Genomic DNA, 72,089 nt, shown 5'->3' on the forward strand with positions numbered 1-72,089 from the left:
ATGATTTTTCACTTATTATATATTTTAATTAAGCTTTCAATACGATAAAATCACTCACGATACAAATTCAAATTATTAAATAAAATTATAAAAGAAAACCAGAAAACGTTATAATAGGAGAAGTGTTATCCCAAAATAACAAAAGGCAAAGGAAGGTGAAAAGTTCTACTCACAAACCGGCGCCAGCATCGTCTTCGCCTGGACTCCTCACTCACTATCTTATTTATTTGGTTCTGGATTGTTTCTTCTTCTTCAAAATCCTAACTATTCACGGATTTTGACGAAATTTATTAAGAATGAGGGCTGTAATTAATATGAAACAATCCTACCGGCTGCGCCAGACAAGTTTACGGGAGCAAGACAGACTTTTTTAAAAAGATATAATATATTTGAATTTTAAAATATTTTATTATATTTAAATTGACACGACCAGAACAGAGGTTTATATTCTGGTCAATGTTCTTTTCCTTCTAATAAATCGTTTCCCAGGACATACGATCCCAAAGCATGGAATGACACAATGGCTAACATTCCGCTAAATAAGCATTCACTTCAATAGTCTTCATGCTTTGGGCTAACATAACTAGCTACTAGTCGTTGGTGTCTTATTTGAAAATAAATACCATTATAAAACGAATAACAATTATGATAACTTTGTTTATCACCTCAACTTTGTCGAATGTTATTGTTTCACTTTTAGTAATGGTAGTAATCTACTCTTCAAATAATACAAATAATGCCCTCTGGATCGGTTTCGGCCACGGCGGACTCAAGAGTCTCAAGAGAGATTAGCCAATTGCGCAGGAGATATTATATTGCACAAGTATGTGTGCAAACACAGGTGCACTCTCTATTAGCTAACTCTCATAATCCATGCCACGGCAATCAGACACAACCGGAACGCATTTAGACACAGAAGCAACCGCATAACGTGCTTTCCAAGGCACGAGAGTGTACGCACTTCCAACTCCTTTTTTTCCGCTGGAAAAACGCATTTACACGTTTTTCCCACATGAGGTGGGGGGTTATGTAGGACTCGCTGGCGCTGAAGGCACCGGAATACCCACTAAAAAAACAGCGGTACCCACTCCGTCTTGTCGAGGTGGTGTCACGGGGTTGCTTGAGCATCCTACCGTGATGCACCGACGGTTGGCCCGCTCAAGCGGGCCTCCATTCCTAGGGGGTTCTCGGGGTACGGAGTACCAGTATATGACCTAACCTTTCGCTCTCGTTCCGCGACTTCTTTCTGCAACAAGACAATCTCGCAAAAAGAGACCATCTCCATCCAATACCTCTCGCTACCAAGCATAGCGTTAATCACGCTCGGCAGCGAGAGGTCTCCGCCAACTATCGCCGCCAGGGTATGCCTCTGGGACCACCACGTAGCACATTCCGTCAAAGTGTGGTGTGCCACTGGATACGGCACACCACACTTTGACTTTGAGAATTTTCTGAGGGTTTCAATCTAGGACTTCGAAATCTGCGTCCTTACTTCAACTAGACTAACGAGGCAGTCAAACAACAAAACATTATTCATTTCAAATATTCTACAGCCAAACATCAATATTTTGTATTATTCTATTCAGATTTAAATGGTGAGTAAGCTAGTGTTATTTTCGGCACAAGTTACAAAGCAGCCATAGTGCATATGGTTAGCGGTTTGTTGGCGTAACGAATGCCTGTATATTACTGCTAATTCCAACTTATATTAATTGTCTGCATTCCTATTTAAACTAATATTAGAAATGCGAAAGTAACTCTAGCTAAACCACAAAACCGATTTTAATAAAATTTACATGAAGCAAGCTCATAGGCTGCTTTTTATAAACATAACCCAATCTTACCTCCACACACGGGTGAAGCCGTGGGCGAAAACTAGTAATAAATAACAAAAAAACAACACTTACATATATTGCAATAAAGATCACGACACTTAAACTAAGAATAGAATAATAATTGTACTTCATTTCCTGTTTGTTTTATACGTTTTGATGATGTTCTATACATTTATTAGAATTAAGAATGCCGAAGAATGGTGGGAACTCGTTTGCAGGAACAATGTGTCTCGCAAGAAATATCTATATGGATCATTGAATTATATGGCAGTGTACTAAATTTTCAAATAAGTACGATAAATTTACTTAAGATAGAACACATGCTTATCTATCTTAAGGAGATTAAAGTTAAAATAAATTAAATTATATTGTCAGGTAGTGCACTTTACAGTATAATGCTATTAATCAGATTTTTGAGAATGTCAAATTTTTAAATTAATTCAGTTTTATAAATTAGTGCAAAGATGTGTGTTCGTAAATGCTTGCCAGTGATGTATAATTGTCTATGTCAGGAAACTGTAAATGTTCCTCTAGTATGCATGTCTTGAGGACGCATTGATTTTCATAAAGTCCTAGAACGACTTTTTTAATTAAAAACCTATGTATATATATTCATATTTATTTTGTTTTAGCAGGTTAAATAATATGAGTAATATAAAATAATTCTGTTTGCTATGTGATTGCATTGTATGTAAGATAAAGCAACTTAAGTGGAAAGTGAGCTTTAAGTTGATCAATTCATCGGGTTCGTATCGGGTTCGTATCGTGCGCTATTTCTATAAATTCCTTACATAGCTCTCCTCGAGAATACTTCGGGTGCCGAAGCACCGAGTTAACGCTTCAACGCCCACGACATCTTTATTGTAACACCCTTTCTTAATATAAGTAGAAATACGACAGCTAAAGACACTTCTTTGTTTGTATATAAGACGATAAAAATCTCTTGTTACATAATGAATTGGAAATATTTTGTATATAATAAATTTAGCGTCGTTACGTTTAATGTTCATATTTAGTATAAATATTATTTGATGTTGATATTTTGATAATTAATTTATTATTTTTAAATGATAACAGTTGAACCTTTTTTGTGTTTGATGCGTTAGTAGTGTTGAGTTTAGATATCGACAGCATACGCTCGGATATTGTGCCCGGCTACGAATAAAACTTGTCGTGCTAAACATAATGAGACGGTACCTTACACCGGGACACCAGCTTATGTTATACAAAGCCTAAATTTTACCATTTTTTTATTTTATTTTTTATTTTATACGTACGCGGACAGGAACAGGGCCACCTGATGTTAAGCACTCACCACTGCCCATATACATTGGCAATATCAGAAATATTAATCATCGCCAATGTGGAACTTGGGAACGTTATGTCTCTTGTGCCTTGTGTAGTTACACTGGCTCACTCACACTTTTTTTTTTCTTTTTTTTTTTTATAGAATAGGAAGGCGGACGAGCATATGGGCCACCTGATGGTAAGTGGTCACCAACGCTCTTAGACATTGGCATTGTAAGAAATGTCAACCATCGCTTACATATCCAATGCGCCACCAACCTTGGGAACTAAGATTTTATGTCCCTTGTGCCTGTAATTACACTGGCTCACTCACCCTTCAAACCGGAACACAACAATATCAAGTATTGCTGTTTTGCGGTAGAATATCTGATGACTTCAAACCGGAATGCAACAATACTAAGTATTGCTGTCTAGCGGTAAAATTTCTTATGAATGACTCACTCAGTGAGCACACACAAAGCTCTACCATCAAGTAAATCCCTATATGGTGTACTGTACTCATCTTTGGGTCTCTAAATACCAGCTCCTTGACTCCATCCATCGATGGACAATTGGAATTATCGACGACTCAATCCTAACAGACAGTTTAGATCACTTCAGCCTCCGTAGAGACGATGGCTCTCTAATATTTACCATCAATGCAATACGTCAGAATCCATCGCACCCTTCGCAGCTAAAAAGAATTTTATCCGCACCACATGGATGGTTGACATCTCGCCAATGTACCCGTCGTGAATTTTTTTCTTGCCCACGTGCAGGTTGTGAAATGATCTTCCTCCTATATGTTACCCCGGAGTGCTATAATATAGAAGTATTCCGATCGAATAAATATGTTCTTTCAACGCATCAGCAACTCCTTTTATGTTGCAGGTGTCCATAGGTGATAGTATCACTTATCATAAGTTTAACTTTTTGTGTTTTTCCCCTTATAAAAAAAAAACAGTGTGATTTAGTCGAAAATAACAGAGTATTTTTTTTATTTGACGAGCCGGTTTGCGTGGTTGGTAGATACTTGCCTTTTCACGCCGAAGGTTGTGGGTTCAATGGGAATTGAACCCATAACAATGTTCATACACACAAATGTCTGTTTGTCCTGAGTCTGGGTGTAATTTTCTATATAATTATGTATTTACAAAAGAAAAGTAGTATATGTAGTATATCAGTTGTCTGGTTCCCATAGCACAAGCTTTGTACAAGCTTAATTTGGGATCAGATGGCCGTGTGTGAAAAATGTCCCAGGATATTATATATTATATTATTTAGTCTGTACATTATCTTTTCATTACTAATTGAAAGCATTGTAAGCTACCAGCAAGACTCAGTAATTACTCTTTACATATAATGTATATTTTACATCAATTTTGGCTGATAATTTATTTTAATTAAATTTCTGTTGACATTGTTAAACTTTATGAATAATGTTTGGAATCTTCGAGAAACAATTTTGCCGATATTTTTAATCATTGAACGCAATACAAAGGACGAACAATAACAAATAAGTTAAGAGGAAATCGTTTGCAGGAGTAAGGTTGTTAAGGCATCTACGTCAGTTCCTACAATTCATACTAAAAATGACATTAGCGCATTTTATTTTGAGATGACGCTCGCTTGCTTAATATTTCTGTATATTACCTTGAGTGCCTTCAAAGTTCTATACTTAAAGTTTACGCTAATTTAAATAATAAAATTCATTTTGAGTATCTTCATCTGCCACGTGCATACTTATATTTTTCATTTAAGGAATACAGTTTACCGGATTTGTGATTGGTGTTCCGCTATAACAATTTTAGGTATATAATTAAAAAAAACAAAATGTCATTCCTAAAATAAGAAAGCAAAATTTAAAATAATAAAGTAAAATTGTTAAAGTTTTTCTTCATTTTACATTGGTAAATCCAAATCAAAGTTAAAAATTAGGTATCGTTTATAGCTACATTATATTTTCAAATGTTGTGTATGATCAGAAACATAAAAGAATAATTTTTTCTCGATCGAAAAAAAATCACGAAATGTTTACTAATCTTCTTTGATTTATACTCGTAATGCTTATTAAGACATCAAATGGATAATTAATGATATTTACATTTAATTATTCTAGGGCTAGGGATCCTTTGTGTCCTTTCATTTGTTTTTTATAAGGACACAAAGATTTTGGCTCTTACTAAATTTTCGTATCGTAAAAAACTACGTCTCCTGTCGCATATTTTTTAACTCATACTCGTATAGGCCAGCTTTTGACCGTTGCTGCCGTAGCTTGCGGAATGTCACTGTTAAATCGACCCGGTCTAAGATATAGCACGCCTAGAAAAACCAAAAACCTGCTTACTCTGGATTTTAAGAAAGTAACATTGTCCAAACATACATTTGATTCTTAAATCAGTTTGTTGAGATGAAAGGACTACGGAAAAGGGTCCTCCTTTAGATCGATTTCAGCCACGGTGGTCAAACTCGAGAGAGATTAGCCAATTGCGCAGGACATATTATTATAGTGCACAAGTGTGTACGCAAACACAAGTGCACTCTCTAATTCCTAACTCTCATAATCTGATGGGACGGCAATCCGCACGACCGGAAAGAGTTCAAGCGTAGGGCCAACGGCAATAACTTGGCTTTTTAACCTGGGATTTGAACCCAGGACCTCTGAGTCTACGGTCTTACATCTAGCCACTAGACCAACGAGGCAGTCACTACGGAAAAGCAATCGACAACGCTTTATATTAATTATCATATTAGAACTAAAACAAAATTTACCTTATTCTTTAGAATAATTAATAAACTACGGGCAAAACTGCCGGGCGTTTTAAATAAAAATAGCGTAGAAATAAGATTCTACAGTATTTTTCATAATTTGAATCTTTAAGTCTCTTATTTAAAAAAATATTAAAAGTAAGTATTTGTGAAAATGAGACGTTAGTTTTTAGATATATAGATAATAAACAAATATGTAACGGTTATTATAATGATTACTCTTAAATTATTTTTATCATTAAATTCTTATGTAAACGGTACAATTTTCTGCTGTGTGATCACAGTGATTTATGTTTTAAATTAAAATATATATAAAAGCAGACTTGCAATATATAATATTGCCATAGTTTGAAATCTCATCAGCCATGGATCGCGTTTTTATTTTGCTTGGTCTAATAGTTGTGGTGAATATCGTAAGATTTTAATTTTTAAATATTAAAAAATATTTATCATATATACAATATATATATATATATTGAAAAACGCATTTTTAGACAATAATGTTAAATTATAGAAAATTTTAACTTTTTTTAATTTGTTGTTTTTTTTTCTATACGATTATTACGAATAAAATATTTTGCATTTATTATACATCTCTAAATTTATATGTTTTGCAATTGTGTATTTGTGTTTGTTTATAGTTAGTTGGAATTACTAAATAATTAATTAATTTATAATTTTAATATGATATTTCAATGAAGAAACTTATCCTTACAATTAAGTATTTTTATAAAAAATATTGACGTTGCTTTTAACTCCCACGGTTTTATTTTAAAATAATTATTTATTCCTCAGGTAAACTCGCAAGACGTTGGCAGTTGTCTGGATACTGTTACGGTTAGTCGCCATTTTGTTGTCATAACAATTTTATGTAAATCTGTTTGTCTGTTACGTTTACAAGGCTGAACCACTAAACCGATTTTGATGTAATTTGGTTGGAAGCAAGCTTGAACCCCAAGGAAGTTTACAAATTTCATTGATTTTATATTCAAAGTTTAAATTCTTTAAAAATAAACTTTTACTTGCAAATACATCACTGGCTTAAATATTTCTCATATTCAACAATGAATTTAAATATTATTTCTTACTAAAATAGTAATATTTGTTTGATAATAGAAAGCCTAGATGGAATTTATTTATATCGATAAATTTCTTTTACAGTTTAATAGGCATTGTTGTAACTATGTAATCAGCGAAGAAAATAAAGCTATCATGAGAGAATGTTTACATTCACGCCATGAACCAGATACAGTGAGTAAAAACAATACATTTGGTACTAAAACTTTTATGCGGTGAACATATTTTTTATGCCTGTCACGTTAATAGTCTAAATTTAAAGTGGGTGAAATTGCAATGCGCAGTTGCATCTACTTGTATATGCACCTACTCCAAAAGAAGGTGCATTTTCTATTATAAGTTTTAAGTATGTAGATTGTAGGTATATATAAATATGATTATTAGTTTTTCAGTTAGTAATCACCTAAAGAGTCTCTTCATTTATTAGTACATATACGATATGATGCGATCGCTAGAAATACTGACATCATAACCAGTATAATCGATTCTATATTATCATTGTGCTGCGAACCATGTAATCTAAGATGCTAAGTCCCTTATGCCTATAATCAAACCAACCATAAACCATATTAATACCAAGGATATAGTATTAATAATTTAATATTAAATAATATGGCGCAAGTTAGCAGGTAGCTAACATTATGTAATAAATAGGCCAGACAATTAACAAAAGAAATTGGTATATTTACTTTTATAACGTATAATTAAGGAATTGAGCCTAAGCACCTACCTTCAACAGCACCAAATAGCTTTTGTAGACTGGGCCCATTACGTGTATTTGGTCCTCCTATTTATACGTCTTCCATATGTTACTAGTTGCTGATGGAACCAGGGAGTGTTATTCACACTTATATATATGATGATACAATCACAGAAAACACAGATTATAGTTTTTTAAGAGAGTGCGTAAAATATCTACCGGTGACGGTCAGTTCGGATATCGATGACAAGCGCATGTGGCGCTGTAGTCGCGTCTAACCAATAGGAACGTTTCTATTCGGTTTTTTTTATTATGAATGAAGAAAGTACTTGTTTCTAAAGATTGTGTTGTTTTTTAAATATAAATTAATAATTAAATTTGTAGTAAAAATTCAGATAAAAAATTAATTAAGACTTTATTCCGATTCGGAACAACTTATATCATTCAATTTGATAATTTCAGTTGTTAAATATAGAATTTTTTTATGTTGTAAACAACTGTTTTGATTTGAATTGTTTTGGTTTTTAGGTATTTATGGATTATAAATAATATAGTTCGTGTGCTTCGTTGAACTCACGAATTATATATTTTTGGGATAAAGTTCTTTTAAGCGGCTGAGAGTATAGTGAAATGTCGCATAACGAAATAGCGTTATGACTACCCGTCTCTTTCTCTTTAATACTTGTGTTTTTCTATTTTGTACGGTTGATGTGTAAATAAAAGTGAAGTTAGTTAATAATATAATAAATAAGAGAAAAGGAAGTCATCGATATATGATGTATTCGATGTTTTATAAAATTCAATAATATCGTTAAATTACTGGCGGCAATAATGGGTACTATAATGTAATGGCACGATCTTTCTGAATAACTATATATCGTTTGTCATAGGTCCCTTTTTTCATGTATAATAAACTAGCAAAATTCATTTACATAAAATAAATATGTAAAGTACATTTTAATTTCCAAGAGACTGAATAAATAAACAAGATACTGAAACAGTTTGCCTCTTTTTCTTGTAGGTTAATATCATATTATTATATATAATAATAATGCTTTATTAGATTAATGCAATTATTTGAAAGTTTAAATAAAACCATCTTTTTGGATTTTTTCATGAATTCATTTTGGTTTTTGATTCTCAGTGTTTCGAATGTCAAATATTGATCTCTTTGTTTTAAGTTATCGCTTTAATTATATATATATATAGTGTGAATACTTTCGGGGCTTCACCAGCCGGCCCATAACGGGCGGTGTGGCTTCGCTAATCACAGGCTTTCTGCAATCTCTCACCAGTGGCTCCAAGAAGCTGTAGTGCATGCAGCGGCTACACCCTGGTAACCGCGTTGGCTCGCGGGCTAAACCTGGTTGAGGGGGTTTTGCCAGAATGGTGGACCTACAAGCGGATCCTTCCCGCTTAATGCATAAAGTCTACCTCGGCGGGGAAGGCAACCCAACGCAGATATGCAATCGGGCTTGATGGAACTGGCGAGGTAGCTAGGCAAGGTGGACGGCCTAGGGCGACAGCAGAAGGCGCACAGTTACTGTCGGCCAGACACATCATCGGATCTTTCCTCTAGTCGTAGCGGTTTCCCGTTCCACTGGATCAAGGAAGGGGAAGACGAGGTTGTGCACCTACATTTTGCGCGTACGCTTGTGCACTGAAATATCTCCTACGTAACTGCCTGCTTCCGTATATGGACTCCGATATCGATAAATTCCTGTGGCGATGGGTCAAGGTAGAGAGGTCCGGTTTGATGCAATCCGGGCTTTGTCTAAGGCCTGCACATGGGCGGCTCTGGGGGTGTGTAACATCGTGGTCGCTTTTGCTCTGCATAGGGGAGACAGAGTAAACCCGGCAGCACCTGGAGTTACAAAGCAGCCCTATTTAGGGAGGCACTGCTTTCCCCGCTTAGCCGGGGAGGGGGCTAGAAACGGTTGCCCTAAACAAAAGCTCTTCCCAGTCATTTTTTTTGAGGGTAGTAACCACGGCTACATTCACATCCTTCAATTTCGTGGTCGACGTTACAGAAAACAAAAAATAAAAACACCTACACTAACATTCGGCGCGTGGAACGTGCGAACACTCCTTGACCGTGATGACAATGCTTGCCCGGAACGGAAAACTGCCGTCTTAGCTCGAGAACTTCGACGCTATAATGTGGATGTGGCTGCACTCAGCGAAACACATCTAGCTGAAGAAGGGGAGCTGATAGAACATGGTGGCGGGTTTACTTTCTTTTGGAAGGGACTTGCTACCTCGGAACCGCGGAGGTCGGGCGTAGGATTTGCAGTTAAGAACCAGCTCATTAATCAATTACAAGAGTGTCCAGTGCACATCTCGGACCACATCACCACACTGCGCCTCCATACGACGATTTGACCCGGTGCATCGAAAGCATACGCCCCAAAGAGAAGATACTGGTCTTAGGGGATTTCAATGCTAGAGTTGGACGGCATTACGACGCCTGGCCTAAAGTCTTGGGAAGACACGGAGTTGGCAATAAGAACATCAACGGTCAACTGCTGCTCAGCTTATGTGCACAATTAAAGCTAGCGATCACGAACACAATGTTCAGATTTCCAGCCAAGCACAAAACTACATGGATGCATCCAAGATCCAAACACTGGCATTTGATTGATTACGCTATCGTGGGCCAAAAAGATATCTCCGAAGTCCAAATAACCCGTGTCATGCGCGGTCCAACATTGGGCACTGTTGGACCGACCACCGTTTTGTAGTCACTAAGCTTTTCAAACAATCAAAACAGAGTCTACTATTAATTAAATATTAACAGCTTGATAAATAATGCTCTGATATTTTCCAATAACTATTGGAATATATGCTTGGTGTTTTGGATATTTATATAATACTCTCCCGACCGATTTCGGCCACGGCGACTGCTTCAACTCCCTGCATGGTGTCGTTCATGTGCTCGCATGTGGCTTATGTAGCCAATCTTCTTACTGATGATCCTCGCACATAGCGGGCATGTGAGCACTCCATTGATATAGTTGTAGTTGATTGCCGCGGATGGTCGGGCTTTCAACTGGTCGCGTCTGGCATCAAGCTCAGCGATGCGACTCACTTCAAATTCTTGGATCCTCGCTTTAATAGCGGATCTCCATTGTTCCCTATTGGCGGCCTGCTGCTCCCACTGCGCGGTTTTTATATTGCACCTTTTCATGTGCTGCTTAAGCACATCTTTGTATCTAAGGAGTTGTCTGCCATGCTTACGCTTGCCTTCCTTAAGTTCGGGTCCGCTTTCCTGCATCTATGCCTCCACTTTGCCCGATCTAAAGCGTCCTCCTTAGTGAGATCGTGCTCCCTCATATCGTCCCTCACAACATTGAGCCAGCGCTTTTTGGGCCTGCCGCGGGATCTAGGGCCTTCGACGACAAAGTCCAGGCATCGGTTCCCGACATAGTCTGGTGGTCTGCGGCTAATGTGGCCAAACTAACGCAGACGGCTTTCCTACAACTTATCCGCTACATCGCAAACTCCAAGGCTACCACGGATGTGCTCGTTACGAATGCGATCTAGTCGCCTAACGCCACACATCCACCGCAGCATCTTCATTTCTGCGAATTTTAGTTGCTGAACGTGTTTTGCGAGAGCTGGCCACGTTTCGCTGCCGCACAATAAGACTGGTCGGATGATGCACTTGTACACAAGGCCCTTTAACTGCGATCAAAGATTACGCCGGTGACTTCCCGCCATTTGGCCCAGGCTGCGTTTATTCGAGCTCTGACGTCGTGGTCGAGTGTACCAGACTCGTGCAGTACGGACCCGAGGTATTTAAACTTTTCCGTCTTGATAACGGATTCTCCGCCTATCTTTATGGGTTCGGGGTCCGTACTGCTACAGGCCATATACTCGGTCTTCGCAACATTTAGCATCAGACCTCCCCTCTCTAGAACACCCTTCCACTGGTTCACCTTTTGCTCCAATACCTGTTTGTCCTCATCTACCAGTGCAATGTCATCAGCATACATCATGAGCCAGGGAGACGGCTCATGGGCTTTCACTGTGACAACGTCAAGCACTACACTGAACAGAAAAGGACTCAGGGCCGAGCCTTGGTGGACACCAACTGTGATCGGGAAGGGGTGTGTCTCGCCAACGGCGGTCCTTACTATTAATTCCGAATTATGGTACATGTCTCGAATAATGTCAATATAGATTTGTGGCCCGTTCTTCATCTTCAAAGCCCACCATATAATTCGGCGTGGGACGCAGTCAAATGCCTTCTGCAGGTCTAGAAACGCCATGTACAGTGGCTTCTTCTTTTCCCTGTGGGCCTCGGCCAGTATTCTTAGGGCGAAGATGGGGTCTATGGTTCCACAGCCTGCGAAACCTATTTATAAAATATTTAACTGTCTGTAAAAACTGTGACAATGTTCAAAATAAAATCCATTTGAATTTATATCATTATTCGGATTATTTTATGCAATAAAACTTAATTTCATTTGAATTCTGTTAGCGCCCCTGTGAACAGAGGTAAAATAATGTTTGCTTATATTGATTGTTATATTAAGTTTCTGTGTCTATATTTCTGTGTATATATATTAAGTTCATTTTTTATATAATTTACAATTCTCTATTTTATATTTAAATTTAAAATAAATTGCTATTTACCTAAAAAAATCCTAAAAGTTTCCTAATCTTTGATTAGAAAGAATCGAATAAAGGAAGTGGAGGCGCTTTTTGGTGTGACAAAAATACTATTCATATAATATAGTATATAATCAGTTAATATTTACATTTATCATTATAATCTACATTTTAAAACACGTTTTGAGTCAAAAAGATATCGCAAAAAACTTTGTTTCTAATGGGGGCTACCCGACCACACATTTTTTTTCCTATATGTAGCCAATTATAAGAAAAAACCTTCAAAAAATGTAACAAAGATTTAAATAATATTTTACTTGCTTAGAATTCAAGCAATATTGTTTAAGATTCTACTGACAATAACACGAAAATGTTCATAGTAGTATAATTTTATGGAAATATCTATATTAAAGAGCATCGTAACTCGGGTGAATAAAATTTTATATTTTGACTGAGATATATAATGCCAATGAGACTTTAGTATATCTAAAATTAACCCGTTATTTTCCAGTGTTACTTTGAGACGTGTTATGGAGAAAGAAAAGGTTTTCTCATGCCTAATGGAACGATCGATAAAATTAAGTTAAAAGAATCACTCATAAAGGATTTCGAAAATTATACCAGTATATATGATGTCGTCGAAGTTAAGTGCTTGAAAGAAGACTTGAGTGCTTACAGCCAGGAAGATACTTGCTATTTAAGAGAAATTGGGAATTGCATACATTTCACTTTATTGGCGGTAAGGGGTCTAAATCATATATTAGGAATGCGTGTAATTATACGAGCTTTAGACAAAGAGTTGCTGACTCATATTGAGTTTGGTAAAATGTAATGATTTTTGAATTTCGAAAGCAATGACACAATCTTAGGTATCTCTAACTCTAATGTAATAATTTTAACGTAAAAAAATATCTATAATCTTTTCTATTTCAGAATTGTCCCAAATGGATCGAAAGCGACGAGTGTATGAAAGTTAAAGATGTAATTCAGGATTGCACTAAGCTCTTCCCTTAATTTTACTACACCGATTTTTTTTAAAACAACTTTAGCTAAGACAATATGCAGTACAGATTATATTCTTAAATGGTGGTTGTATTAACAATATTAATATTATTATTTGTGTTATCAATATAAATAACAAATGAATATTGGTGTTTTTGTTTTAATTTTCTGAGCGCCATTTACCGAGACATAACCCCGAGAGAAACCCCAGTGGACAGAACACATGGATATTGACAGAAGCTCACGGGTTCGCTAGATGTTAGAATTAAAAAAAATACTTTCAAATGTGTTTCAATAAATATTGCATTAAGTAACGAGTACGTCACCAGTACCTTGCATGCAATTTGAAAGTTTTACAATTTTGTTAATATAGCGGGAAGCTAGGATTGTACCTGAACATATTATTTCAACACTTTCTTGAATAGACGTCTATAAATGGACAATTAAGCGGCCGGTATTTTCTTAATGGCCCAAGTTTAAGGGCTTAATTTTATGACCAGATGAAATGACACCTTTCCGTATTTCTTGTCTTTAATACGTGTTAGTTTAAGTTAGTTTAAATGACTTACAAGATTTGGTTGTAAGATTAAAAGGCGAGTTCTATTTTATTTATTTTACAGGAAGCCAACACAATGTACAATGTATATTATCTGTACTGAAAATTAACAATTTTATATAATTACGTTTACTTATACCATACATTACAATTATAGTCTAACTCATCATGCAATAATACAAATAGAGTTTTGCTCACTTAAATTTAACAATTTTTAATCACATCGACAAAATAAAAGTGTATAAAAATGGTTTAAATTCAAGAAGAAAAATAGTAAAATTTTTACCAACATAATGCAAAATAACATATAATAAAATACAATAATTATAGGCACAAGGGACATAACATCTTAGATCCCAAGGTTAGTGGCGCATTGGCATTGTAAGCGAAAGTTAACATTTCTTACAATGCTAATCATGTCTATGAGTTCGAGGCAAGAACATTATTTTAAAGCTTCAGTGGATTCCATCCCACATCGGTCTGACTGGTAACGAGGAAGCGGGTCGATTGGCAAACTTAGCTCTTACTATTGGATATGATTATCATATTAAACTACACTATACCGAAGTTTTTGCAAAATTCAAAATTAATTGTTTTAAAATTTGGAACGAATACTTTAATGAGAGATTGCTTGGTAAGGAGATATGGTATAGAACGATTCAATCCGAGCCTCCGCGGATACCCTGGTTTGTAAATAGTAACATTAATAGAAGTAAGTTAGTTATAGCATTTTGACATGCCACTAGGCAATTTTAAACATCTAATGAGAAAAAGTTACACTCCCAATTGTCAAGTATGTAGTGTACTAGATGATGTTTCACATATTTTTGTTTGGCATGTGGTCGTAACCACAATTTGAGAGAAACACGAAAATATGAACTAAATATAAATTTTATGAGTATTGCTGTTTTTAATTTTATTCTTAGTAAACTTTCGAGTATTTCGGCATACATTAAAGTATATGAATTTGTTAGTGATTCTCTCAAACTAAATTAGTCTTATTTTGAGCCTTTTTTGTTTTAACTTAGCGTGTAACGATGTGGCCGCCATATAGGCTGCCTATAAAGGCCCCTTACAAATAAAAGATTAAAAAAAATATGTCTGTGTGTGTTAGTGACGAGTTACCATCAGGTGACCCAAATGCTCGTCCGCCTACCTATTCTATAGGAAAAACATATTATGATAAAACATTACATAAAACCGCAAAAAAAAAATATATGTACTAAACTAGTCGTGGCAGTCCCTTTACATTACATGTAAATTGTCTTAGCATTTTCTTATTTTAATATTATATGCTTTTATGTTACCAATAAATAAATCTATATCGGCCTCTTTATAAGTATTATTAAACGTTATAACGGCCCTATTTAAGCTGTTATGCCTAAATTTGTTCTCGAAAACCGACATTTGAATGTCGGTATACCTATTTATTAACCTTTGTCTAGGAATAACGAATTTAAATTCACTCAGAAGATCTAGGCAATCTATATTACCTGATATTATTTTATATTATAATGAATTTTTGTTTCTTGTAAGTAGCAGAGATATATGTCTGCTACTTGCAAGTGCATTCATGTTGTAATGTTTTAGTAAATCAAAGTATTTTTTTAAATAATTTTTATTCTTGTCTTTGTAACACAAAACTTTTAAAAGAGTTTTCTGTACTCTTTCCAATCTGTCTTTATGAATTTGATAAAACCGATCCATTCCGTTCTAATTATAATAGAGTATGTACTTTATAGAATGTAACTTTTAAAATAGTTGTGATATAAAATATTATTATTACATAAAATAGTTAGTTAAAAGGTTAAAAAAAATTAGAATGTAAATTTCAATCAGTTATCATAATTAAGCCCATCTTGGTTAGTACCACCCTCTCATCAAATATTCTACCGCCAAATAGCAAAACTTAGTTTCCATGATTGGCGATGTAAGGGTTGTAATAATTGTTAGTTGTTAATAATTCTTACAGCGTCTGTGTGGTGACCACTACTGTAATAATAATCGTCCGTTCAATAATGAATACGGGATACGGGTTTGGATGCGCCACTTATATATACTCGTATATTTTGATGTCAATGAATTAATACTTCAATAACATATATCATTAATGAGGAATTATAGTACCAATATAAATTATTTCGCAGTATTTTTTTGTGAAAGTTATTATTGTATTGGATTTGAAAAACATGAACGTTTCTATTTTATTAAACTAAAAAAATAACTATGACCGATAGAACATTTGATTTTCATTTTTCATTCTGTATATGTTTTGTTTTTTCTCCTTTTATTTCCTTTTTTTGTACCGTTTCATTCTTTATTCGATAAAACTTTGGTTCGATCATGGAGCTCAACTAGGACTTTCATGACAATGCGCGTCATATGTGGCGTGATGTTCTCGCGATTTATTACGCCACAGGAAGCTATTATTTAATACAAACTGTAAGGAATAACTTCATTAAAATACAAAAATCTAAGAGCGGAAGTGACAATTTACCAAAATTTCAATATCATATTATCGACTTTTCTGTTAAATATAAATTATTACATATTATATCAGATGAACAGCTTTTGATTGGCTTTTTAAAAACCGAAATTTTTTATTTATCAGGATGACTTTTATAATTATTTACAAAAGTGACGGCATTACTCGCGAATAAAACCCTGTCGGTCAATAATTTCGAAAACAGGGAATATTTAAAGCATTAACATATTAACCATAATTTAATGTTGATAAACATTAAATTAGTTATATTTGAATTCTACTGAAAAAAACGAACATGAAAATAAATAGTTGGTTCTTGCACTAAATAATTGCCTAGCGGTTAGTCTTTTTTGTGAAACAGAAAGATATTATTCATTATTTATTTTATAATTTTTGATATAAATATATATAAATATTCTCATAATATAATCACGAAGAATATAAACATGACAATCCACGTACTTTTTATAATCCTGATAAAATACATTTTCGTCGACTATATTACGCATTCTGGAGGCGTATTGCAATCGATTTGTTACGTGAAAATCGAATGCTATATCGATAAATTACTCACATAACTCTCGAGAAATGTCACGAACGCCTCTGAAGGACGAATCGTCACCCCGTGTCTTTATCATTGGTGTTGCCTGCTTTAAACCCTATAATGGCAATCGAATATTTTATGTTTTAATGAAATTTCATTGTATGGAATGTATATATTGAATTTTTAGTAAAAAAATATATATTTATTTTTATAAGGTAAGCAAAATGTATTTAATTCTGAGATGGATCGTGATCGTGCGTTACTTTCAGTTGTTTTACCAGGGTTTTCTTTACATTAGGTAAGTTGCGTTAACTAAAACGTATTAGCACTTGCCTCTTGAGCAATTTTCGCTGCTGGCCTCCCTAGTCATGTCTCGAGTGTCATATGATAAATTCTTAAATCCATTATAATTCAAAACTAATGTATGGATATGGCCAAAAAAAACAGCTAACCTGAATGCAAATACCATAAAATTATATGTGAAGTACCATATAGCATGTAATAACATAACGGTTCTCGATAAATAGCCCTAGCATATTAATAATATTCGTATCATGTAGACAATGTAGCCTGAGAATATTTACTTAGCTGCGTAAATAAATCAAAGCGCGATTCATAAAACCGAGATCAACTATCGAGCTATCATAAATCAAAATACACTTAATTCAAGTAGTCTTTTGAATCGACATTTGACGGGACTGTATAAAATGTAAAGTTACCAGTTCAGAATGTAGATTATACCCTATAATTGTAATTTTATTAATATGATGTATTTTATAAAATAATGTTTTATAATTGTCAAATTTAAAATATCCCAGAAGTAGACTCAAGCTCCAAGACTATAAATAGATCGGATATTGTTTTTTATCGAATGTTAATATATGTAATATATACGGCTGTATACTGAGCAATATCATACATGAAGCAGCATTCCAACAATCTCCATGTATGATATGGAGACGTTCAACGACGTAACCCAAAACTCCAATCGGCATTTATATAATATATATTATTATATAATCCACGGCATTTACTTCCGACATTTTGAAGTTTGTCCGTTCAATAGTGATTTTATTTTGACTTTAACAGTTAATGAAGAGATCTCGAGAAACCCTGTACGTCTGAGAATAACATTTTTAGCAAAGTAGTGAAACAGGATTTATTCTCTGTATCTTTGAAGAGAAATGATTTGCATATACTTTTGAAATAAAGCGTTCAAGGTTTTCCTTGAACGGGTTCTGAGATGAAATTCTGAAAAGTCAAACAATCGTCCTTTGACAAAGCGTTGTAGCGTAACAATGCTTTGTTCTTTTACATTGAACAAAATTTCAATGTAAATATTATAAAACTTATATTTTAAAACCAGTTTTCGTTCGATCTTACAAGGGTTTAAGGCAAGACTTATTCGTAGCTATAAGTTTCTGTTTTGCTGCTACTGAGTGCTGCTAATAATCTAGTGGTGAGCTTATAACGTTTCGTGGTCCTGGGCTCAATTACTAGATAAAATAAAAATTCAGCAATTTTTTACAATATTCCAATCTAAAAATCCTGACGTTTATTATGATTTATGGATTTATGGCTACATTTATACATATCAAAATGTTTGTTATTTTTAGTTAAATATTTTAGATTTTTATAGTGATTTATACTTAATTTTTTATAGAATAGAAATGTAACTTTGAAGAAAATTAATATTTACAATATGTCAAATTGTGTATTGTTGATAAGGCTAAACAAATTACATAGTTCAAATGGAATCGAAATAGAAGACCGCATTCGGGAAAATGTAGACAGAAATAAATAAAATAATATCAGCTGATTGAATGAAAAACCTCAATTTTGAATTCCCCTGTGACGTCACAGTGCCAAACAATTTACTTTTATTTTTTACAACAATGCAAAAACGATACGGTTGCAAAAAAATACGGGATAGTTTACCATTTTACTCACACACTCTCTCATACCACATCCAGCTCTACTTATTTTAACATATCTATAATGAAAATCATGAAAGTATGTATGTATGAAAATCAACAAATTTCGTGGTTTTAAGATCTTTAATATATTCTTTTATCAAGTAAAATGTATGCTATTGTTGTTAATCCATGTTTTAACATGATATTTAAATGTGTTAAATGGTAAAGTTAAAAGTATTTAATTTTTTTAATCATTAAAGTTTCACTATGAATTAAGTTTGGAAGTTAGATATACACGAATTCTGTAGACATTTTGAATATCATCAAGGTTTAAAAATTTCATTTGGAATGCGCCCGAATTTTTAATTCTATCTAAGTTCACATAATATATATATGATCTGTAGGTATTTGTTCTGAAACGATTATAATATAATGATTGTTACTTATCAGAAACAAATAATTTAAGACATGAATGATGTTTAAATTTATATCTGCATCGGCAAACATTTGCAACGAAGACTTGATCGTTGTGCCGAAGATAATATCATGATGATGATGATGTTCTCCTGGTCGATTTCGGCCACGGTTTCAAATCTGAGAGAGATTATAGTGCACAAGTGTGTACGGAAACACAGATCCACTATCTATTTAGTTACTCTCATAATTCGATGGGTCGGCGATGTGACAAGAAAAGTTCAGGTGCAGAAACAAAGGCTTCAAGTTTTCACGGGAATATTCACACTTTCAACATCCAGACTCTAGGCTGAGATTTTTGAGAAAAACCCAATACCTTTTCATTAGTCCGAACCGGGTTTCAACCTAAGACTTCGTAATCTTTTTCCTTATCTAGCTATTAGACCAACGAGGCAGTCATAATATTATACTGTACAAATGGGTGCGTAAATACACGTGTGCCCTGTATTCATCCACTCTTCTAATACGATGGGGCGTTAATCCGACAAGACAGGAGCGAGATTAGCTCTAACGAGCTTTTTAAGACACGGAAATGCAATACTTCCTTTCTCTTAAATATGGGTTATTTTTATCGTCTCGATCCGGAATTTTATGTTTTGTTACATTGTCTAATTAATACCTACATAAATATTTACAGAATAAAGTAGAGATATTTAAAAACGTAATATGGTTTTATTGCTGTTACATCGATAATGTTTATATCGATCGATCCTATATAAGGACATTGTCACGGTAAACTGTATGTACTGATTTGCAATTATCAAGCTACCGATAATTGAAATAATAACTATAAGCCAAATTACCCCCAAAAGCAATTTGCAACTAATGTTGTAATTAATTATACTATTAAACGAATATGTATAATATATATATTCGTTTAGTTTCATATATATTAAAATATAGAGTAACTACTCAAAGGTGATTACGAAGTATTCTGGACATTAGGTCTTTGTAAAGTTAAACACGCTTTTTAATTTACTATTATCTTGAGTGTGGCAAAAAATATATATATGTTCGACCGCTTCCTTTTATACATTATTATACGACTATTGTAAGGACGTGTCACAAAGGATAGGCCGACCCTATCCCCTGTGATACGACATTTCGGTCGTATAATATTTTAGTACATAACAAACTTGTTATTTATCGAATATTATAAAGTTCTAAAGTTTGCTTAATAGTTTACCGAGAATTTGTGATATATTTTTAACCGAGTATTCGTGTTCAGGATGACCCTTATTTAGCTCATCATTATTTACCATTGTACTGAAGGAGTAAGTTGCCGTCGACGATGAAAAATAAGTATTTTGGGAAGTAAAAACGGCAGCGCGAGGACCAGTAATTGAAAAAGGTTCAGGTATTGAGCAATAAGGCAGTCTATTGTTACAGAAATCAATTTTGTATTCCAAAAATATGTATTTATTAAATCTTATTTTATGTAATCGTCTATATAATTATAAATACTTTAATAAAGTTGAATAGTTTGTTTAATTATTGTAAAATGCTGCCTAACAAATATATACATGTAATGAATTTCGCTCTCGGCAACGTCAAAAGTCAAAAGTCTATCTATCATATTTGTCACGCGTGACAGAAGTTTGACAGCTTCTTCCACCATTCCATTATAACAGCTTAGTGGAATAAGCTCCAAAACTTTGCCCAGCTTCGGGATATTTACAAGCATATTTTTTAAACATACAAAAATACCAACAATAAATAAAAGCGATGTAAGTAAATAAGTAGAAATTCTATTGTTTGTACGTGTTTATTTATTATTTTATGAGAACATGTTTAGGCTTACGAAGTATAATGTACGTAAACAGATGTGTCTATTCAGATAAAGTTATGTTTTATTTAAAGCTTTTATAAAGATAAAGATGTTTGTCTGTGTTGGTACAAGAAACATAATAAGATGACAATAACAAATAAAATTTAGTAACTACTTAATGTGGTATAAAATAAATAACTCAAATATCCTTACTTAATTTATAAATGCAACAGTGAGTTTGTTTGTTTGTTTGTTTGTTACGCTTTTACGTCTTAACTGCTCAACCGAACATCATGAAATTTTACATACATTTTGTCATAGGCACAGAAAAGGATATAGGGTACCTAACATCTCCCATACGCATAATGTCACAAGCGGAAACTACCAGGTAGGTCTATAAATATGACATAAAATCGTAGCCGTCACGGGACGCCTGGCAGATATGAAACATCGATATTAATTAAAATTGAAAGAATATATAAATAAGAAACCCAATAAGATTAAAATAAATAAAACCATAGAATTTCGTATTTAAAATTAATAATAATAATGCAGTGTATTTGTATATACGCATCACCAGGGAATTTATAGCGGCGGCACGGCGGAGAGGTTGCATGATTGCGTAAGAGAATGTCATGTTTTTTTCCGTCACGGCGTATAAGTCAATCCCCAAGGCGAGCCATTAGATGTTAAACATCAAAGAATGCAATAATAATAATATGAAAGAGCGTATATGAGAACAATAATTGTTGCGAAAAATAAAAGTAATAATTAAATAATTAAAAATAAATAAATAATTATTGGCATGAAAAAAATAAAAAATAGCATCTTAAATTCCATAGTCGATGCATTAAAAGTACACCGTAATAGTATTTCCTACATGGAATGGGTTACATTTATCTTAAAGTGCTAATGTCTACGAACGGATGTGACCACTTACCATCGGATGACCCATTTGTCCGTTTGCCTTTCTGTTCTTATATGTTTTTCATACACGCGTGATTCACCCGTCGCTGCTGTACGCACGAGAGTGAACTGCCTACGTGATATGATAAAAGTAAGATTGTGCCGAAAAACCTCGTTCACTTTGACCTTTACTTAAAAATGTATTTTTTTAGAATAAGTACGCGGACGAACAAATGGACCACATGATGTTAAATGAAGACCATCGCCCATAGACATTTATATATTGAAAGAAATGTTAACCATCGCTTACATTACCAATGCGCCACCAACCTTAGTAACTAAGATGTCATGTCCCTTTTGCCTGTAATTACACTGGCTTACTCACCCTTCAATTTGGAACACAACAATACCAAGTACTACTGTTTTGCGGTAGAATATCTGATGAGTGGGTGGTACCTACCCAGACGAGCTTGTACATAGGAAGTTATACGTATAAGAGTTATAATAGTAAGTCAACTCTACAGTTATAAATAAAACTTTAAAGTCATATAAACGACACAATAAATATTTTGAAAGATTAAATAATGTAACACTATGTTTTATTAAACGAAATGAAACTCAATTATTGGTTGTATGTAGAAAAACAAATAAGAGGAGAGTAACAAGGGTCAGCTGACCCTTTACTTCTAATTATACGTTCGTATCGTACCTTTATCACCATTCTCGTGACACACAATTATATGCTCGACTTATTTATTTTTTCCTTTCATGTTATTTATATGATATAATACTTTAAATGAAGGACTTAAATATAAATAAATCAAAATTAAGATTAGCTACTGTTCGGAAGCTGCGGTAACCATATATAATTTGGCAGCTTCTTCTCGTTAGTGACTCTCTTTATACTTTAATGAATGATCTGTGTATTGTATAGGTTAAGATATGATGGGGCTAACATGTTCAAATGGACAAAAGTCTCAAAAAAAATTAATATAAAAAAATAATAGCTAATGAAAAATAATGACCACATGGAATAGTCGCAAGAATATTCTCCTCTTCTTGCCTTCTGATCTCTTGTTTACGCAAAGTACATATATTTTATTAACGAAACTACAAATATTTATTAGTTTTCTTCAATTATTACTTATTACAATGTTTTATATTAGCCGGGCTTCCATTGACGGCTAAATTTTTCTTACTACGGTGGTTACAGCCAAATCATCTATTATAAGCAGCACTACAACACTAATTACAACTTCAGAGGGATAAATAAATAATCAAATAATTATTTGATAATTCGTTCTGATTTTGTGTCTAAAGCCTTCTGTACCCTGAAATTGCTTGTCCTTTTCAATAGCATGTAGACAGAATTTCCCCATTTCTCTACAGGTATAGCATTAAAATTTCCCTTAGCTTATGTTATTATTGCAATCATATTTATTAAGTTTTCGCTTTTCCCCATATATTTTATTATGTATTAGCAATTATTAAATGGCGTAATTTTAAATCAAATATGGCGGACGCCGCGAAATGGAGGTTTATCATTTCATATGACATGGGTATCAATTTAAAGGATTTGATGAGCAAAATGAGATAAACAAAGTGTCGTCATAACAAAAATATTCGTAGTAATTACTACTTTACTTTACTTTATACTTTATTGTACACCACAAAGAGAAAATAAAAAGTAGTAATTACTAGATTAGTTGAATAAAAAGAAAAAATATATATCAATGTTTTTAGCAGTGTTATATCTCAATAGATATATGAGAAAAAGGTTCTTAAGTAAGAGAACATCAGGTGCAGGTTCATTGTTCTGTAAGTAATTTACTTAGATCTAAGTTTTAAGTTGCAATGTCTCTTAATATTTTCACTTTACTAAGAGACATACACTTAGTAAGATGCAAACATAGCTAACAAGTTAACTTACATTGTTAAAATATTACTGAACTTCGATTATTATTATTATCGCTTCAATTTCAATAAAAGTAAAACTAAATGCACTAAAAATTTAAAATTCGGTGCAAGGCATGAACTTTGCAGTCAGATCGGAACTTGAAATTTAACGATAACATCGTTCTTAGCACGTAATTATAGCTGCACAATCACTTAAGAATATTTAAATGATGATTAAAATAAAATATAATAGATAATTCTACGACAAGCAATATTTCATTAAATAATTATACATCAAATTTACCATTAGTTACTAGGCATTTATTCCTTGCAGTCTACTTAGCCGACAGTTGAGTTAGTTCATTACTCCTACTGTCCTAATTGGCAATCGCGCAATCGAGAATTGAAGATCGAAGATGACCTGTCAAAGTGCCCACAACTGTGACATCTATATCAATGTCAGTTAAAATAAATGACCCTACACGACATTGCCAAGCAGTGACTTGTTGTTTAGTGAAACGAATGATGCATTATATGACTTTAATAACAAAACCTCGGTCTGATATTTGAAACTGACTAATGAAACATTTCAGATTTATTTGTAAGTTGGTGGTTATAATTGAGTTCCAAATTCATTAATTACTGCCACATTGCTACAAATATAGTTACTTATAGTAGTTATATGAATCGGCTGCCTTGTTGGTCTAGTGGCTAGATATGCGGCTTTCCGCAGATACCAAAATACTGGGCTCAAGTTCCAGGTCGGGCCAATAAAAAGTTATTGGGTTTCCTGCCGAAAAATTATCAACAGCAGCCCGGAGTATGAAAGTTGGAAATATATACACTCCCGTGCCTCTGCAAGTACATAAAGCCGTCGGTCCTGCGCCTGAAATCTTTCAGGTCATGTCGGAGATACCATCGACACAGAGTGCACATATGCTGCACACATATTTGTGCGCTATAATATTTCCTACGCAGTTGGCTAGTCTCCATCGAGATTGGCCGTAGTGGCCGATAACGGTCATCATCAACATTAACATATGAAACGCAATGAAATGTATGCAAATTTGTTTTTTTTACCTTTTATATTTGGAAATAAATCAATTTACTGGTGGTAGGGCTTTGTGCAAGCTCGTCTGGGTAGGTACCACCCACTCATCAGATATTCTACCGCAAACAGCAATACTTGATATTGTTGTGTTCCGGTTTGAAGGGTGAGTGAGCCAGTGTAATTACAGGCACAAGGGACATAAAATCTTAGTTCCCAAGGTTGGTGGCGCATTGGCTATAAGCGATGGTTGACATTTCTTACAATGCCAATGTCTAAGGGCGTTTGGTGACCACTTACCATCAGGTGGCCCATATGCTCGTCCTCCTTCCTATTCTATAAAAAAAAAAAAAAAACAAAATATCATAGAAGGCTATCTGTATATATTATATTATATCCGTTCTAATGCTGATCACCAACAAGCAGAATGAAGCTCTGGTTATGCATAAAAAGCCAGTAAGTTGCTTTTTTATTTTTTAATAGTGTTGGAAGATAAAATATTTTTAACTCTGCATTAATTTGTTTACGTTAATATGAATTGAGAGAATGATTTTAGGAATTTTAAGTAGAGGTAGAGATAGAGGTTAGCACAAGATAGTCCATCACGCTTGTCTAATGCGAATTGGTGGTTGTGCAGTAGACCACCTTACTAGGCCTGTGTCGTCGTTGATGTCCTAGACATTTTTCCGTCGTCACTCTATACTAACGCTGACTGTTCCATCAAGGCCTTTAATACAAATTGTACTAAGCCCTTTGACGTCTGTACATCCATTAAACGGATGTACGACAGTTTAACGTCCTTTCGAGGACGGAGAATTTTAAGTATCAAATACATAATTTCGTTTTAAATAAAGATATCTTGTTATTTAAAATATAATGTAATAAAGGTAAGTATTGAAACACAATTTAAACTATGACATAAAACTTACAATGCTATAGTGTATATATAATAACTTACCTGGCTGTCTTCTGTACTGTTCAGGTATTTTTCAGCATCTTCTATATAGGTACGTTCTATTTCAAATAAAATAAAATATAAAGTTGTTACTTTATATTTTATTTCAAGTTTAAATTTACTAAACCGTCAGGTGAAATACAATATCGTTGTCAATTTTGTAGCTGAATGTTTCAGTACTCAATACAAAGCGCGTTATATTGAGAATCAGTATCAACTTTGATGTTTATATGAGTATTTTATACAACATTGAAATGTTGTATAAAATACGATTGAAAGTTTGAAGGTGAAATATTCAAAATAAAGTATATTGTTCTTATTATAGTGACAACTGTAAATGTCTCATTGCACCATGTTACGTTAGAGCGAGTTAGTAGATATGATACCATGTCATCCAACATAAGTTTCTCACGAAGTTTTCCTTCTCAAGCATAATTTGAATCACACACAGACTAAAAATGTCAAAATATGTCAGTGGTGATTGCTAAACGGTTATGTTAATTTGAAAATGCGATCATAAATTAAGATTCACATGTTCTGCCCACTCACACGTATAACTTTATAAAAGTTTTTTATTTAAATAAAACAATAATATTTTACTCTTATTAGTAATTAGGTTAAGGCTTTATTGCGTTGACTTATTTTAATCACAATAAACGTTTTAGTTTTACCACAATATATTAAAAGGCTTTATTCTAATACAAGGTATTTGGCACAACGCCTTAGGGGCTTATAGTTACAATATGCTAAGCCGACCTTAATTACCACATTTTCTAAGGTATGTCTTAATACAGGTGCAGAAAACGGAAAAATATCTAGGTCAAAACTAAATGTAAAGGAAAGTGGGCTAATGAACTAGGCATTCTGATTAATGTTGCGAGCTAGGTTTTTCCTGTCTCTTGCTTTGCAAATAATATGTTGTTTTAACCCATAATGTTTTTAGAATATTCAGGAAAAGTATCATGCGTATTCCTATTACGATCGTTTTCCGATGTTTTCGAAAGTAATATTATGAAATAGCTTTTATACCTGACGGTAAGTAGTTACCACTGCCCATCACACATATATAAACTAGTTTTATCGTAATTATATGTTCATTATTGCAACTACTCATGAGATACGCTGTCATGCAATTGTAGCTTTTTCGTCGCAATTTTTTTTAGGATAACCATCTCGTCATTTAAAAACAATAATAAGCTTTAGGAATTAAAATCCACATTTTGCTGATTACTAATATACGTCTTAAAGTCTTACTTGTATTACAAAAATACAATAGTTACACTATCTATTAGCCATCCAGCGCTATCTCATACTTATTTACAATAATGTTTAAGATAGCAATAGTTATTTGTTAATATATACCCACCCAAGTAATCCAAAATTATTATAAATATAAAGAAGTAATTTAAGTTAAGAAGTTATTTAAGTAATTTAAGAGAGATTTATAAAAATATATATCTGTTTATTTATGAAACAGTTTTAAGTTTATCCCGACTTTGAATATTTTTTTAGGGCTTTACCCAAATTGAAATGCACACGGTTCCTCGGCTCGCATTTGCATACGTTTTCACAGACGGCCACGTGTGGTTATGATTATTTACATAATTAGAGACCCAAAACTAACTGACCAGATGTGATGTGGACGTGGTTACCCTATTCAATTTCAGATGTTTACATATTCTGGTTCATGAATATAAAAGTGTGGTGTATAAAGTTTGATCGAAATCTACGGAGAAAGGTTATATTTAAGTTTCGGTGTTACGCAGTTGCTTATAATGAGTATTTAGGTTCAGTTCGCTTGTGATAAGAAATTAGAATCTCGAAAAAAAATATCCAAGATAGAAATGACTTCATCATAGAAAAGTCGGCCGAATACCATCTAGACCAGTACAGGAATCCACAATTCCATTAAGATTAATTACACAAGAAAGACAACTGTCACACAACAAGGAATAGGAAAATAAACAATAATTCTAATTTTAAAATTGAAAAAAATAAAAATATGAAGACCCATCTAACTACTAAACTCAAAATAATTCGAAGATAAACCAAAGACACGGACAGCACGCCAGTGGTATCTCCAGAATGGCAAAATTACAAAAAAAAGATAATAATGTTTTCTTTTCTTGTTATAGCTTACTTAAAGTTACTTAAGCAATTTGTATTTGCTGTCCTTGAATGCTTGCGTAGTATACAGTTAGTTAATAAAATTCCAAAAAAAAGTTCTCCGTAACAGCCTGTGAATGTCCCACTGCTGGGCTAAAGGCCTCCTCTCCTCTTTTTGAGGAGAAGGTTTGGAGCTTATTCCACCACGCTGCTCCAATGCGGGTTGGTAGAATTCACATGTGGCAGAACTTCAGTGAAATTAGACACATGCAGGTTTCCTCACGATGTTTTCCTTCACCGTAAAGCACGAGATGAATTATAATCACAAATTAAGCACATGAAAATTCAGTGGTGCTTGCCCGGGTTTGAACCAACGATCATCGGTTAAGATTCACGCGTTCTTACCACAGGGCCATCTCGGCTTGTTCTCGTAAGTAACATATTTGTAGCCATCGTATATTTAATGAAGATATGTTGAATAAAGCAATTTCGCAACGTTATATTTTTTTTAATGTTATCCGGATGCCACGCACGGTGTCCGATGTCACTGGGGGAATAAAACGGCTTACTCTTACAATAGCACTGTGATAACAATACTTACTTACGATAAAGACATACTTTTTTGTTTTATACGTGTATTGTATCTAAGTATCTAATATAATTTTTTCTAGAGATTCTCAAAATGGGTAGTTTAATAACTAAGTAATATATTTTTATTTTGTATATCCAGTCTTCTTTCTTTTATATCTGTGTTTAATTTTCATTTTTGTTCAATTTGAATTGTGAAACATATAGATAATAATAATAATAATAATAATAATATCCTGGGACATTTTTCACACACGGCCATCTGATCCCAAATTAAGCTTGGACAAAGCTTGTGCTATGGAAACCAGACAACTGATATACTACATCTACTACTTTTTTTTGTAAATACATACTTATATAGATAACTACACCCAGACTCAGGACAAACATACATGTTCATGCACACAAATGTCTGTCCTGGGTGGGAATCGAACCCACAACCTTCGGCGTGAAAGGCGAGTGTTCTACCAACCACGCCAACCGGCTCAATAGATAAGTCCAGTAACTAACTTTTAAGGCCAGAGATTCATAAGTTCTGGATAAAAATCTAGAAATGGTTCTAGTCAAAATTTACTGACACCATGAACATAGTAATACAAATTACATTTATTATATTAAATTATTAAATTACCGCTTAGAATAAATGATGATGAATGGTGGTACCAACAGAGATGACTGTTTAAAAGACCCAAATGTGTTAGCGCGCACTCGCGCGCGCGTGTGTGTGTGTGTTTTTGTAAAACTTTGATAGAAACAGAGTCGCTATAATTAGTATTCTATAAAACTACATACTTGTTACATAATTCGATGAACCCGCAAGCGTTTGTTATTTTTAGATTTTCCTATACAAACATTTCAAGCGTTTACAGAAAATATTATTGAATGAACATCTACAATAGCCATTAGGAGTTTCAAACTTTATGTAGTCGAGTTACTAGTTGTTTGTTCTCGTTTTAATACCTTATATAATGGTGTATATACTCTTATAATTGCCTTTTGAATTTCATATTATCAAAGTATACACAGTTGATATTTACTCCAATATGTATTTTGTTGAAGATTTTATAATGAGGAATGACGTAAGCAAAATTCCGCTTGCGCGTAATAATATTTCTAAGTTATTAGTTTACTTAACAAGTAATTAATGTTACGGATAGCGTGCAAAGTACGAACTTATCATTGTTCTCTGTATTCTCATGAAATTTAAATTCGAGAATTCGTTAACTTGATTTTGTGAATGGCTTTAAAACAGAAACTATGAAATCGTATAAATTAAATTTTGAATACATTCATTGCAATTACGAGAAACGGGGAATTTATTAACTGCCGCAACCCGTAAATATTGGTATAAATAATATTTATATTCGCTTTTTCTCTTATTGAATAAAGTGTTAATCAATTTCAACAATCGAGCAAAACAAATTAGTCTTTAAGCGGAACGAAATTATTTTAAACGAAGATGAAAAATAAGATCAAAATGAAATACATTTATTGGTTTAAGAAACTACGTAATGAGAAGAGTGCTTACGGAATTGTTAAACTACTTTAAGGCTTATTTTAAATCTGGTTAATAAGATTTTGTCAAGTAGAGTGTCCATGACTTCAGAAAAAAATGATAAAAAATACATATATATTAATAAATAATTTATTTCAAAAACTTTCTCCTACATTATTGTTGTTATAAATGTTTTATAATAAAAATTATATTGGTATTGATACCAAAAATGAAATAAAAATTAAATAATTAAAAATATAATATATAAAATTATATTGGTATTGATACCAATATAATATTGTTGTTTTATTATAAAATATTGACAATAATTATATATTTATCATCGAAAATACGATCTTTACAAGTCTTTTTGAAAATATTTAATGTACTTTAGAATGAGGATCGCATATATTCCAGAAATTTTTGAGAGGTTCCAAGTAATTAATATAAACGAATCTTACCAATATTGATGTGCACGACAATATATGTTCAAAAAGACACAAAACTTTTAACATTAACATTACTAAAACTTTTTATTTTTTATATGTACTACATTTTTTATATAGAATAGTAGGCGGACGAGCAGATGGGTCGACTGATGGTAAGTGGTTACCAACGCCCATAGACATTGGCATTTTAAAAAATGTTAACAATCGCTTTCATCGCCAATGCGCCACCAACGTTGGGAATTAAAATGTCCCTTGTTACTGTAATTACAGTGGCTCACACATCCTTCAAACCGGAACGTAACAATACCAAGTACTGCTGTTTTGCTTGTACCCAGACGAGCTTGCATAAAGGCAAACACAAGTATTTAAAGCTATATTATGAAAATATTGAGCACTACTTTAGTGCAAATAATTAAGCTTATCTCCGCTGTAGTTTAAATATTGTAAAGAAATTTTAAGTATCAAATAATTAAACTTATCTCCGCTGTAGTTTAAATATTGTAAAGAAATTTTAAGTATCGAGTTTTCGAACGCAGCTTCGTTCGCGTGTGTTTGTGCGTGTGTGTGTGTGTGTGTGTGGTGCTAGTACATTATGTCGTTTTCCTCTCGCCTTAACAATATCTATGCAAAATTTCGTAAAGATCAGTTTAATACTTAAGATGTGAAAGCGTAACAAATATACAAATTCACTTTTTCATTTATAAAATTAGTTAGGTCATTAATACTACAGGAAAGAAAATTCTATATTTGAAATATAAAAGGTAAAAGCAAATTTCAAAAAGTTTTATCCCTCATCTATCTGCAGATGGACACAATCCCTCAAACCTCGGCCAGATTGTGCATTTATTTCCCAAATTTTCTCTAAACTTTATTGCCTTCAGACTTGTAAAACTCGCTTCTCGCGGGATACCGCAAAATAAAGTTTGGAGACATTGTGTTCTGAAGACGAGATTGGAAGATTTTTTTGAAACTACGGTAGACCGTAAAACTGTTATTCTTGTTTCATTTTAACTTGCTTTAAGTCATTTTCTTTTTTTGTAATGCGTCAAATAAATTGTAGCTTTATACAACAACTTCTGTTATAAAAAAAATATTTTTTGTAATAAATATCGATACTAACAATATTTACAGTGAATAAGTTATGAAGAAGCCAATTATTGTGAAATAGAGTATTCCATTCGATGGGAGCTATAGCTTCAATAGATTTAGAGGAGTTTACTTAGCGAAATACTTGAAGAATTATTGGAATAAAGAAAATTTTCTGCAATATTTCCATTACACGAATAATAAAATTTCTTCTATTTTTTATGATTGCAGTTTCTATAATTCTGTTTAATGTAGTGTAAGTAGGAAATTTTAATTTCACCACAAAATAGAGATTTAATATCAGCAAATTTCTATATATTTTATTATATGACTAGTTTCTGTAATTTTTAGTGGATTCAATTATGGTTTTATTTATAAGACATACTTTATAGAGCCAAGTGATCCATTATAGTCTCTAGTCTAGCATACAGCGGTTATAATAATGTAACCAACGTTACGATTTTCTTAAGCATATATATGAATTGGTTTTTTTTGCAGAAACCAGAGTTATATATTAAAAATTCAAAATTTATATGGGAATTTTTATCATGTCACTTATATTTAACGAGTAATTTAATCGGAGGTAAAGTTACCAGTATTACACATTAATGTTCTTGTACTTTTTTTACTTATTGTTTATATTAGTTTCCATTTTATTAATTTTGGTTAACATCTGCTCATCTCTCTCATCTCATCATCTCTAAGTCGTAAAAATTTAATTATACGGTATCCTATTAACAAAGGTTGCTTGGAAGATATTGTTATTTCATCGAAAAGAACTTTTTTTATATTTTGCAAATGTACTTTCAATTATTATTAAAATTCTAGTATTTTGAGGAAGAAATACTTCCTTATAAAGTAGTAAAAATATTTGTATTACATAAAGAAGTGTCTGGAATTCTTAAGTATACCTTTTCTTAATAATATCATTTTGCATGTATCATAAATATAAGTTTTAAGCGTCGTTTCGTCATCATCAAGTATTGAAATTGAAAAGTGCACGTAAATTGAATAGATTGGAAATGAAACTCACCCCTTTTATGTCGAGTGAGTTATCGTTCATTGCTGTCGCTAATGTATTTCATTTATCATTCGAATCTCTCCGTTATTGGTTTTTACCTTTGAAAAGCAGTTTTACTGACATTTGTTATGTTTTATACGTTGAAAACGTTTTATTTCAGCGTTATAGCATTAATTGTATTATGTAATATTCTCACATATTGTAGTTGTTTTATTACTATATTATACTTTGAAAATGTTGAGACTTCTCAAAATCTTGGGTTTGGCTAGTTCTGTAAAACACTTTGCTAAATAAGTGATACTAAAGTGGGAAAAAAGCAAATGAGTTATGATTATAATAATAAAAAACGGAGTGTCAACGTAGTGACGAGAATTGATGTGTAAACATGTGAGCTTCCAGTCTCAATTAGAACCATGTACTGATCTCACACACTCGTTAATCCACTTACAATAACAAATCTTACGCTGACGTCATCTGATGCTCGATATCTTACGCTGACATCATCTGACACTTGAAATATTAGGGTTACTTGTCTCAGTTAGTTACCGTGTACCGAGCGCTAAGACCATTACACATAAAAACAAAAGAAATTCAATTACCTTAAATTAAATTATAAAGGTACTGATTCGAAATAATAATAATATGTTTCCAAGTATTACACACATAAGTATGTAATATGTAATTTTCAATATGATTATTTTAGATTATTTTCATAACTGACATTGAAGAAATCCAGTCGTGATAAATGAACTATAAGAAGTATTGTTAGTTAGGCGGTTTTCATAATATAATTCAGAATGTTCAACAGCTCCGTTCGTGCACACTGACAAGCAAAAAAGGTATAATATATTTTACTACTCCTTCGAGGCCTCTCCACATATGAATATTTTATATTATAATATACAATGAACATAATAAATTGTATTCTGAAATAAAATGTTGACAGAACGGTATAGACTTAATCGAACTTTACTAGAAAAAAAAGTGATTGATCTCTTAATAAAAAATATGATATATCGACAAGTTAGTTAACCTTATAGTATACATAAATATATAAATACCGATATTTTTTAATATTCAGAATCATATTCCCACCATATGATGAAATTCGGCTATGTCACAACCGATCCTGACCTTTTGTGTTAATGACGTCTCAATGTTTAACACGAGCTTGATTACAAGGGGAATTATTTTATAAGGCTGTTTGCGATTATTATAGTGATAGAGCTTTGTGCAAGTCAATATGGGTAGGCAATACTCACTAATCATATATTCTACCAACAAACAGTAATACATAGTACTGTTGTGTTCCGGCTTGAAGTGTGGTCGTGACATCTTAGTTCCCAAGGTTGGTGTCGCATTAGTGATGTAAGGAATAGTTAATCATTCTTACAGCGCCAATGTCTAAGGGTGTTTATGACAATTTACAATTAGGTTGCCCACTTCACCTACCTATATTATAAAAGAAGTATTTCAAAAATATATACAGGTATACGATATATATTATTATTATATAGGTTATGTGCAAACATGTACACTCTTTTCCTTAATTCTCATAATTCGATATTATAAGAAAGCAATGCGACACGACCGGAAAGTTTTTTTTTTTCATTAAAATGTATGTGTAAGTGTAGTATCCACGCCCCTCCAATTAAATTACCGATTTACCATCACCGAGCCACCACCGAATGAATGGTGGTTATTTTATATACTGTTATTATTAAGTAATTTTATATTGCCTTCGAGTAATTATGTAAGTGAAAAAAAATGCTCACTTGTCACGTGAATAATACTTAGCAATTTATTTAAATAAAACAATATAAATTCTCGTTTCTCGTTCTAAGTGGGATTTAGGGTCGCGTCTGAACTCGGACTTGATCATCTTGTGAGTAATCTTTCGTTATTTACTTTGTACATAAATACTTTTATTTTATTTACTTAATATTTCAATCAATCAACAGCCAATCGTTGTCCACTGCTGAACATAGGCCTCTCCCAAGGTGCGCCAAAGCTCCCTGTCCTCCGCCTTCCGCATCCAGTTGGTGCCCGCCACCTTCTTGAGGTCGTCGGTCCACCTGGCTGGAGGGCGCCCTACGCTGCGCTTGCCGATTCGCGGTCTCCACTCTAGGACTCGTCTGCTCCAACGGCCATCGGTCCTACGACATACGTGACCAGCCCACTGCCACTTCAGCCTGCTAATTTTGCAAGCTATGTCGGTGACTCCGGTTCTTTTCCGGATAATCTCATTTCTGATCTTATCCTTCAAAGATACTCCGAGCATAGCTCGCTCCATAGCACGCTGAGCGACTTTGAATTTGTGGACTAGTCCCGCAGTTAGTGTCCACGTTTCGGCACCGTATGTCATGGCAGGTAAGACGCATTGGTTGAAGACTTTCGTCTTCAAACATTGCGGTATAGACGACTTGAGGACTTGACGAAGGTTGCCAAATGCTGCCCATCCCAAGCGAATTCTTCGATCGGCTTCCTTCTCGAAGTTGTTCCTACCGACTTGTATTATCTGTCCTAGGTAGGTATATTCACTAACAACTTCGAGAGGTTTCCCCTCGACGTATATCGGTCCCGGCACGACATGCCTATTGAACATGACCTTGGTCTTTTCCAAGTTCATACCGAGACCGACACACCGGGAAGACTCGCCTAGGCTACGCAGCATTTCGGTGAGTTGTTCCAGCGATTCTGCTATGATGACGATATCGTCGGCAAATCGAAGGTGTGAGATGTACTCGCCGTTTACATTGACTCCATACCTAGTCCAATCCAGCGTTTTGAAAACGTCTTCCAACGCGTTGGTGAACAGTTTCGGGGATATTACATCCCCCTGTCTCACCCCTCTGCGCAGTTGGATCGCCTTCGTCTTACAGTCCTGGATGTGGACAGTCATTGTAGCGGCGTTGTACAGACATCTCAGTACCTCGATATATCTCCAATCGATATGACATCTCTGCAATGAGTCGAGCACTGCCCAGGTTTCGATGGAGTCGAAGGCTTTCTCGTAGTCCACAAATGCCATACACAGCGGCTGATTGTACTCTTCGGTCTTCTGCACAATCTGCCGAACAGTATGGATGTGGTCCACGGTGCTGTAGCCTGATCGAAAGCCGGCTTGCTCTGGGGGCTGGAACTCGTCAAGTCGTCTGGCGAGACGGTTCGTGACGACTCTTGAGAACAGCTTATACACGTGACTCAGGAGGGAGATTGGTCTGTAGTTTTTCAAGAGGGTTTTATCACCTTTCTTGAAAAACAGTACCACCTCACTCCCGCTCCACGTTTCCGGGGTCTTGCCATGTTGGATGACGGAATTAAAGAGGCTTGCTAGCTCTTTCAGGACCGGAGTCCCGCCTGCCTTAAGCAACTCTGTTGTGATTCCGTCATCTCCCGGAGCTTTGTTGTTTTTAAGCTGTTCTAGAGCCGCCCTAATCTCTCCTTGGTCAACGACCGGGAGCTCCTCGGAGTAATGGCGCATAAGAGGGGCGCGCTGGTCATCAATACTGATTCCCACGGGTTTATCCGATCTTGAAGAGAACAACTGCCCATAAAACCTCTCTACTTCTCCGATAATCTCAGGCCTAGAGGTAACGACCCCACCATTTTCAGTTTTAAGTTTTGTCAGACGCGGCCTCCCAAACTTGCGAGCGAACACTTTCGATCCCCGATTTTGCTCAATCGCAGCCTTGATGGCACGGGTATTGGAGCGTCGGAGATCGCGTCGCGTCAGCGTTTTTATTGTTCGGTTTAAGGCCTTATCTGACAAAAACGATGGTAGTTCTCGTCGTTTTCTCATGAGCTCGAGTGTCTCAGCAGAGAGTTTTGGTGCGTTGTCTCTTCTCTGTGGCGGAAAACACTTGCGGGATGTGTTTTGCAGTATTTTGACCAGCGTGTCGGTTCTCTCATCAATGCTGCTTATGGTTTCCAACGCGGTGAATTGATTTTGAAGTTCCATTTGGAACTTTTCGGAGCCTTGAGCAGCTTGGAGCATGGTAGGTCGGAGAGTAGACCTCATCATTCTCGATCTTTCGGCTTTTAAGTTGATATTTAGAGTGCCTCGAACCAAGCGGTGATCACTTCCGGTATTAAACCTGTTGATCACTGAAACATCTCTAAATATGTGCCTTTTATTCGAAATGATAAAGTCTATCTCGTTCCTTGTCACGTTATCGGGGCTTCGCCAGGTCCACCTCCTCTGAGGCTTCTTTTGAAAGAAAGAATTCATCAAAAAAAGCCCCTGCGCTTCGAGAAAGTTTACCAGCATTTGCCCCCTGTGATTTCTGCAGCCCAAGCCGTAAGGTCCGACTTTCGATTCACCGCTATCTTGTACTCCCACTTTAGCATTAAAGTCTCCCATAACAACATTGTAGTGGGCCCTCGAGGTGTCGTTGAGGGCCTTTGCGATGTCCTCGTACATCGCTTCGACCACATCATCAGAGTATGTCGAAGTTGGCGCATATACCTGTACAACCTTCAGGGAGTACCTGTCGGAAAGTTTTAGGACAAGGTACGCTACCCGATTCGACACACTACTGATTTCCACAATGCTGCTAATGAGATCCTTTTTGACAAGAAAACCGACACCACCCTGGGAGAGGTTATCACCTTCGCGGAAGTAGAGTAAGTTACCGGACTCTAGAGTTATCGTGTCCTCCCCCTGTCTTCGGACTTCAGATAACCCCAGTATATGCCAGTTTATATGACTTAACTCTACTTCTAATTCGGCGAGGTGATGGTCCAGCCTCATCGAGCGTCCATTATACGTTGCCATTTTCAGTCGTTTTATACGGTAGCCTGCCGTGAACCGGTGATTCTTAGCACCCCCTGCCCTGCCGATACCGCGACCGCTACCTTGGTCGGGCCTAGCGGGCTTGCCGGTAACTGGGGGCCTTTTTTTGGGCGCATCTGCCATTAAGGGAGGGGTTTGCCCATACTCGCCGCGCTGGGCAGGCGTGTTGGCGAGCGCAGTAGGGGGTAAGATGTTTATGGGAGGGGGGACGCTGCTGCCCATCCCCCCTTTTCCCCGTCCCTCAGTCGCCTCTTACGACACCCACGGGATGAGATTGGGGGAGTACTATTCTAAGCCGGTACTCCACGGCACACTTAATATTTAACATTTAAAAATATATATATTCGTCTGATTTATATACGATAAGCTTGTAACACTAAGTTTTCAACCTCACAAAGCTGATACAACTTTTCCGGGGCACCGTATGCGATTCTAAAATAATAATAAAACTCCCAATAAATTAATTTAACAATTATGTTATAAAAATATGGATATAAAAAGTATTATTATTATACTGTTGTCTAATGTGTAAATGATAAAAGAGCTTGGAGTTGTTAAGGGTGTAAATATTTACACTTAATTAAATATTGTCCTGTCGGTCTATTTATCTATCGAAGTACAGACAAAACGACTGAGTCTTGAAAGCTAAAATTTGAATAGCTTTATTTTCTAGTCAGCTTCCGCTAAGAAAGGATTTTTTGATATTTCAAATTTAAGGGACTCAATCGGTTTGAAATGTTATATTATACGATAAATTTAAAAAGAGCAATACTTGACATAATTTTTACATTACTTTACATAATAATGTCCTCCAGACCGGTATCGGCCACGGCGGGCAATCTCAAGGGAGATTAGCCAACTATGCAGAAGATATTATAGTGCACAAATGTCTGTGCCAACACAGGTTCACTCTCTATTCCTTAACTTTCATAATCCGATGGGACGGCAATCCGACACGACCAGAAAGAGTTCAGGCGCAGGACCAACGGCTTACGTGCTTTCCGAGGTACGGGAGTGTACACACTTCCAACTTCCAGACTCCGGGCTGCTACTGAGAATTTTCTTACCGAAAAACCCAATAACTTTTTATTGGCCCGATCTGTGAATTGAACACAGGACCTCCGGGTATGCGGCTTTACATCAAGCCACTAGACCAACGAGGTAGTCAAGTGTTAAAATATTATTAATGTAATCATGTTCATTTAGAAGTTTTATCAGACTGTTGGCACAGACGTGCACGATAATATCTTCTGCACATCAATGCCATTACTTTTGGTTAGTAAGTAATACCGTAACAGCCTGTGAATATCCCACTGCTGGGCTAAAGGCCTCCTCTCCTCTTTTTGAGGAGAAGGTTTGGAGCTTATTCCACCACGCTGCTCCAATGCGGGTTGGTAGAATTCACATGTGGCAGAACTTCAGTGAAATTAGACACATGCAGGTTTCCTCACGATGTTTTCCTTCACCGTAAAGCACGAGATGAATTATAATCACAAATTAAGTAATAGTTCAGTATTAATTACTCTTGCAATTACAAAATCGGATTTCAAAAGAAATAAATCTGAAGGAAGAATACTTTTAGTTATAAAAATATCATGCTCTTTTACGGAAAATAAACATATAGATTATCTGCTTCTGTGACTCCGGGTTTTTATGATAATAAAGTATATATAAGAATTTTAAGTCCATTGACAAAATAAATATAAAAATAGTGTAATTGCAATAATGCATTATAAGTTAGGTTTACGCAGAATCTTTCTCAAAAATTATGGAACAGTCAAAACTCGAAAAAACAGTAATAGTAATATGTTGGTCAAAAATTACCAACATATCATTTAAATAAATAGCTCAAGACAAATATTTATAGATTCATAAAATCTACACTGATAAAGTTATTCGTAATCTAATAATAAAATCGATGATAGACTACCATTCAGCTGTCAATCTGACAGCTACTGATATACTGTCGACGGCCATATAGTAATATTAATTGTTTTCGAAAGCTATTCAAGTAATGACGTGCACAACATATGTAGCATACATCGTTTATGTCATAGCGTTCCGTTTTCAAAATTTTCAAAAATCCTTCATTTGTGAACGTAGAAATTTTAAATAATCAAATGTGTTTTTTAATTCTAATTCTGCATTTACACAAAGCAAGATCTTTCTAATTTCAAATTAAATCCTAAAATTTTTTAGACAAGTTCATCCAAAGCAGAGAAAATAAAGAAAATCAAACGTACATTGTTTTTAATAAAGATCATAATTATTTTCACAATTTGGGATTTATTTTCTACTAGTTTCCGCCCACGGCTCTCCAGCGTGTAAGGATACGTTTTGTTCGTACGTCTTCGTATCTTCATTTATGTACCCTTGTCTCAACGTACATGGATGAAGATTTTTTTATATAGTTATTTGTTTGTCTCTGCAACTTAGTATTAAAAATATTACGTTAAAGATAAACAGACTAAGTTATCGGTCTTGGATATTCAGTCTATTGAAATTGCGATCTGTTTTCAAATTTTTCAAAAGATACAAAAAGGTCATTTTTATAGGACTTAGAATTTATGACGCTCTTGAAGTGGATACATTATAAGCTATCGTGGGAAGTCAAGTTATATGAGTTTCTAAGCCTCCTGAAACTTGTCAGGTTTTACGACTTCCCTCAACCCTCAATGACACCCATGAGGTGATATCGAGAGCATTCTCATAAATTTTCTTAACAATATATAAAAATATTAGATTATAATGTTATAAAATGTTTGTATTGTGTCAATATATTTACGTTTTTTGATTAAATGTACGACCTTCCACTCCGGTGTTGCAGATTCGATTCCCGCCTCTAGTCTGGGTGTAATTTGTATACAATCATGTATAAGATTTGTATATTAGTCGGCTCTTACCTAATTATCAGTCTTAATTTTAGTCATCGAAACCACAACACTGTAATAATTGAATAATGGACGGATTTCCAGGCATTAAGATTATAATAAAAAAAAAACAAAACAAAGAAATAAATGTATCGTAATATATATATATAAATTTATATAATATCTGGATGTTCTGTTGCATCGAGAGGATGCAATGAGTATATATATATATATATATATATATATATATATATATATATACTCTATACATATATACTATATATATATAGGCCTCTGCATCTTTGACAGATGATTTAAGCGGCATCGCGAAGGCACTTGCGTTCATGACTGAATAGACCAATGCGAGAGAGGATCCCCCGGCCGCACTTCCGACAAGTGTATGCGCCCCCAGATGGGCGGGGGTTTGAAGCCCGCTCATGACGCCTAGACATATATACTACTATACTCTATATATATATATATATACTCTTTGTTCTCGCATGTCTTGAGAACAACAGATGCACTCGACTGAAAATCATATATATCATTACACGCACATTTGCATTCTAAGCAGTTGATTAAGCTTAAATTGAATTCAACTAGTGACCCGCCCTGGTTTTGCACGGGAGCAACTTACAAATACAAATAATGTAAGAGAGAGTTGTTTGTATACAAATAATGTAAGTAAATCATAAATTAGACATGTATTATGTCAAAATTGATTTGAGTCGTAATTTTGTTTATTTAGAAGCATAGTTCAAAATTTGCCTCCTTCTTAATGAGTCTTTGGTTTGTTTCATTTTTTTAGTTATCGAAATCTGATCTTTAAAAGACAAACACAAGCTATACATTGTTTTGATTTATCTCTTAAGATAAGTCAGCGTTAGCGATATAAACGTACGAAAACAAATCGGACAAAACACCGTCATAGTTCAGTCATTAATTAGGTAAATATTTAAACACATAAACTTTCTTCGTTTACCTCTCTTTTGGCATCATATTTTGGGTATATCATATGAAATTCGGCCATATGTGTAGGTAGGTTGATTAAGCATGGTGGAATGAGGAGCTGTCTACTTTTGTAGAGGAGCTAAAGGTTTTGTTAAGAGTAGAATATTAGTGCACTGTACATACTTAAATCACTTGAAATACGCGGTTTTAAATAAAAAAAATTAAATCTCCTTCTCTGTTATTTTACTTTATTCTTTACTGGGCTGTTTTGTTTATTATTTTAATGTAAAAGCAATTTAAAAATTGTGTGTCACAATACTGATACTTCAATATGGTAGACTTGTAAATTACAATTCAAAGAAGTTCTGAAAAGCTTACTTGACGGAGACTTGAGTGATTATCATAAAAGCCATAATCTGATGAAATGGTGACCTGAAAGCATAATATTGATTTGAATTAATACCAAAATACCAAAATTTTAACAAAAAAACGGCTTTGAATAAAATTCGAGTCCATAATAAATATAATATTTAATAATAAACGGGAAGTATACATAAATATTGGAGTATAATAATAAATATTAGAGTTCTATTGTTGGTAACAAACATTTAAAAAAATACAACCGAGGTGAGAACCTCTTCCTTTTTTTTTAAGTCAGTTAAAAAAAAACAGGTTATGCGATGTAGATTATATCATATTTTATGCACCCTGCTATCCACAACTTGAATTATGTACGTTATAACTGGAAGATCATGCTCGCTAAGTCAGATAGCATGAGATGAATTCCAGGCAATGTTAATGTGGGCATCAATCATCTTACTTCGCGATTCCACACCTTGAATTTAATAAACTGTGATGTTCCAGCATAAACAGATATTCAGTATGTATTTTATTTTATATGAATTAACTTCGTAGACGACTTTAATGTGGTGTAAACTTACAGACCTAGAAGTTTGATCAATCATACTTTCCACTAATTGGTGGCTTACAATGTTGACTTCTATTCTCCATAGTAATTGTCAAAGACATGAAAGGGTTTCACGTTGTTATAGTTACGCTCGTATCAATTAGTCTTGTAATAATGTTACCCTTGTTAAAATCAATTGCTATAAAAAAAAATTCACACTACAGAATTAATAGCACTCATTAGTTATTTTTTTTTAATTTAGAATCAATAAAAATAGAAATGTAACAAAACTCATGCTGTTGTATTTATAATGATAACATAATTTATACAAAATAATCATATTCTGCTTCCTCTGATTGTACCGTTTTGCATTAGTTGATGGTCAGATTTTTTAAAGATTGAATAAGGCGATTTAATAAGAGTATTTTTCTATGATGGTGTACTCTTTTCCTCAGAAACAAAATCGTCACATCGAATTTATGTGCGAAGAAATTAGAGTTAGAAGAAATATTTTAGAGATACTGTATGTCAAAGTTTTTTTTTTCATTTTCATCTTTAAAAACAACAAAAGACTTGTAACATTTCATAAAAAAAAGTATCTCTATGTATAGCAAACGAGCCTTGTAATGTCATAATGGATTATGGTTTTGTTTCGTTTCCTTTACGCTTTCTGAGCGAATAAAAAGTCGGTAGTTAAATTGAAATATGTTCACGTCGTGGGGCTACGTGTAGCCGTGACGGAATTCCATCTTTAGCATTTGCCTTACGACTAGAGCGCTGTAGTAAAATTCATTCTTTTTCTAAAACATTCACTGTTTTTTTTATACGGTATTACTGCTTAAGATTATTTTTAGTACTTTAGTTATACAAAATACCTAGTATTAGATAGAAATTGTTTTTTATTTTATTGTAAATAAGTAAATGATTAAATGTTCTGTGCAATAACAAAAAAAAGGGGTTGCAATTGCAATTTAAGGGTGAATTATATGGTGATGTGTTTTTACCATTGAAAATTCTTATTGTGCTGATATCACGTATTAGCTAGTAGCTGCCCAGCGATTTATAGAATCCACAGATTAATTTATTATTAGTTACATAGCATTGATTAGTTTTTTATAATGAAAATGTATAATTTAAGTAGTTAAAACTGTACAAAGAAGTATTTACTGCATAAAGAAATAAGATAGATAAATTATTAAGCATCTGCCCACAGAAATTGTAAATAGCTATTGCCGTTGCCAAATATACTAAATTTGTATGTTCATTCTGAATAAAATTACACAGACTTATGAGGATATAGACATGCCAAGTTTCATGAAAATCTATCGACTTGTTTCTGATTGCCATGAGATCGAATGGGAGGATAAGTATATTTGAAGAGATAGTTTTAAATTTGTCAATTAAAGTAAAAAAAGGCATTAATCAGTGCTGGCCGGTATGTGTTCGTCTAAGAATAAAGCTTATTCTATTATGCTGCTCTAGAGCTAGTTGGAGGATAGAAATGTAGACATCCGACACATGATTTACTACGATGTTTTTCTTCGTCACTGAGTATCAGATAAACTTTAATCGCAATAGAAAATTGTATATAATTAATTAATTCAAGGGAATATTTCTTTATGTAATAATAAAATAATAAAATAGCTAGAATTATTTTAATACATAACTATACCGGAATCTGTATGAATCAATTATTTATGCGGTAAGCGACCGCTGTTGGAAAATTTACGTTGAATTAAAATAGCGTATAACGTCCATCTGTGGTTATTACATAACGGCTTGGTTAAAATTGACTTAACACTTGCATGGACAGTTCAGGGACAGTATATTAGACACAATAGCTAAGTAATTGCTTTAACGTCAATAGGCGTTTATTGTCCCAGTATGTGTCCCAGTTATTTTTCCTTTTTCCAGTATATTTATCATAGTATTATGCTCGCTAGTATGCTCTTCGCTACTGTCCTTTTGTTTGCTAATTTATTCTTCTGGATTTTGAGGCATTTGACAATGTTATATAGTTAATTTCGCCAAAAAAGCCTAAACATATAAAATATTCATATTTATTTTGATAATAGCTGACATTTTTTTAGTCATAAGAGCTATATATATATATATATATATATATATCTCAATTTTATGTATGACTGAGGCGATGGTCTTAAATTCGAAATTTAGCCATTTGTATGTAATAAAATAAAAATAAGTAGTTAACACATGTCAAACGACATTTTAATAAAATAAAATTAAATAATCTTTTATTTAATTTTAATTTATTAAAATGAAGAACGTAGCGCGTGCGATAAGGTGTATTACGTTACGGACGGATAGATCGCTTGACTCGTTTCTGAACGTATTATAATATTTGCTTCTTTTATTTTATAATTAAAAAAAATATATGCCATCGAATAAAACTCTTATTTTACCTTTGCAGATTTAGAACGGATTGCTATTCAAATAGATTTATACATAAAATGAAATGCTTGGCTCATGAAGGATTAAAATACTAATGTTGTCTGTTTAAACGCGCTCTTTGAACGCAGTGCGGTTTTAAAGCAGATTTAATCCACATTTGTTCGTTTAAAAACATTGAAAAGCTGATGTGATCAACTCGCTTCATTAGTGCGCACTGTGCAAGTTAATCCAGTTTGTAAAATTAGCCAGCAACATGTAGACTGCACCTGTGACGACCGCAAACAAATTGGACCTTCGCTAACATTCGACCGATCTGCTATTTCTACTTCTAATTCCACTGACAAATGGCGAAGGACGCCCTAATTCAACTCTGTTGAATCGTTGAAGTTGACTCATTTAAATACAATTATTTTGTTTCAATATTTTTTTTATGTTAGTATATTATAGGTGCTTATCTATATCTATATTAAAGAAAAGCGTAGAGTGAAATATAAAATTAATATAAATAATAAAAAAAGGCGATAAAAAAAAAATTCTATGATACAATATTGTGATATGTATACGTTGTCAGGAGTACAGGAAAGGTATAGGAACCGCTATCCAATAATAATATAAAATTCACGTGGGTGAACCTGTGGGCGAATACTAGTAACAAATCATAGAATTTCAGGTAGTAGAGCTTTGTGCAAGCTGGTCTGGGTAGGTACCACCCACTCATCAGATATTCTACCGCAAAACGGCTGTACTTGGTATTGTTGTGTTCCAGTTTTAAGGGTGAGTGAGCCAGCGTAATTACAAGTACAAGGGACATAACATTTTCGTTCCCAAGGTTGGTGGCGCATTGGTGATGTAACCGTAACAGCCTGTGAATGTCCCACAGGTGATGTAAGCGATGGTTAATATTTCTTAAAAGGCCAATGTCTATGGGCGTTGGTGACCACTTACCATCAGGTGGCCCATATGCTCGTCCGCTTTCCTATTCTATAAAAAAAAAAAGTGCGATAGTAAAATGTGTAAATGGTTATGCAAAAACAGTCATTCAAAATACCTTAAACGAATCCATGACACCTTCGTCCACCTTCCTATTCTATAAAAAAAGAATCGCGTATAAAAAAACAAAGATTAGTTATAAAGGTAAAAGACGATTAATTGATAAAAAAATAAGTAAAACCAATTATAATTGTATTAAAATATAACATTAAATTAATTTAAAAGAAAAAAGTTACTAGTCTAAATATTTATTCATTATAGAAGGTTAGAAATAAACAAGCGTGAGCTTGCTTATTGATTGGCAAAAACCTATCACCGGTTTGGAACTAAGCTCAGCGGAGGTTTTTTTATTTCAAATTTAATAAATATGAGCTTCACAACTATAATAATATCATATATTTGTCTAATACTTATAATATAATTATACACCACGTAATAATTTGTTAGATGATACTTTATTTATTTAATGTTACACGTAAATGAAATACATAAATAGCTTTTATTAACTTGCCACTTACATTAATTTAATTTGAATTCGACAATCCATTTGGTCATGTTGGTGTATGACATTATATATTTGTATCAAATTCATTTTCATATTTGAAATATGAAAACTTGATATTTATTATATTTAAAAAAGTTTGCCTTACGATCGTGTCTTGAAATTACATTCGTGTTAAAATATAAAAACTAAGATAGACAATTTGATCGTAGGTATTAATTCATATTAATGGTCGTGATTAGCCCAGGAGCGTATATTCATGGGCCCTACGGCGAGGAAAAATATAATGGAAAAACTTAAAGGAAAGAAACACAGGAGATTTCGTGTATCTAGATGTGTTTTCATATTTCATATGTACGCATATCAGCCATTTCCACCAGAATATCATTACATCTCCAAGAAAATATCATGAGCTCCGAAAGCAAATCGAAAGCGACAGATGCCTTCGTCGATAGATCACGTCTGTAAGAAGGCGCATTCAGAATAATCCCATTTCGCGAAGATCGACAAACAAGACGTATTTGCTTCATGTATGAGATGAGATCTAAAATTCGGGATTCCGGTTTAACGGTTGACATGAAATGCGATTTATTTTCGAAAACAAAATGAAAATATTCGCAAATTTCAAATTACACAATGATTGATAATTTTTAATATATTCAATATTATAATTGACTTTTCTACCTGGTTGCTCTAATAGTTAACCCACATATCACAGACCACGAGGTTCAAATCCAATTCAGGTTTTTAACGAGAAATACTTCTGGAGTCTGGATGCTGGCAGTATTTATACTGAATAATAAAGGATAGATGTACTTGTATTTGCACATACTTGTGCAGAATAATAGGTTCTACACAGTCTTCTCTCAATAATGAAAATGAATGGAGAATTAAATCGATCAGAAGGATATCATTACCACATATTAAAATTAATATTTTAGTAACGTGGATAAAAAATCAATTAGACGCATGCTGATATCAAGATTGTAGAAAAAAAATCTATGGTGCTAAGCCAATTTATTTTAAGTTACTAAAATATTACTCCTTATCCATTTTAAGACATTCATAACTAATAGCAAAAACAGTTACATTTTGATTTGGTCTGCCAGCAATATAACTTTCTGTTTTGACTTAATATTAAACTTTTTTTTAAAATATCGCTTATGTCGAATTAATTAAAAACTTACTTATTCATTACACAATAATGCATTTAATGTAATTGCTTTAGAGAAAATTTAATATATTAAATTTAATTATGCTCTAGTGCTTAATATATTAACTAACTTAATAGATCAATCAAGAGTAATGAAATAAATGTTTTAATTAAAATAACAACCGCATTAAGAATAAAAAAATAACTTCGTAATTTCTAGAAACATAACATAACACAGTCAAGCCCGACTTTTATACTTAATATTGTATTATAAAAATAAATAAAGCAGAAATGATATCAGTTTAAAATTTACAATGTTAAGTTTTTTTTTTTTAATTTTTAAAACCATTTTACAAATTCTGTAATAGCTGTATAGGAGCTGCTTGAAATTTAATTTACTTTCATTGGACTGTTACAACGAACATACACGTACGTGCAACAATTACTTTTGCTCATAAAACGATGCATTTTTGGCCCGAAAATAAAAAAACTTAGCTAACTATACTATTTTACGATCAGTATGAAAAATAATAGTGTTAAGCAAATGGTATATTAATGTCTTACTAAGAGTATATATTATTTACATGATTTTGTATATAAATATAAAGCCGCGTTGGCCTAGTGGTAAGAGCACATGAATCATAACCGATGATCCTGGGCTCAAACCCGGGCAAGCACCACTGAATTTTCATGTGCTTAATTTGTGATCGCGTGCTTGACGGTGAAGGAAAACATCGTGAGGAAACCTGCATATGTCTAATTTCACTGAAATTCCACATGCCACATGTGTATTCCACTAGCCCGCATTGGAGCAGCGTGGTGGAATAAGATCCAAAACCTTCTCCTCAAAAAGGGAGAGGAGGCCTTAGCCCAGCAGTTCACAGGCTGTTACTGGGGTACTGGCTATATGAATAAATATAGGTCGTAATTAAAAAAAATATATGGAAAGTTCAAAAACCTTCGAATAAATTATAATAATATTATTATGGCTACAAAAAATGTACACTCATAAAAATATGGAGATTATCTTCGTGTTAATGTCATAGCATGTCAACCTTGAATCTCTTAGGAGTACAGTAACTTCAAGTATACCGACAATAAACAAGAGACGTAAAACAGCAATACTTTGTATTTTTATGATCCGGATAAAGAGCAATTTAGATTGTCTTCTAAATTTTGGGAATATAAGAAATAGTTAAATATTATTACGGTGTCATATACGAATTTAAATAAAAAAGTTACACTAAAACTAGTATGGGAATAGCTTAAATCCCTGAGCGGAGATATCCAGAAAGGAAGCTATCGGTTGTTCTACAAAGCATTTAGTATTATCTGGCATTACCCAGCACTTACATAAACTTAAAAGGATTTTTTTACAATATTAAGTAAAATAATAAGGATTATCATATTTTCTTATTTTAAAATGATAATGGGTACGTAATTAATGCAAAATTAATTTTAACAAATAAGATTTAACGCATTTGAAAATAATTATACTTATAATTATTGATTGTCATAAGATCACTCAATTAATTCTATAAGATATTCTATAAAGTTTAAATAAAAACAATGAAATTAAATAAATTAAACATACATCTGTATGTACGATATAGACAAAAATCAAGACAGCTTAGCAACAAATTGTCTGTATGATCTTGCTCCAAGCAAATAACAACGAAAAATATTATTTATATAAAAACGTATGAAACCTCACCATCGTTACACAGTACCCTGAAAAAATTATAATTGACAGCACTTAAATGAATAACATACCAGTTATATTGGATAATGATTGAGTTAACATACATGCGCACTATACACGTAACTGTGCATCCAATTATACACGATAAAAGAATAAATTTGCGGATATATTTGATTCATTAAAAACAAAAGTTTCATGATTCAATATGTTGACTTCTTTATAATCTGTTTTTATGTGAAAACGCAATAATGGAAACCGAATATTACTTGTACGTGTTATGAAAAATAATATAATAAATATTTTAAATGCAATAATTATTTATTTATAATGATCTACGGTTTGCAAAATCAAAGAATCTATAAATAAATTTATTTGAAAATTAAATTATTTGAATAGTAATCTCTTCGGATTGCATTAAAATAAATGTTTATACTTGATAATTTTACTAATATAACAAAATTTTATACAAAAAAAATTGGAATGAATTGAAATAATAATCAATCAGCATTACCGCTGCACTAATTGCAATTAAAAACTTTCAATTTCGAGAAGTATTTTGCATATTTTAAAAGAAAATAACGAAATATGTAATAATATTACTTTACAAATTTTACTTGATCTTACGGTGACTAAGCTCAAGTTAAGGTCTAGTCAACTACGCAGAAGCATCTCTGTTCCCCATCTCCTTTGATCCGACGCCGTCATCTTCGATGTGATTGGAGAGAAATCAGGCATAAAAACATTGACATTAGCTAGCAAATATTGTAAATGTCCTACTGTTGTGCTAAGGCCTCATTTTTGAAGAGAAGGTTTTTTTTATAGAATAGGAAGGTAGACGAGCATATGGGCCACCTGATGGTAAGTGGTCACCAAACGCCCTTAGACATTGGCATTGTAAGAAATGTCAACCATCGCTTACATAGCCAATGCACCACCAACCTTGGGAACTAAGATTTTATGTCCCTTGTGCTTGTAATTACACTGGCTCACTCACCCTTCAAACCGGAACACAACAATATCTAGTATTGCTGTTTTGCGGTAGAATATCTGATGAGTGGGTGGTACCTACCCAGGCGAGCTTGCACAAAGCCCTACCACCAATAAAAGTTTTGGAGCTTATTCCACCAAGCTGTTCTAATGGTGGTGGAATAGACTTTACAAATATTTTTTATATTTCAGACAGCCACCAGTCAACCAATTATTTTATCGTTACATGGCTAACTTGATGAGTTTCTTCAGCGTAGGAGATAGGGCAGCGTGGGGCTACAAAAAAGTAACCACGGTTCAGGTTATAAATAGTACGATTATGTACATATTTGGACCCGTGTGCGTCGCCTCGCAAATAGTATACTTTTATTTTAATTATTCTGAATTAAATTTCGATATATTGGGCATAATGTTTTCTATTTTTCCTGCTACATGTTTAGCTAATGTAAGTATAGTGATACTTTTTTTATAATTACAAACTTTGAAATTATTTAATTTCTTCTTTACTGTATGTATATAAGGTTTAATATTGTACTAAGCTATTAATCAACCGATTGAGCGGATTTTTTAATTATTATTGCCATTAAATTGAGTCTACGCAGATTTCATATTTTTTGTCAAAATTATTATATTTTTCAATTATTAGATTTTTAGTACGCAAAATATTTTAGAAAATGAATGCATATTAAGACAGCAAATTGTAAATTATTATTCAACTCTTGAATTTCTAAGCCCATATTTTTTCTTAGATCATAAGATAAAAGTAAGTACATTTACGAACCAAATACACCTGTGTCTTTCTCGAAACGAAGCTAAAGCGAATTATCTGTAAAGCTACGGTCACATCTGTATGATCAAGGACTACGAAACCTCTTTGTAGTAGTTATCTCACTCAGCCGCATAAGTACGGTTGCATCTGTACAAATAATTGCTTGTTATATTCGTTTAAGCTTAAAGCAGATGTGGAACAAAGAAAATACGACTACAAATGTAAACATAGTCAGCTATAAATATGCGAATATTATAATATATCTTTTGATATTTTAGAAATCTGTAACATTAATGAAAATACTACATATATAATGAACTATTTGAATATGTAGTTTCTTAAGCATTTTTAATCTTTAAATATTTTTGCGATTATTCATTACATAAAGAATTTTTTGATTATTATCTGCATTTGCTCCTTTACCTATAACATATTAACCATAGCTCATAAAACAGAATATAAGTATTATTAATTTAATAAATGTTATAAATGCTGTTTGATTGAAACAAATAAATAAATACTTCGATAAATTGTAAGTTACTTATTGTTTCAGGTGAACATATATTCATCGCGATTCAAAAGTTACAAGCATCTCTCGTTGAATTTCTTACAAAAAATACATTTGTATAATATTTATAAGGAGAGCAAAGATGAGTTTGTAAAGAAAGTAAGAATAGTAGCATTGAATATGTACACTACACTCATACATGTATTCGCTTGTGTTGTCATCATTGTGTGCTATTTCCACTTATTTATTATATTTATTTCACACACGTAATCATGACTGAGCCAATCTTTGGCCAGTGGCTCAGTGGTTAAAACGCGTGTATCTTATTACATGATCGCAGGTTCAAACCCTGGCAAACTTTACTGAATTTTCATTTGCTTAATTTGTGTTTATAACTTATCTTATGTGCGTTGGTAAAGGAAAACATCGTGAGGAAACCTGCAAGTGTTAATTTCACTGAAATTCTGCCTCATGTATAACCACCAACCCGCATTAGAGCACCGTGGTCGAATAAGCTCCAAACCTTCTCCTCAAAAGAGTGGAGGCCTTAGCCAAGCACTGAGACATTCAGAAGCCGTTACTTTACTTTTTACTTTACGTAAGCATTTATTTACAGAAGCTGGTTGCTATGGAACGAATTACGCGATGGACATCGTATTACTTGTTTTTTTTTTTCATCACCAACTGGTTAGGTTGGATGATAATAACTGCCGTGAACAATTATAATAACAGAGAATTGGTTTTTAATTGTACAGTGAGACTTCAAACGTGTCTATTTATATGGATGCCATTTGATTATAGTTATGATTACCGTTCTTGGTTCGTTCTTCATTTAATAAACTGTTACACAGTCCTGGCTGGAGTGTCATCGATGATGATATTTCAAAGCGTTAACTATATGATTGTTTATAATTTGATCGGACATATTCATGTTTTGAAAAACTCACTCAGGACCAATTTCACTGACGACTTGAGTGATCAAGAAGTACGTAAGAAACTTAGTAAAATTGTGGAATATCATACTTTTATAAACAAGTAAGTTTGAATAGATAAATATTTAAGGATTCTATTTTTAAATATCCAATTGATTATTTCGGGAGTACAAAAGCAAATATATTTGAATAATCCTCCACTTATATTTTTTTTATATAATTATTACCTCAATTGTTTGTGTTGATAAAATTTATCTAATGCTCGGTGGTGAAGGAAAACATCGTGGAAAAACCCGCCTATCGGGTATTAGTTTGTGTCACATGTGTGTTCCAACGACCATTCATTGGCGTAACAAATTTGAAATATGCTCAAAAATATAAATGCTAATATTTTTATATATCATATATTTGCGATATGATCGCCAAATCTACATAATAGAAAACATTCCATCTGAAGATATTATGTTGCATTAAAATAAAGGTTATAGTGAAATCTTTGTAGACTACGACAAATAACTCGATGTTTTCTCAGAGTTTTCAAGGAAGCAGAAGACGCTTTTGGATTTAATGTTGCTGCCAACTATCTACAAAACTTATTTGGCAATAGCGTAGTACTTTATCAATTAATGTACGGGGTAAGTTTTAAAGATATAGTTTTAATCTAGTGTTCATAATAATTGTTCATAATTGCTACGAGTACATATTGAATATTAAAAAAAAGTCATTATGCCATTGCAATTTTGATACATGATACATTTGTGGTATTAACTGTGAATCCTAATAATGTGTGTTATATAATTTTATTTTGAAAAGTTTTAAATTTGAAAATTATAACTTTTGATTCGCATTATTTTAATCGTAATTAATATCAGAAGAATTTTTATTTTTAAAGGATTCTGAAGATTTAAATATAATTCTGTTAATAATTAAAAAAAGAAATATAAAAATTGAAAGATACATAATTTTGATTATTATTATTTTATTAATCATTAAACAATAATTGTGTTAGCAATGTAAACTTTAATAACTATAATATCTTCTTGACGATTTGAATTGAAAGTTAGCTTATTGATTAACATCAATATTCTAATTTATATACTGGCAACTTTATATTATAGATTTAATTATATACAAAAATATTATTTAATAATTTATTGAAAACATAAAATTTTAGGGGAGAGAGAATATGATGTTGTACGTGACAATGATCATGGCATATACGGGTGGACCAATTTTGATGTCGTTTGTTCTTGAAGAAATACGAAGACAGGTAATAGAATTTTTTAATTTGAAATTTTATTCTAATTCAGACGTTGACATTTTATTCAAATCGTTCAGATGAACGTTTTGACAGTGTTGAAATGCGCGTTGTTTTTAACGTATTTACTATTGAACAAAGAAAAAGTTGTAAAGTTTATATTTTTAACTTTTTCTGTGTATGTTCACACGAAGGCGCTTTTTTAACGCCAAGAGTTCTTTTACCGGTCCGAGTTCTATTTGAAATTCCGAGCAAATAGCGTCCAACATTTTCAACATAGGTTTATTGCAAATATAAATGCACTCGTACTTGTTGTTTACATAGGATGTACATACAGTCATACATATATAATCAAACAAGGACAAGTCATATACGTTATCTTTTAATGTTCTAATTTTCAATGTTGGTCACAGTAATTAATTGGTTGGGCTCGTTTTAATTTTTAAAAAATGATGCAAATTGGTCTTTAAAAAACCGTCCTCTAAAAAAAATTTGGTTAACAATTTTTTTTTTTATAATTTCGTATACTTAAAGTAACCTATTGCTTGAATTTCAACTGAATTCATAGTGTATCGAGCAATGTTAACACAAAATGATCATTTAAGAACTCGTTTGAACTCAATTTTTTTACGAAACGCTTATTTATTCTTCCGGGTGAATAATGCCTTAATAATAATAAATATTGTAAAAAATCTTATCTATGATATTTCCCGATTATTTTTATTGGAATATAATATACAAAAGTTCCCTCTCGGCCCCTTTTTGATACAGAATTTATTATTAAACTTTTGTAATATTTTATATTTTTCAAAGTTTTGACAGTAATTTTATTGCTAAATAAATGATGTCCCATAAGAATTGAATAGTTTTACAAGATAACAAGACAAGGGTACACACGAAACTATATATTATACATACATACACGAGAAATGAGTTTTGTTTTTAATAAAATAATAAATTGATCATACCATTGTAAGTTTTAGTTAAAATTCCAGTTAAAACATTAAATATAGTAGCATCTTATTAAATAGCACTGTGTTATCTAAATATAAGCTAATACTAATATATAAAATGGTATTGTGTTAAAGATATACTAGTTTTATTTATTGGACTTTATAATATATACAATTTATTTCAGACACATGACTTACCCGATGTGGTCTATAGCATACCATGGGAAAAAATGTCAGTGCCGAATCAAAAAACAGTGATGCTTATTCTGCAAAGATCACAGATTTTAATGGATTTTAAAGCCCTTGGAGGCTTTAAGGCGGGAGTCGGCCCTATGATATCGGTCAGTAGCAATCGTATTTTTAAATATAGTATTGTTAGCGATTATCTGTGGATAATAGGCATACGTGTCGTAGCTGTCAGGGACAACGTTTGTTTTTTTTTCCAAGAAATGAAGATGAAAAAACAAAAGGCGTCTATGACAGCTACGACATGTATGTCATTTGCTATCGGTCAGTGTACTATATTGATGCAATTTGTAAAAGTTTTTATCGCGTAATAAACTAATTTGAATTGATCCTTTCGTGTCTTGATAATAGTCAATAATTACTTGTTTTAATTGATATTTCACTTCGGTCTTTTTTTTTTTTGTAAAGTAAGAGAATATTATGTTCTATGTTTAAAGTAGGTGTATTACTGCTGTATTGATTTTTCAAGCGTATAATTTATTTATTTTGTTAGTATGTCCACAGTTCAGTAAATTTTTACATATTCTACCGCCAATCAGCAATAGGTACAAGTAAAGCACAAGGGACACAACATCTTAGTCTCCAAAGTTGGTGGTGCATTGACGTTGTGAGGGATATCTAATATTTCTTACAGTACCAATATCTTTTGGTCATGATGACCACTTACCATCAGATAACCCAATAGTTTCTCTGATTTGACAGAAATTTGGCTTTTCAGTGCCGGTAATAATTTTTGTTACTGGTAATAAAACACTTAAGTACATGTAAATATTTGTTCAAAAGCCAAAAAAAGCTTTGTAATAAATATATTAGCTAAATATTTCAATTCGGTTCTAATAATATTTAAATTATATTTCTATTTCAGATACTTAAAACAACATTTTCATATTACGTGATGCTAGAAACAACAATGTCATAAATGATTAAAGATGCAGGATGCGAGCACATTGCTTCACGCACGTCACGCAGATTTTTTTTATTAATATATACATATTACACATGCCTCTTTATTGTTTTATAACACTTAAAATATAGAGCTACTTTTAAATTTCGAAATTTAAAATTATGTAATCTAAGAGATTTATAACAATCGTTGCACCAGTTTGTGAATGTTAACATCCTAGTTATTATTATTTATTTAAAATAAATTAATATTTTATTTAGCTCTTGGTTTTATTTATAAAAATATGGTGTTTTTTTAAAAAAAAAACTATATTTTAGTGTATTTTAAAAATCTTACTGCGATCCTGATTTGAACATAAATATGATGCATGTTAAAAATATTTTGGCTTGGATAATTTGGAGTGTAATAAGTTTATTTATTTGTCATGTGCTCTGTAGGTAGGTACCACCCAACTATCAAATATTTTATCGCCAAACAGCAATACTTAGTATTGTTGTGGTTTGAAGATTTAAGGAATGGTTAATATTTCTTACAAAGTCAATTTCTATAAGCGGAGGTTATCACATAATATCGGGTGGCTTGCCATATACGATAAAAAAATAAGTGAAGTGTTTTGATAGAGTAAGTGCATTGCTGGGTACTTAGTTTACTTTCGTGTTTTTTGGTACGAAGTCATTGTTGAATCGAATATAATTTCCGCCCAATCTCTATAACTACATCGGTGTAATACTATTGTGCACAAGTCTGTGTGAGTAAACATATGTGAACTATCTCTTCCCATAATCTAACATTCCGACGAGACCAGTCGCAGAACAACCGTTTTTAAACTTTAAAAGACAGGGAAGTTTAATACTGGTGATCTTTTAACTCCGCGCTGCTACTGAGGTGTGAAATTAAAATGACAAGCGATGCAGTTCAACGTTGGATAAAGGAATAATATAACAAGGGAGTATGTATTTTCCTCTAGGTTAAATTATCTAGATAATATTTACATATCTTTATAATTATTATAAATAGGTTTATTGTTTATAAAATGCAAAATCCTGATTTTAAAACAACGGATTTTTATTTAAAGGACTACAGATTGATTTATCTTGAGTATCTATTTAATATAAATTTTTTGAATTAATTTCGAAAATAGTGCTGTGCTACCTTATGATTTAATTTGAAAACAAAAATTGTACCACTACCGCTAAATTCTTCATAGTTCGTCAGCACAATAAAGAAAATATGGAATAACATACCAGTAAAAGTAAACGATGGCTTATCTAACTTGTTTGCGGTCGCCATACTTTTGGAAAGGAGGTATTACAAACGTAAACGGCCGATTGAATATACGATCTCTTATAAAAATATAAAATATATTTCTAACTACAAAAAAAAAAAAAAATTAACGCTACTCTTAGCCTAGCTGAATAGATTAATGTTGAAATAATTTAGAATAGCTGAAATTACATAAAAGAACAAACACACGTCTCCTCCTTTTTTGAAGTCCGTTATAAAGTCTAAGACATACGGTATTAGCATTGAATACGGGTGGAGGGAGAGCTTGGCGTTGAAATAATAATTATATTTTAATATTTACGCTCTTTAATTATAAAAACATAATACTTTAAATTTTACAAGGCAGCTTAACATAAATTTACACTGGTGGTAGGGCTTTGTGCAAGCCCGTCTGGGTAGGTACCACCCACTCATCAGATATTCTACCGCAAAACAGCAATACTTGATATTGTTGTGTCCCGGTTTGAAGGGTGAGTGAGCCAGTGTAATTACAGGCACAAGGGACATAAAATCTTAGTTCCCAAGGTTGGTGGCGCATTGGCTATAAGCGATGGTTGACATTTCTTACAATGCCAATGTCTAAGGGCGTTTGGTGACCACTTACCATCAGGTGGCCCATATGCTCGTCCACCTTCTACATTCTATAAAAAAAAAAAAAATTAAAATCAATTTTTCATAATAAATATAATTATTTAATTAAAATTATCTTTTTAAATAGACATAAGCATAAAAATCCTTATAAAAAAGTGGATGAGCTTTTATTGGTGCTAGTGTAATTTTTGAATGAAATAAACATTTGCTATACTTATAAAACACCAAGTACCTTAAGTGTTAGCAATTATAGGAAACCTTTACATTATTAATAGGAATAAAGTGATAATATTTTAAATCTGAATTACACACACATAATAATTAATTTTATTTTAAATTTATATGTCATAATACAATATTATTATTACTATAATGCGATAATTAAATTTAAACGGCTGCTCTCAATAAATTGTAATTTGCTTTGATATATACGGATTAGTCATTAGTCACTTAATTATTACAAGCTTCATACTGTCAATGCAAATTAAAATTGATGTTATTTATTTATATTAATAATAATAATAATAATGTATATTGTACAAAAATAAATATTAATAAAAAATCATTATCGTATTTGTGAGTTACCTTATTTCTAAATTAACGGAATAAATAACATCGATACAATAATTGTGAACATAATATAAATAATATCTGGGGGCACGGTAGTGCCCCGCCATGACGAGACCACGGAAGCGCAGCGCACTACCTACCTTTTCTCGAAGTGATATGTTTTGCATCACGCGCTTTGAGCTCTTTTTAATTTTTGTTTTATCTTTTTTACAGTGTATAAGCTTTATATTCATTAATTTAAAAAATACATATTCAAACGCCAACCACGTGGCAGATTTTAATTAAAATTGATACAAGCGATTTATTTTTTACTAAAGTTAGAATACCTTGCTTTTTTCTTGAACATTATTTAGTGTGGTAGCGTGACATGTTTTACGGTTACATTTATAAACAGACCGTCAAAAAAATAATCATTACTGACTACGAAGAAACACAATTCCTTACCGTTCCTAATCGCGAATCGAAGCTCGAAGATTTATTTTAACGCGCTAAACGTGACAACTATTTTATTTATATTAAATGTGACAACTATTCTTTCTTGAGATATATATGAAAGACCAATTAGACAAATAAAGAATGTGTTGAATAATAATTAGTAGTAATTATTAAATAAATGTCGATCGAAAATATCGATCGTATCTTCGAGTGTATAGTTTTATGCTTATATTCCAATTTCAAATCTTTTTTGCAATTGATGATTCAAGCATTAAGTAATATGAAAACGTCGTCTTCAATATCTGAAAAGATTTTAAATTATAAATTATAACATTTTGAGTTCCATTATAACTATTTACACTATGACTTTATGTTTTTCTAACTATGTAATCAATAAACGTATCTATTTGGACTTCGCTTTGTAGGTCTATAAACCGGACCTTTGACAACAAATTCAGTCAACTCACAAGGTGAGTGAGATTTTCCCACAAAGGTAAATTTAATGAAATTGTGTTTCTCAATACAACATCGTAATTGCATGCTTTGATAAGCCGCACTATGGGAAATGGTTTCTTAGTAGTTGTGGTAAAAATATTATAATCTAATAAGTCTTTGACAGAAATAGTAGTAACATTATGCAATGATGAACTAAATAAACGATGTTACCAGGAAAGTGCAACGCATAACAAGATTAATTACATTTTATTTCATTAAAATATATCTGAGCAAACATTTAGATAATATTTTTTAATAAAATGAATCAAATAAATATAACATGAAAAACACAAAAAAAAAAAGAAAATAACGACATTTGACTTATTTTAATAATCTCTTTACACATATGATCGGCATTTTTTTAGTATAAATATTCGAAAATCAAATATGTTGTTATTAGGCTTTTTTATCTTATAAGCACTTTTGAATCGTCATGTGACAGAGTTAATTTTGTCACAAAAGCTAATTTCTCAATGAATTACTTGTCGAATCGTATAGGTACTCACCGACATCATTGGTCCAACGCCTGCCTTCATGCATCCAAGTGCTTTAAACTCCATCAAAATCTGTGTTCTTTGTAATATAAGGATCACGATTTTTTGATTAGATGTCGACATTTTCTCCCAGGGCATGCTGTATACTAGGTCTGGTAAGTTGTCGGTCTAAAATATTTCAAGAACAAATATAAAACATATTTATTTTGAGCCATTTAGAAAAAAATGTGAGCCAACGGTATTAAAGTTTTTTCATGTACTAAAATTATATTTTTACATTTCATCTCATTTTGAAATTACATAATATTATGTATAGTTCTCCTTGCCGAACTTCAAGGCACGGGGGATATGATTACTTATTTCCCATGGCGCAATGGATTATTAACACTTTTAACAGTGCCAATGTCTATGGGCGATGTCAACCATTTACAATCAGGTGTTCCATTTTCTAGTCAACGTAATTAAAATAAATAAAAATCATTATACAATGACACCTCAATAAAATACGCCTGGAGATGAATCAGGTGTAAGGCCACAGGATTTAAGTTCTTTCCTAGGCTTTCTCTATGTTTCTACTAATGATGAAGTAACTAAGAAAACAACTTTATAAGCTAGTTGGACCAACAACTTCAATTAGTTTAACTTTTATTTATTTTTCTATACTTAAGCTCGATTAATCCCTTCGTAGATATCATCATACACATAGACATAACTATTAACCTCCTCAACATTTAAAGAAAAAACTTACCTGCCGTTTTATATCTTCAAGAACGAATGATAGTATAATCGGTGCCCCGGTGTATGCCATGATCATACCCACATATAACATCATGCTCTCTTTATCCTTAAAATCGTCATTTTATCACTATCTTTTAATATTTAATGCAAATAAATAAACGAAAATTATAAACTAGAAACTACATACCCCATACATTATTTGGTACATAACAATACTATTACCAAATAAGTTTTGCAAATAGTTAGTGGCGACATTATATCCGAATGCATGTCGTACGTCCTTAAAAATACTGTAATTCCGTTAAATTATTTGACGAAATATTCAAAATATTAATTGAATAATTTCTTTACTACAATATTTAAAACTTACCCGATTATAAAATTAGTATAGTCGACTATTTTACCAAGTTTTGTATGAACTTCTTCGTCACTCAAATCATCAGAGATCATCTCGATAGCATGTTTCAAAATATGTATATGACCGATAATATTATAGACGAACATATAATTTATACATTGAAAAATCATCATCGACGAAACTCCATTCAGCACCGTGTAACAGTTTATTAAATGAATTATAAGCCAATTCTGATAATTATAACTATAATCAAATGGCATCCACATGAAAAGGGATGTTTGAAGTCTTACTGTGTGATTCAAGACTAATTCTTTGTGATTGTAATTATATACTGCTGTTACAATTATCCATGCAAATGAGTTAGAAAAAAAGAAGAATATTAAATAGAATGAAGTCCAGCGTGAAATTCGTTCCAAAGCTATTAATTTCTGTAAAAAAATTTATTTCTTAATATAAGATGTTACCTAAAAATTAAACATTCCTATTTTATTTCCTATCAATATTTCTATCCACCTTCACTTAACAATTATAACATTAAATCACAATCAATGAACATTAATATTGGAACCAATAATTCAATTTAAACTAAATTAAATTGATCAATAGGATCAAAGAAGTTTCATAATAACACGGATTCTCTAAAGGCTTAAAGGGATTTTGATCAATTAATATTATTTGTTAGTAATTTACATTTACTTGGTTGTAGGGCTTTGTCAAAACTGTTTGAATAAGTACCACCCACTCGTTACATGTTCTTCCGCCAACCAAGAATACTTAGTATTGTTGTGTTTTGGTTTGAAGGGCCAGTTAGCCCGTGTTACTACAGGCGCAATGGAATACTAGTAACATATTTGTTTTCAAAGTTGTTGGCGCATTGGTGATGTTAGGGATGGTTAATGTTAAAGTACCATAGTATAGGTGCTGGTAACGACTGATCACTAGATGACCCATTTACTAGTCTTTTATCTATTTTAAATATTTGAAATGTATATATAATTATTCAGATATTAATTGAAAGTATATGGTCTGAAGGGAAATTCTGTATCCCATTTTGAAAGTCACTGAAAAAAACCTAGAATCGACTCGATATTAGAATATTTTAATGGACTAACCAACAAACATTGATATTTTTATTTTTACTAATTATTGAAAATAGCTCCTTTTTATTTCTTATCCAAATTGGAACATTTACATATTTATCAGCGTGTTATTTTTAAGTCTCCAGCCCCACTGTCTATACTTAAAAGTATCACTTTTGTAACCGAAAGCTCATAATGCTAAAACAGAACTTTCATGAATTTAAATAAGCTTAAGGCAACAAAGGGAATTCTTCCCCTTCACTTTTGACCTTAAATAGCTTAAATCAAGATAAATTTCGATATTCGTGAAAAATAAGTAATTTAAATCGTAACTAAGTTATTTTATAAACTTTACATACATATTTAATGTTATGCAGCGTACTTGTCGTGGAGTAATTAAAAAATACACGATTTTTACATAAAAAAGTCTTTCTACCAGTTTTTTTTAATAAATATGAGTCATTTGTATGTATACAAGTTTATTTTTTATTTATACTGTGGTAGGGGTCACCTCATGGTAAGTGGTCACCAACGCCCATATAAAATACTGCTGTATTGCGGTAGTATATCTGATGATTGGGTGGTACCTACCAAGACGAGCTTGCACAAAGCCCTTCCACCAGTAAATGATGCTGTTTACTAATAAAAAAAATCGAAGGAATCGGTGATATATTTAAAAAAAGTATTTCAATTATATAGTGTAATGGATAATTTTAATCTATATTCAATGTCCAAGGTAATTAATATATTTATCTGAATAAGGATTTACATTAATTCCAAAAAAATATCTTCACAAATAACCAATAGTTTTTTAGATTAATATATATTTTTCACTTCCAATATTTAAATGTTAATTATATAAAATCATTAGCACCATTACTGATGTATTAACAAAGTATACGATCACAAAATACTTCCCTTTCTACCTGTTTCGTTGACGTAATATTTTTGTTACCTAAATATATTTTATCGATCGAAAATTTAGCGCAAACACAATCAATCTTGTCATGTACGCTGGTGATTGTCTGTACGTCAGGCTCATACGAGTTCATAACTGTCACTTTGAACGTGGACGTAAACGAAATTGAAGCGCGCGCGCAAATTGTCCATCAATTGTGTAATCTTTTAAAATGTTATTATTAAAAATATAATTCTTACTTCTTTAATAAATTTATTTTTTGTTTCTGCATATATGTTATACAAATGAATTTTTTGCAAGAAATTTTCTGATATTCGTTTATAGCTTTTCATTTTAGCTGAATATATATCCACCTGAAATTACCAGATAGGATATTATATTACAGTAACAGAATGTCAATGTACCACTGCTGGGCTAATGCTTACTCTTCTTTTTGAGGAGAAGATTCGAAGCTTTTTCCACCACGCTGCTCCAATGCGGGTTGGTAAAATAAGAATTTCAGTGAAATTAGACACATGCAGGTTTTCTTACGATGTTTTCCTTCACCGTTAAGTGCGAGATGAATTTGATGATGAATATGAATTATAAACACAAATTAAGCACATGAAAATCAGTGGTGCTTGCCCGGATTTGAATCCACGATCATCGGCTAAGATTCACGCATAGTAACTACTGGGCCATCTCGGCTGGTATTATATTCTCAAGATATATTTCTTTTTTGGAGTTGTTACTATGTTTTTACTTACATTTGCCAGAAAAGTTGCAGGTAAAACAGAAAATATAATACCCAATATGTCGAATGTTAAATCAGTATAATTAAGATATAAATAAACGATTTGTGAGATAGCGCACAATGGAGCAAATGTGGTCATAACTCGGCTGTTAATGACTTGCATTTTTGTGTTTTTTTCATAACCCCAAGCTGTCCTTTTCCCTACACTGAAATAGCTCATCATGTTCGCCATGAATCGATAAAATAATTGATTTGATGGCGGCGTTCTGTAAAATTAAACAATTGACAACAATAGAATTAAACCGGCTTAAGCCGTAAGAAATCCACTAAAAGGGATTTTGCAAAGGACATCTACAAAAAAAAAACTTTTTTGCCTTAACAACCCGAACGATGTTGGAAATCAAGCCATACCACAAATATTTCAAATAACGTTTGGCATCAGTCAGTTTATTTTCATGCAGCGTTATCTATATTAAATAGGGCAAGCGAATTATGCTATCAGAAAGAGCACAATGAAACGTGGGTCAACTGTGTTCTTACAAAAGCTTGAAAATAGCTATTAAAGTCCCTTAAAAATAAACTAGCTAGTACTTATTTTAGATACACTTACAAATAATAATCGTCACCCATGATTTATACAAATTCGTATTATTTACAAATTATAAATTGAATGTTATATTATATATTTTTGATTTTACTATAGAAAACTTAAAATGTATATAAATTGCAAATTGAAAGTTATAGTCATATTAGCAACACTGTAAAAATTATACGTCAATTACCAACAATTTCATTAAGCATTGTGTTATAAACGATAAATTTGCGCAAGCTTTTAATTTCTTTTAGGGTTCCGTATGCCGTATAATGAGATTATCATGTTGATTTAATTTATTGTATTAATAAAATTTGCGTCATCTATTAGTAATTTAAAACTTTAACTATCATTTTCAATATTATCTTCTAAGAGTGTCTCGTTTCAAATCTCGTTAAAAGACAAATTCTTAAATTATATTCAATTATCGAATTCAATTTCAAAAAATCAAAAGATTCACACACAGACACAAACACACACACTACACTCTTAGTAGATATGATATGCATGTTAAATAGCATTCTGCATAGTGAACAGAAAGCTTTGTACTTGTATGTGCCACGTTTCTTACAAAGAAAAAATAAAGAAGGTATGCAACGTAATTCGCTTTAATTAAACTGAAATTATTTGTAAGCAAAAAAAAAGTTGGAGAAAGAAATGTCATTAATTTCAATTAAGTTATAGAACCGTTGATTACTTTTTTAACTAGATATGTATTTTTTCAGTTTGAATAATGTTTATAGAAAATTGCGAAAATACTCATTTATTCATACCGCTATTATTTTAATTAGAGACTAGGCGTTCGTTTTAATATCATCAGAAATGTTGTATTACTAAATGTTTCCCTTTGTGTTGTAGATAATATGCATATTAATTGATGAAATAACAATTAAAATATATTGTTTTCAATATTTAATAAAATGTTATTTTAGTTATACAAATAACACGAATTACTGGCTCAGTAGTCAATTATCTAAGGTGGATCTGCACCGTCAAACAGTAATACAAATCGTGGTCTGGTTTAAAAGTGTAAATAATAACAAACTACTGAACTACGTAACTTAGAATATTAGTTACAATCTTACAGTCCGTATAAACGAATGTACACGGCTCAATAGCGATTTAATGAGTATGTGCTTTTTTTATTTAATTACGCTGCTATATATACATTGCTATTAGACTGAATGAATCGAATGATATATTTACTATGACTATGAATACAGTTATATAAGGAATATAAGTCTATAGAATCTTGACCAATCCGGATAACCTCTACTTAGCTTTAAGGACTTTCAATGGGTATTGAAATTCTTATCGTTAATACGAGGACTTGGCCCAGCCGTGGGACAGTTACGGTCTGTTACTTTTATATTCGTGGTGGTGATACGTGAATTTGGTTGGATAGTTATATTAATCCATTACATTAGTTAATTTACTGGCGGTAGGGCTTTGTGCAAGCCCGTCTGGGTAGGTACCACCCACTCATCAGATATTCTACCGCAAAACAGCAATACTTGATATCGTTGTGTTTCGGTTTGAAGGGTGAGTGAGCCAGTGTAATTACAGGCACAATGGACATAAAATCTTAGTTCCCAAGGTTGGTGGCGCATTGGCTATAAGCGATGGTTGACATTTCTTACAATGCCAATGTCTAAGGGCATTTGGTGACCACTTACCATCAGGTGGCCCACATGCTCGTCCACCTTCCTATTCTATAAAAAAAATAGAAAATAATAATAATTATTATTATTATTAATAATAATTATTATTATTCTACCGCAAAACAGCAGTACTTGGTATTGTTGTGTTCCGGTTTGAAGGGTGAGTGAGCCTGTGTAATTACAGGCACAAGGGACATAAAATCTTAGTTCCCAAGATTGGTGGCGCATTGGATATGTAAGTGATGGTTGACATTTCTTACAATGCCAATGTCTAAGGGCGTTGGTGACCACTTACCATCAGGTGGTCCATATTCTCGTCCGCTTTCCTATTCTATAAATAATAATAAAGCTGTAATGTACAATTATAAGGAATTGAGCCTAAGCATCTACCTTCAATAACACTAATTAGCTTACATAGACTGAGCCCAGTACGTGTCTTCGGTCCTCCTATTTATATGTCTTCCATAGGTTAACAGTAGCTGAAAGAACCAGGGAGTGTCTTCCTCACTTATGTATATATATATGATGATAAAACTCACAATGAACGCAGATTTGTGAGAGCGCGTAAAATATCGACCGGTCGCGGTCAGTTCTGATATCGATGACTGGAGAATAGTTCAACTCATGTTCAACGCTGTAGTCGCATGTCTGACCAATAGGAACGTTTCTATTCGGTTACCGCTATAATGAAAGAAGATAGTACTCAACTCATTAAAAAAAACACTATACAAATCTTATTTCTAATAAAAACCAATCTTTAGAAATAAGTTTTGTCTTATAAATTAAAACAAAAATTAATAATTAAAATAAAGTATAAATTCTGATATGAAATTAATTAGAAGTTTATTCCCGTTCGGAACAAAAACTATAATAACAAATATTTAAAATACGTTTACATGTATATTTTATATGATTAATAAAGAATTGAAATCGAGATGAATAATAAAAAAAGCCGTGATTAGAACGCGAACTTGGCCGATGGTTAGAACGCGTGAATCTTAAATGAATATGCGGACTACGATTTGTTACGGTACATTAGCGCGTTTGTTTCGAATTTTCTTTTCAGAATTCTAAGTCAATAAAAATATGAGAATTCGATTCCAATATTTATACATGTCATTTAATTAAACTACATATTTTTCAACTTATCATATTCCTTAAAAAATTAATTATTTATTTCTATTAATATCTGAAGGCTTATCCTTAACTCGGCGTCATTATTGCTGCTTCTATAAGATTGGTATATGAATTTAGTATGTTTTTATTTTTTATTTGCGTCATTATTTATCTATATTTTAGACTGCCTTTAGTTTCTCTAAGACAAACTTAAAAACTATCCGACTTGGCAAACTAGTTAGCATTGTATACAAGAAGCCTTTACGCAAGTGTTACCAATAACTTTTTTTTTATAGTTTCAACGTAATCGAAAAGAGAAGATAAGAGAAGAATCCTTGCAAACATGTTAAATACGATGAAATACAAATACTTAAATAGGAATTTATAAAATTGACTTGTTTAAATGAATTATATTTTTTTTTTACTTTCTTAAATCGTTAGTTTTTATACAGACTAACAGTACCATAATTTACAATCGACATAAATTTATTAGCTAGATTTATATTAGCTACAGCTGAATTTAAAAATCAGAGTTCGTGGATATATGGGTGTTAGGAACCATTAATTTTAACCCAGTAGCCCTGTAAAGTAGTCAATATGGAGGTACCGTATATAGAGCTAAACGCAGACTAGCCAAAATTAATGCACTAACGGATTATTCGTTACAGCGGCCTTGTATAGGAGATTATTTGAGAGCTGAAGTTGGCGCTTAAATTAATTGTTAACAGGTACCGGTATCGGTATCGAAGAGGAACTTCTTATTGGGTGAGATTTTATGGGTGATTTATATGTCCATGATAAATCCACCTTGAAGAGACTCTGAGCTTATCTCGAAAAGAAAGAGTAAAGTACGGCAACCCATCGTACTGTTCATCAGTTCATCAGCATCATTCGATCATACTGTTCGACGTTCTATTAAGGGCCGCCTGAACTGAACAAACGGCCAAGAACAACGAACGGGTCATATGAGTCACCATGTGTTCACGGTTCTAATGTCTCACCTGCTCCACTGCCGTGTTCTTCGGACCGTGACAGTCTCGGATGAAGTATAACGTGGCTATCTTGCTATTACATGCTTGTGAAATTTGCTAAATTTGTGCTGGCCCATAAATTAGATGTTGTCAATATATATCGTATAATAAGTTACATTACCGCATTATGACAAAGGAGTGTGAGATATAAGCCACGTACACAGCTTATTATTTTAATTAAAGGCATTTAATAATTACAAAGAAGGTAATGTAATTGCGCTTGGCTTAATTTAATAGATTCATTATTTACATTAAATAGCATACTGTTTCATACGTCTGTACTCCTATTAATTATAACATTCATTGATCATTTAAAGATCAAGAAAATACTACGCGAGGAAACGAAGCGGATATGAAACAAAGATAAGATAATATCCTCTATTTTTTCAAAGAATGAACATCGGACATACAGAACGCAACTGAAATAATCTATAACATAGTAACTTCAGGAAATAAACCCGAAAGAAGTTTAAATAGATATCGAGTCTGAATTATCGGTACAAAAACTCTACTACAACTTTTGAAAGTCGGCGAGTTACTCACAACTTTTCTTTGATGTCTGAAGTGAACCCTTTTACTTGAAATGTAAAGAAACACGGAACAGCACTAGTCACGAACGTGGACTAAATATTGATGGAAATGTTTCCGTGAATGCCGTTTCTGAATGGACTCGCTACATACTCGTATTTTATTTATTTAAAAAAGCTGACACACGGTGCATGTTGGTGACGCAAAAAAAATTGAAAAGGTAAATCTTTATTAATATAGTTATTGATATAGAAATATTACTATTATTTCTTACAAAAAAAAAATGATACATGTATATAATGATGTTAAAAAAAAAGTATACATAAAAAAATTAGGATACTTTTTATCCAGATAAATGACATGTATTGGCGACTTTTATCAATGTGCTCTATTTTTTATGCTATAATTTACTATGATATGAATACCATACATAAATTTACGCATACTATACAATTTAATAACATTTTTATTATTACTAAAGTTTTATGTTCCACGTAGACTAAATGATAATAATATTATCAGCCTTGTTTACGAGCTCTTCCACTGCAGAGGGAACTGTTTGTACAGGGTACGGGTTGTTTCAGTTATGTTCTAAGTATATGAAGTATTAGGTCATAGTTGACACTGCTAATGTTTTCGAGGACTATAAGCCGTGCAATTTCTTCTTTCATCATTAAAGGCCAAAAAAATCACAAATACGGACTTACTCAAAGTCAGAAGTGTGTGAATTTTGCATTGCATTCCAACTGGCTCGACGGTCTAACAGCTTATCTATATAATTTGAAATGACTTCAATCCTTTATTATAAAAAATAATTGTTCAACATTTTTTGTCAACATTCGAAACAAATCAAATGAAAAACATTACATAACATTAGCTGCTTATAACAGTTAACAGTTGTATGTGTCAAGGGGTGAAAAGTGATTAATATGGTCGTAGTTAAAATACTGTTACATACAATAAATTACTCTTTTCATATTGAGTTCCCTAATTTCTTCCTGACTCTAATATAGAACAACTAAAATAGTATTTTCTAGTTCAATATACGTAGTGTATAGTTTCAGTCTTTACACTCCGTATATTGAAAAACTTCCGTGCACTTAAGAGCAATTCCGAGTAAAGTAATCTAGAAAATTCTTCGCAGATAACTAACTGGTTTTAGGATACTAAGTTCAAGATAAATTACCTTGGTTAGAAAAATTATATGAAGTAAATCAAAGTAATGTTACCTATTTAAAGTAGGGTTTGTTTATATCATACTAACATAATTTTCAAATTGTGATGACTTATTGTTTTAGGATAGATGACGATGTTTATGACTATACGATATATTATAGTGCACAAGTGTGTGCCAAACACAGGTGGTCTCTATTCCATAATTCTTATAATCCCTTAAGACGCAATCCGACACAACCAGAAAGAGTTCAGGCCCAGGACCAACAGCTTTTCATGCTTTCCAAGGCATGGGAGTGTACACTTTACTGTATGATCGAATATATCGATTGTTGAATGTTTATACTTAATTGATTTAAAAAAAATGTACCAGATAAAATCTTTATTTCACCCGAACGAAGTCGGGCGGGTAGCTAGCATATATTATAAATTTAAGATAATTACATATTACGTGTAACGTTCGTTATATGCACGATGTTCGTGCGAACGTTACAATTTCTTCGATCATTGCGTTGATAATTATCAACGCAATGATCGAAGAATCTATGTTTCATAAGGACATACATAACAATGTTGTTAAGCTGATTTGAGTATAGAATAAAAACATTATCAACATAAGGCAATAGATTGCAAAAGCTGAAGTAGCAACGAGTGGAGCATATAACTCATTCGGCGACCCTGCACTAGAATATTGTTTTAGTAGATTACCTACTAAACGAGCCTGAACAACATCAAGCGCCTCTTAGCGCGTATCCGCTTGGTTGGGCCTCAATACCTACGTACATCGTTATTCCTAAGTAATAATAAAATATTCACATTGTCTGAAAAAAACTATTACTAAACATTCGTCTGTAATATAAAACGGCTCTATGCTGAATATACTGCTACGATTAAAGTAATATTATAAAAAATATATATTATTATTAATTGAGTTTAAGGATTATGTTATATGAAATAAACACATCGGCCGCGTTTTACTAAACATTTATGACTTAATTAGAGATGATATCGTTTTATTAAATTCAGATGAGTAACTTATATTTATAACGTGCAAAATCAATACGTTAATCGAATGGTTTGTGTGTGTGTGACCTACATACACATTACTTTTATATATAATATCTCTTTTTTATTCTTAAAACTGTGATTAATATTCAACATATTTATTGGCAAATATAACTTATTCTTATGTACTTCAATCATTTTGTTGTAGTTTTAATAAGTATGACATGTTTTAAAACCAGCTGGTTCATTTTTTGAAATTGCCATTCAACGGGAAAATTTTGCTAGTATTCTTTTCAATATTACACGCGTTCATAATTTGTTTAGCATAAATTTTTTGTACATTAATTAGATATTTTTAATGTAAATTTAAATAAATTATTTACATAAATGTAAAACAAAGCTTTAGTGAATCTTCGATTAAAAATTGTTTGTTGCCCTATGGGCAGTATTTAAATAATTTAAAAAAATACATATGGTTTGCCAAACAGAGTTAAGTTAAAGCAATAATAAATTTTGCATTTGCTGTTATTATACTTACTATATATATAATAGAATTATATAGTGTGTTTATTGCATTTTGCATAATAAGCTTTGTGCGCGAATAGTGCTGAAAGTTACTTACCTCGCGCTATAAAATTATTCCTAAAAGTAACATTTATTATTTTTGATATATAATACATACAAAATAAAGAACAAATATAATTAGACATCATAAAATTGAGCTTAAATTTGTTAGACTTTCGCTTCTGGTCATTTGGTTATATAGGATTCCTATCCTTCCTAGGTGGACGAGCATATGAGCCACCCGATGGTTAGTGGTCACCAACGCCCATAGACATTGGCATTGTAAGAAATGTTAACCATCGCGTTTATCACCAACGCGCAACCAACCTTAGGAATTTGTTATGTCCCTTGTGCCTATTTATAATTATACTTATTTATAATTACACTGGCTCACTCACCCTTCAAACCAAAACACAACAATACCAAGTACTGCTGTTTTGCGGTAGAATATCTGATGAGTGGGTGGTACCTACCCAGACGAGCTTGCACAAAGCTCCATCACCAGTAAATTTAAAAGTTATAGTAATGTAACTTATAACTTTGTACGTAGTAATTTTTTTTTAGGCAAAATAAAAGAAATATACTAGACTACTATTATCTTCTTGTATATAAAAATCTCGTGTTTGTGGTCGCACTCCTCCGAAACGGCTCGACCGATTTTTATGAACTTTTTTATGTTTATTTGGTAGGTATGAGAATAGGTTGTAATAATAATAATAATAATAATAATAATAATGTCCTCCAGACCGAATTCGGCCACGGCGGCAAATCTCAAGTGAGATTAGGCAACTACGCAGGAGATATTATAGTGCACAAGTGTGTGCGCAAACACAGATGCACTCTCTATTCCCTTACTCTCAGAATCCGATGGGACGGCAATCCGACACGACCGGAAAGAGTTCAGGCGCAGGACCAACGGCTTTACGTGCTTTCCGAGGCACGGGAGTGTACACACTTCCAACTTCCAGGCTCCGGGCTGCTGCTGAGAATTTTCTAACAGAAAAACACAATAACTTTTTTATTTAATAGGTTGTAAAGTATATTTCATACCGTTAGGTGATTAGGCTGTCCCTAGCCGGATTTTTATTGGCAAAATTTTTATTTTTATTTTTATTTCGCACCAAAAAATATTAATAATCTCAAATTTTCATCATTTCACACCCATTCTCACAGTTTTTAATCGCGATTTTAGTATTCGTTCGTATTTCAAAAAAAAATAAATAATTCATAGTGTTAAATGACAGATGGCGTTACGTCCGCTCATCAAACGTCATCCACTCATGCGCAAGTCATTAAAGAGAAGCGTC

General features: G+C 32.7%; 3 protein-coding genes across 4 annotated transcripts; 2 read left to right on the top strand and 1 right to left on the bottom strand.

The window, feature by feature from the left end:
* Positions 1–6,245: 6,245 nt before the first annotated feature.
* LOC126771370 (uncharacterized) lies at positions 6,246–13,366 on the top strand. Of its 2 annotated transcripts, none has more exons than XM_050491231.1 (5): positions 6,246–6,295; positions 6,687–6,728; positions 7,053–7,142; positions 12,794–13,021; positions 13,216–13,366. In XM_050491231.1, exons 1-5 carry the CDS (start codon positions 6,257–6,259, stop codon positions 13,294–13,296), a joined length of 480 nt encoding a protein of 159 aa, XP_050347188.1. In that variant the 5' UTR covers positions 6,246–6,256; the 3' UTR covers positions 13,297–13,366. The 2 variants fall into 2 exon arrangements, with proteins under 2 accessions (XP_050347188.1, XP_050347187.1); XM_050491230.1 differs by having other exon boundaries at positions 6,255–6,304.
* A 35,741-nt stretch (positions 13,367–49,107) lies between these two features.
* LOC126771314 (uncharacterized) lies at positions 49,108–55,431 on the top strand. Its single transcript, XM_050491152.1, has 8 exons — positions 49,108–49,127; positions 50,039–50,291; positions 51,169–51,282; positions 51,740–52,158; positions 52,588–52,690; positions 53,230–53,325; positions 54,452–54,607; positions 55,378–55,431. The coding sequence occupies exons 1-8, from the start codon at positions 49,108–49,110 to the stop codon at positions 55,429–55,431; spliced, it is 1,215 nt and encodes a 404-aa protein (XP_050347109.1).
* Positions 55,432–58,535: 3,104 nt separating this feature from the next.
* Positions 58,536–63,742, bottom strand: LOC126771208 (uncharacterized). The gene is made up of 8 exons (XM_050490965.1): positions 63,723–63,742; positions 63,126–63,378; positions 62,649–62,732; positions 60,394–60,611; positions 60,211–60,313; positions 60,034–60,129; positions 59,298–59,453; positions 58,536–58,598 (listed from the first exon to the last, which is right to left on the bottom strand). Exons 1-8 carry the CDS (start codon positions 63,740–63,742, stop codon positions 58,536–58,538), a joined length of 993 nt encoding a protein of 330 aa, XP_050346922.1.
* Positions 63,743–72,089: the final 8,347 nt, after the last annotated feature.

This window comes from Nymphalis io, chromosome 10 (assembly GCF_905147045.1).
Source record: "Nymphalis io chromosome 10, ilAglIoxx1.1, whole genome shotgun sequence".
NCBI lineage: Eukaryota > Metazoa > Arthropoda > Insecta > Lepidoptera > Nymphalidae > Nymphalis > Nymphalis io.

Bases quoted from the DNA above. Each gene is read 5' to 3' on its own strand.
- LOC126771370 (XM_050491230.1), top strand. From the start codon at position 6,257: ATGGATCGCGTTTTTATTTTGCTTGGTCTAATAGTTGTGGTGAATATC. The intron at 6,305-6,686 runs GTAAGATTTTAA...TTTATTCCTCAG, and splicing joins TAATAGTTGTGGTGAATATC to GTAAACTCGCAAGACGTTGG. The intron at 13,022-13,215 runs GTAAGGGGTCTA...TTTCTATTTCAG, and splicing joins TACATTTCACTTTATTGGCG to AATTGTCCCAAATGGATCGA.
- LOC126771208 (XM_050490965.1), bottom strand. From the start codon at position 63,742: ATGGGTGACGATTATTATTT. The intron at 63,379-63,722 runs GTAAGTGTATCT...TTAATTTTACAG, and splicing joins ATGGGTGACGATTATTATTT to AACGCCGCCATCAAATCAAT. The intron at 60,314-60,393 runs GTAAGTTTTAAA...ACGGAATTACAG, and splicing joins TATACTAATTTTATAATCGG to TATTTTTAAGGACGTACGAC.
- LOC126771314 (XM_050491152.1), top strand. From the start codon at position 49,108: ATGGAAACCGAATATTACTT. The intron at 51,283-51,739 runs GTAAGAATAGTA...ATTTATTTACAG, and splicing joins AAGATGAGTTTGTAAAGAAA to AAGCTGGTTGCTATGGAACG. The intron at 53,326-54,451 runs GTAATAGAATTT...AATTTATTTCAG, and splicing joins TTGAAGAAATACGAAGACAG to ACACATGACTTACCCGATGT.